This window comes from Silene latifolia, chromosome 8, assembly GCF_048544455.1.
Source record: "Silene latifolia isolate original U9 population chromosome 8, ASM4854445v1, whole genome shotgun sequence".
Classification (NCBI taxonomy): Eukaryota; Viridiplantae; Streptophyta; class Magnoliopsida; order Caryophyllales; family Caryophyllaceae; genus Silene; species Silene latifolia.
This window is the reverse complement of record NC_133533.1, coordinates 108249353-108321441: the sequence shown is the minus strand read 5'-3', so window position 1 is coordinate 108321441 and position 72089 is coordinate 108249353. Positions and strand designations below refer to the sequence as shown.

The window sequence follows — 72089 nt, the reverse complement described above, 5'->3', positions numbered from 1 at the left end:
ATTTGACTTAGGCTAGGGCTCTTCTTACTCTTGATCGTTCTTGCACCATCTTTGAGGAGTAATTGTAAGCTTCAAATGCTATTAAACATAACTAAGAAGCAAATATTAAATAACAAAGAAACTTGGCATCATCAACCAAGTGTGGTCTAACAAATACACCCTTTGATGATGACAAGTTTTAAAATGTGTGATGTTCTCCCTTAGCCCATGATTAGTCAGTCTTTAAGCATTCAACATAAAACATATAAAACATGATCAAGGAATGAAAGGGTCAAATTACTTAGCCTAAGTAAAACATATAATCATGGTGGTAAACCATATTACGGTGAATGCATGCCTAAGACTTAAAGGATCATACATAAAACATAATTAAATTACTTCCCCCTCTTGACATCATCAAGGAAGGATAAACATAGTGAGTAACACAGTTTGACATTACTTTAACAACAAACAAGGCAAGGTTCAACAAATAAAATAAGTACGGTTTATAAAAGTGTTTGAAGAACATTAAGCCAAGAAGGGTTAAGATTATGGATAATGGGTTAGGGTAATGGATAAGTGAGCTAGAAATGGGGTTAATCAAGCATCATCAATATCCTCGTGTCTTTCTCCCTCAAATGTTTGCATATGCTCCAAAAATTTCGAAATTTCCCAAGTTCATTTTTAGACTTCATAGTATCACTAGCCAATTGATAAAGTACCAAATGGAAGAGATCGTTTTTTTTAAACGACCTCGAACCTGATTGTTTTGTTTGGAACGAGCTTGACGAGAATGAGCTTGTCATCTTTGTTTTCCTCCAAGTTATCACCAATTATTTTGACGATTTTCTCATTTGTAGCATGTGATAAGAACAATGGGGCAAGGCTATTGTCGAACATATCATCTTCATTAAAATTACCAACATCTTCATGGTGTTCATCTTCATTTTCAACCCCAATATTCTGGTTATTTTCCTCAATTAGAGCAGTGATTTCTTTCATGTCACAGTGGCAAGTGGCATGGGTTGTGGCATCAAATTTGAGAGGAGATATAACCTTTGGTTTCGTAGGGAAATAGGTGCTTCAACAAATGTGTTTCCCAACTTTTCATGTATGGCAGCGGATTTGGTGGACGAAGTCATTTGTTTCTTTGATCTTTTCGTTAGATGGTTTTAGTGACATGAGGAAAATGGAGAGGTTTGATTTTCGAATGTGGGTTAGGTGGCTTAATGCAAAAATAACTCAAATGCAAGCATAATTGTTCATATTTTTCGAACCATACTTTTGCATGTAGTAAATTAATAATCAACTAGGGTAACCACATATATGTCCTCGCCTTTACTCAATCATTTAGGAAAGTAAAATAATATGAGTTACATCCCACTCAATAAACCAATTTCCAACCGAAGTTTTACGAATTGTTCTCTTTCAAGCGGTTTTGTACAAATGTCGGCTATTTGATTTTCTGTTCTGCAAAAGCTAAGACAAATACTCCTTTTTTCAACTTGATCACGTAAAAAATGATGTCTTATGTCAATATATTTAGTTCGTGAATGTTGTATTGGATTCTTTGAGATATTAATTACACTAGTATTATCGCAAAAAATAGGAGTGGAATCGAAGATAATACCATAGTCATGCAATTGTTGTCATACCCAAAGAATTTGTGGAGCCGCACGCACTCACATACTCACTGTAATACTACGGTTTTATGAATCTCTGAGTACTCTATCGAGTGAGGTTTACTCTGTCGAGTAAATATGTTTTGATTTACGAAACAGTGTTCTGCCTGTAGGGTACTCGATCGAATAGCCTTGGCACTCGATCGAGTAAGCGGCACTCGATCGAGTATGTTACTTACTCGATTGAGTAAGTTGGTTATCGGGTAATATTTTGACGGGTTTTGTTAATAATGCGAATTAGTATATATAGTACACCGTTATCTTTCCTAAACACTTTTATAAACCTAATACACTCAAAAAGAGATTGCAAACTACGTTGTTCTCCATATTTGCATTATTGGCAAATCCCGGAGCTAGAGAGGTCGTATTTTGTTGTTCATTGTATCTTTGTGATCCTTGCGTCAAGGGTAAGTTGTACATACCAATTTTATAGCATTTGGTTGAGGTTATTTAAACTCTAATTTTGGGATTGGGGGTTTTTATGGTTTGTTGTATTGGTAGTGATTGTATGATTATGTGAATAGGAGGAGGATTCGTAGAAGAAAGTTTGAGACAGCTGCTAGATCGTCTGTTGTTTGTGTTGCATTCCAGGTAGGGTTTTCCCTACTCAGTATTAGTTATATGATATGTGTGGTGATTGTGCTGTAGTTAGTGATTGTTGATTGATTCAGACGGTTGTGACTCTATATTGTTGATTGATTCAGACGGCTGTTGATTTTGGTGTTATGGCTATTGTTTATCTGTTTGCGTTCTTCGGGGTGCGTCCCTGGCTGAGTGGAGTCACTTGCGGGAGTGGCTTCACGCCCTTGTTTCGCCTTCTGTGGAACCCGCCACAGAAGGGATGTGCACATTAATGGACTTGGGTTTATCGCTCGATGGAGATGAGCGGGGCTTAGGTGGGAACGGTGTCCAAAAACACGAATAAGAATTCCGTAAAATTGCGGTCCCCCACTGGCGGTGTGGAGTACCTGTTGCGATGGGTACTCTGGCAGGACTACACACTTTAGTGTGTAGTCAGTTATGAGGAGATTGGTTATAGAGTTGGGATTGGATGTGACGACTGAGCTGTTTGGTACGTGTTTTATTGTGATTTATATTGTGTAATTAGTACTGACCCCGTCTTTGTTTTGTAAAACTGTGGTGATCCATTCGGGGATGGTGAGCAGTTGTTGAACAGGTTTGATTAGAAGCTTTTGGGCTAGCTGGGATGTGTCACCACGAGCTGATTAGAGTCTTCCGCTGTCATACTTTAGTAGTTTGAGACATTTGGTTTTGAGAACATGTATTGTACTTTTTTCAGTTTTGGATTTGGAATTGTAATCACTCTAAACTTTATTACTATTTAAATTATGTTTCTTTATTGTCATTTGATCATCATTGTCTCGGGAAATCGAGATGGTGACGTTCCTATACCTGAGTGGTCCTGGTAAGGCACTTGGAGTATGGGGGTGTCACACTCACTTTCTATCGTGGATAGAGCAAAGGTATTTTGCTTCTTTGAAGCCCGTGAAACGAGACACGGTCCCATGAATGTAGCAATACCCGAAGTATTTTTCCTATCCAACGAGGTACCCGCATAATCCGCATTGGAAAATCCTACAAGATCAAGTTCATAGTTGGATACCAAAGATATAGACCTTGTGTTTCAATAAAATACCTAAAAATCCGTTTGACGGCTTTGAAATGTGATTCCTTATGATTTGATTGGAAACGGCACATACACACACACACACACTAAATTGTATGTCGGTCCGACTAGCGGTTAAATAAAGCAATGAACCGATCATACCTCGATATACCTTTTGACTAACACTATTACCATTTTCATCTTTGTCAAGACTAGTTTAGAGACCATTGGTGTACGCATAAGATTAGCATTAGTTAACCCGAACTTACTTAGCATTTCCTTCAAATACTTTTGTTGATGGATCACTGTTCCTTTTTCACTTTGTTTAATTTGAAGACCAAGGAAAACTCCAAGCTCTCCCATCATACTCATTTCAAAACCAGATTTTATTAAATCTGAAAAGAATTTATAAAGGATGTCATTTGTTGCACCAAAGATAATGTCATCAACATATACTTGCACAAGCAACAGTTCCTCGCACTGTGACTTGATAAACAATGTTCTATCGACTGAACCACGTAAAAAACCGTTTTCCAATAGAAACTTTGAAAGCCTATCTTACCAAGCTCTGGGAGCCTGTTTTAAACCGTAAAATGCTTTATCAAGTTTGAAAACGTGGTTGGAGAACTCATTATTTATAAAGCCTGGGGTTGTTCGACAAAAACTTCTTCTTCAATGTATCCATTTAAGAAAGTGGTTTTGACATGCATTTGAAAAAGTTTTATGCCAATATGAGATGCAAAAGCTATAAGCATACATATGGCTTCAAGCCTAGCTACCGGTGCAAAGGTTTCATCATAATAAATTCCCTCTTGTTGGTTAAAACCTTGCACCACTACTCTAGCTTTGTTTCTTACGATTTCTCCAACATCATCAAACTTATTGCGAAAGACCCATCTCGTACCAATTACAGTACGTTGAGAGGGCCTAGGGACAAGATGTCATACCTTGTTTCTTTTAAATTGCTCCAATTCTTCTTCCATTGCCGTAACCCAACATGTATCTTTGAGAGCCATGGTGAAATTAGTGGGTTCTATTTGTGAGAGGAATGCATCAAATGCACAGAAGTTTTGGAGCGATGATCTGGTTTTAATTCCATAATTTAGATCACTGGTTAAATTTGATAGAGGGTGAGAACTTTAGTGTTTTCATTTTTTAGGGACAAAAGTGTTTGAGGCTTCGTTTGGTTCTTGTGTCACAATGGATGTCACTGTTGCATCAGGGTTATTTTGTGAGGGTGAGTGAGGGGCAATTTTTGTTTGAGGAGGTTGCTCACTTGCTTCTTCATTAGTTTCTATTTGAGCAGGTTGCTCACTTGCATCTTTATTCCCTCTGGATAAATTAGTGCCATCGACATTAGTCGCCTTTATTTGAGGGGACCCTTTTGAATGATCAACCAATATTCATAGTCCGCACTTTTGACATAGTTTGTAACACCCCAGTCCAAACCAGATCGGGAGCGGTTACTATGATAGCTCACCAGGCTGTGTACATGGCCCACAGATTAACACGAGTCCTTTATAGCGCATTTGGTCCTCACTCATGTGCATCCCGGGAACCTTCCCGGTAGATCACCTATCCTAAGACTACTCTCAGTCAAGCATGCTTAACCATGAAGTTCTTTTGCATAGATGACCATAAAAGAAAGTGCACTTTGATGATATGAGTAATACTTTCAATCCCTTTAAGCACTAGTCATTTAAGCCTATCACTGGACCTCTTCAATTAACGTGGGATGTTACTTAGTGCTCCATGCGGTGTTTCCACAAAGTATAATTTTCACCCTTGAAAATGAAATACTTAGTGTGTTTTGAATCGTCCATAACTATAGGATCAACTCTTTGGATTTAACCAATATCAAGAGCACGAGGCTCTGATACCAATTGAAGAGTTAAGAATGATTAACACTAAGAGGGGAAAGGGTGAACTAGGTGTACTTTTAAAAATTTCTCCTTTACTTGGTTATTTGATAACACAAGTCAGAACTATTAAGCCCAAGATTTCAGAAACTTAATCAAATTTAAGTTCACAAGAAAATAACAGCAGATCTGAGCAACAGTATGAAGGACTGTTGCACAGACGCAAGTACACAATTTATACGGATTAAGTATGGCAAAGGAAGATAAAAGTAAATAAACAAACAAGACGATGGTTTAAACAATTGGTTCAGCTTCTACTCCGAAGCCTATGTCCAACCGTTATTTTATTGCTTGTTTATAAATTTACTCAAACTACTAAACCTCTTACAATGAAAATAATTCGCCAACCTATTCCGGTTGCACTCAAACTTAAACATACTCCGCTTCAAGAGTTTATGTGTTCTATCTCACAGGTTTACAAAGTCTTGAATCTCAGTGGTTCACTTAATGAATATGGAGATCACGATTAAAACTTAAACACGAGATCATAGAACAAACTCAGATGTCATAGTGAAGCCAACTAATACATGGAGATTTTACTGCCCTTTTTTGAAAAAGGATTGAAGACTTTTAAAACTGAAAACTTATTTTGCAAACACTTAGAAAACAACACTTTAAATGCAGAATGATTTGCAAAGTTTATCTCATTAGATGCTCTTAAAAGTCTTAAGAATAAATAAGAAGTGTCCATAAGAAGAATCCTACGGTGCTTCATTTCACTATTTTAATAGTTTTGCAAGATATTTTCTCATTTACAATTATATAAAGAGTACATTCAGTTTGTAAGGCTCAAGAAGAAAATCATTTTCCAATGTAAGAAGAGTTTTTCAAAGCTTTTATTGGGACTCACAATTTTGCTATAAATAGAAAAAGTGAACTATCTATTTTTGGCAATAAAATCAATTTGCACAATTAGGATTGTTATTTCAAAAATCAACATGTAAGTAATCTCCTTCTGTTCTTCAGATTTGTAAGATGGTATCTTTTGAAAACAATGAAGCTTTTGAAAGATTATACACTTGCTTACATTTTTAAAATTCTCCTTTCATTATATCAGAAACCACATTGTCTTGCACTGTCGCATGGTTTTGCTGTCACTTAACAATCTAGGAATGTTACACAACTTCGTTTACAACGTTTGACTTAGGCTAGGGCTCTTATTCATCTTGATCATTCTTGCACCATCTTTGAGGAGTAATTGTGAGCTTTAAATGCTACTCCCTCCATACCAATCCAAAGGTAACATAGGGGAAATGGGGGAAACCAAGAAAGGAGAGAAAAGGTGAGGGCAAAAGGGGAAAGCAAGCTTAAAATGCAAAAATATACACAAGGACAATTAACATAAGTAGAAAGTTAATCATTTTCATAAACAAAGTAACCACTTGCATAAAAATGAACAAAGCAGGTCAGCAGCCTAGTGCGTGGGAAATTTTTGGCCAAAAATTTGATATTGGCGCCTTTTCTTTCTAAACATACTACACCACACTATTACATCATCTATTACATCACATATTACACCACATATTACAACTTTAATCCAATATTACACCTATACATTAGTGCAAAACTACACAATAACCACCATAACCAGTTCCTATCTTCATCCTCCTTTTCACCACCAAAACCATCATCCTTTTTTACTTAACCTGAAAAAAATCAACAAAACAGTTAGTAGAACAAAACACATTAGTAATGGGAAAAACCAACTTAACATTTGATGGAAAGGATGAAATAACTCAGTTTTTGTTGGCTAATTCAGCCAAAGGTATCCCTTTTAGGGGAAAAATTTCTGAAGTGGCAACAAAATACGGAGTCACTCGGAAGACGATTTGGTTATGGTGGAGTAGAGTGAAAGAGAATATCTTAGCGGAAAAAGCATTCCACTTACCATCACATCGGTTGGGCAACTCTAATAAACCAAAAGCGCCTATCAATATTGAGATGATAAAGAGTTTGCCATTCAAGAACCGTTCATCAATTCATAAAATAGCAAAAAAACTGAAAGTTGGACATGCTACGGTCCAACGTTGGGTCGAAAAAGGTGAATTAAAAAGACATAGCAACTCAATACACCCAGCCTTGACAGATTCAAACAAAATGCAAAGGATTTTGTTTTCACTTGCCTCAATTTATGTAGACATTGGTCAAAATCTCATCAAGTTCAAAGATATGTCATGTCAAATTCACATTGACGAGAAGTGGTTTTACCTGACAACAACGACGGATACTTACTACATTGTTCCAGGTGAAGAGGAACCATATCGTTCATGCCAATCGAAGAGGTACATAACCAAAGTCATGTTCATGTGTGTTGTGGCCAGGACAAATTATGGAGAAAATGGTGACCTTCTTTTTTATGGGAAGATAGGAGTATGGCCTTTTATTGAACATGTACCAGCAGCAAGGAAATCAAAACATAAGGATGCAGGGACAATAGTGACAAAGGCAGTTGAATCCATTACAAGACAAGTTACAAAAGATTGTATCATTCAGAAAATAATTCCAGCAATCAAGGCAAAGTGGCCTGCTAATGCAAGTAAGACAATATTCATTCAACAAGATAATGCAAGACCACATATATCTGACCTTGACCCAGATTTTAGGGCTGTTGCCACCTCAGATGGTTTTGATATTCACTTAGTTTTTCAACCACCTAATAGCCCTGATTTGAACATAAATGATTTAGGATTTTTTAGGTCTTTACAAACACTTCAGAATGATGAAGTTGCCTCCACAGTTGATGAATTAGTAAATAATGTTATGACAGCTTTTATAGATCATGAATCAATGAAGTTGAACTTCAATTATCTTACTCTACAATCAGTCATGGTGGAAATCATGAAATGTAGGGGACACAATGACTTCAAGATTCCTTATATGAGCAAGGAGTCACTATTGAGACAAGGAATACTCCCAACAAATCTCACAGTTGATGCAAACTTAGTAATTCAATGTTTAGAATATTTGGATACTCATGAGTGAAAGAAATGTAGATCTTTATACATAAACATACTCATATATGTTATAAATTTATTTGTCATAAAATTAAATATGGATTTTATGCATGCAAACAAATGATAAAATAGAGGAGAAATCATGTTCTTACATTGGTGATTTCGGTTTTATTGGGCACAAAAGAAATCTCCTTTTCTTTTGTTCTTGTGCTTTCCTATGATGGAAGAACCAAGATCCAAGTGTAGGATCTCTCCTTAGGATTAATACCCAAAGCTTACCCTTAATCAAATTAATATTACATGAACTAGTATAATATTAATCTAGTAGAAAAATGACCCAAAAATATTACAACACTCTTAATATTTTCGGTTTTATGGAGAGAAGAAGAGGAGAATTATTTTCTCTCTAGAATTATTATTTTGGATGAGTGAAGAAGTGAATGAATAATACCATTACGTTATTGTATATAAGGTAAAAATTAAGAGAAAAACCAATTGTTTTTCCCTTCTTAAAAACTGGACAAAGGGGAGTGGGAGGGGAGTCAATGCATGGAAAAATTGTTCTTCACAATGAACAATAGGGTTGCATGGTGTCACGGTCCGCTACTTTTGCCGGACCGTGGCGCGCACCCTTGCCCGTCTCAAGGCAAGATGCAAGCAACAAGCAACTTCGAACTAGTGAAGAATCGCTCACTAGCACGATACTCGGGTCTCGGGGTGTGAGTCGGGATCCTAGTGTCGATCCCACAAACACGGCTTGTTAGTAAAGTGAAGGCTAAGAGTCGTTCACAACAAAGCAACAACAAGCAATACGAAGGCACAAGGTAGGAAGTAGATTTTCATTCACTAGTACTCCCTAAAGAGAAAAATTTGATATTTACATCCTGGTAGCAGGAAACATTGATTTTACAAGTTTAGTTCAGAATAGCGATATACCTATTTATGGAAACCTATTCTAAAACTACTAAGAAAATACTTACTACAAATGTACAAGGAAAATGAAATTACATAAGCATAAATAAATCTAAGGGTTCAAGTGTGCGGATCGTCACACTCTCCCCCACCTAATTTGTTGCCGCCCTCGGCAACACAAAAAATCTTGAATGGTGCTTCAGTGAGACATCCTCGGTGAGCTCTGACTGTCCATGCAGTGTTGGGGATTGGCTTGTACAACTCGGCTTGAATGTGCGCTTCGTCCCAAACAATGACTGGCCTCTTCGTCCCCTCAAGGATAGGCTGGAGTTCCTTGACATAGAAGCTGCCGAACGTCATGTTCTCCAAGTTCACCACGTGCTCCTTGTCTCTCGGGAACGCCCACTTAGCCGCAGCTTGAAAGGTGCTCTCTCGGGCTTTCTCCAAGTACTGGCCCCAACGGACCTTCGTCTTGTCTCTCGTCACTTCAGCACCTGCATTCAAGGGAATGTGAGATCTCCAGGACGCCGAATCAGCATTTCGGCGCGGCCCCCTGATGGTACGAGGCCTTCTTTCTTGGGTCGACTGACCCGCAAACCAAGACGTCGATGCGGCACATCGACGCGGCCCCCAGATGGTACGAGGCCTTATCTCCTGGGTCGACTGACCCGCAAACCAGGACGTCGATTCAGCACATCGACGCGGCCCCCTGATGGTACGAGGCCTACTTCTTTGGGCATCTCGGCCCTCATTGTCTACTCCTCCGTGAGGGGGTAGACTCTTCTTTCATCCCCCAGGCCACTTAGCATCGTAGTTAGCCTGGGTCTTGTTCGCCCTCGGCTCCACCGAACCTTTAGGCATTCTCCAAGGTCGCATCCCTTGTTTCGGCGTCGGTATCACCCTCATAGCCGAAATTCGATGCTGCCCCTTGTCTTCGTCGCTGTCTACCGTCTTCACTACGACAGACCCCATTAGTAGCATCGATCCGTCACTCGGTTTCAATACCACCAATGCTTTCTGAAAGAATTGCATCCCGAGTACTAACTTGAAGTCATCCAGCGGAACGGTGGTGAAGTCGAGCTCCCCCGCCCACTCACCCACTTGGACCGCGACCTTCTTAGCCACTCCTTGGACGCGTCTCATTTTCCCATTGACCGGCTTCAGCAATTTGTTAGCATCCCTGCAAAACTAGCCCCAACCGATCAGCTTCTTCTTTCGTAACAAAGTTGTGGGAGGCACCCGAGTCGATCAAAGCTCGGGCGTGCTTCCCATTCACCATCATGTCCACGTACATGAGCCCGTCGGATTTCTTGGCGGAGGAAGCTTCGTACTTCCCCATCGCGCTGATCCTCTGAAGTGAGCCCATCCGTGGTTGGTCTTCACCATCACTCGAGTCTTCGTTACACTCTTGGTGATATTCGGCCAACGCCCCATCAAGACGTTCTTGAGCCCCTTTCGGCATCTTCTTGAACATGGCATTGAACTCCGCGTTGTTCGGACAATCGGCCATCTTGTGAGGACCCTTGCACACAAAACACGCGAACGGTCTCTTCGTTGTGGAAGCAGTAGAGCTTCCCGCCTTCGAAGACGAGCTTGAGGGCGAATTTGTAGTGCTCGCCGATTGGGCTTGACTTCCTTGTGAGCGGAACCGACTGTTCCCAACTGAAATGGCGCTGTTTTGTGGCCTTTGTCCGTTGTACCCACTTTGTGACACACCAGTATTCCCCGTTGGTGCCACAACTTTTGGTGCCTCTCGCTCCCCGTGAAAGTCGAGCAGGCGTTCCGCAGCCGATATGGCCGAAGACAGAGTTTTGGGGTTTTGCCTCATGACCTCCTGTTGTGCCCACCTTTTCAACCCATCAATGAATTCGAATGTCCTGTCCGTCTCGGACATTTCGGTAATCTCGAGCATGCACGCTGAGAATTCCCTCACATATTCCCTGATTGATTTGGTGTGCTTGATTTTCTTCAACTTCTTCCGAGCAACAAACTCCGTGTTCTCGGGGTAGAAGTGATCCTTCAAGATCCTCTTGAAGTCGGCCCACGATGTCACCGTAATCGTGCCCGCATCAATTTCCTTGTACCTAGCCCTCCACCACATCTTGGCATCATCGACTAGATACATGCTTGTTGTGACAACTTCCGCGTCTTCGTCGAGCCCACTTACTCGGAAGTATTGCTCCATATCGAAGATAAAGTTATCCACCGCTTTAGAATCCCTCGCCCCATCGTAGGCACGAGGTGGAGGGGCCTTCACCTTATGGCTCCCCACAGATTTCCCGTCATTGGCCACCGCTTTCACGAGCGTGGCGCAAGTGTTCTCTAACATCTCGACCTTTCGATGCAGATGATTGATCTCTTCCTCCCGATCGTCGGGGATCGCACCACTGATCGCTTGGATGCGGGTGTCCATCCCGTCCACCTTCATCTCAAGGTCACAAACCGTCTTTTGCAACTCCTTGAGGCTCGCAACCATCCGCATAACGATGTCCTCGAGTTTGGGAAGCTTGACGTCGATTGCGTCCTCTAAGGCATCCACTCGGTCCTCGATCTTTTCGCCCATTTTCTCGATCTCGATGAACGAATGCGGCTTGCAGACGCCCGTCCGAAGACCGGGCTCTGATACCAAATGTCACGGTCCGCTACTTTTGCCGGACCGTGGCGCGCACCCTTGCCCGTCTCAAGGCAAGATGCAAGCGACAAGCAACTTCGAACTAGTGAAGAATCGCTCACTAGCACGATACTCGGGTCTCGGGGTGTGAGTCGGGATCCTAGTGTCGATCCCACAAACACGGCTTGTTAGTAAAGTGAAGGCTAAGAGTCGTTCACAACAAAGCAACAACAAGCAATACGAAGGCACAAGGTAGGAAGTAGATTTTCATTCACTAGTACTCCCTAAAGAGGGAAATTTGATATTTACATCCTGGTAGCAGGAAACATTGATTTTACAAGTTTAGTTCAGAATAGCGATATACCTATTTATGGAAACCTATTCTAAAACTACTAAGAAAATACTTACTACAAATGTACAAGGAAAATGAAATTACATAAGCATAAATAAATCTAAGGGTTCAAGTGTGCGGATCGTCACACATGGCTAGTGACTAGTGTAATCATCATGCCCTCCACTAATTATAATCAACATATAATTAGCTTAAAACTCCTCTAATTTTCGGCACACTTGATAATATGGATTCCATATTATTTTTGTCAATTGTCAATATGTCACATGTCATATGTGACATAAATTTGTTATGTATTTTTAACATATTAAAAATCAACGTATTAATAAAAATCACTACAAGAATTTCAGTCTCGGGCGACGGAAATATAGCATGGTCGCCAATTTGGCGACCGAAAAAAATTTCGGGCGACGAAATTTAGTCGCCAAATTGGCGACAGCTGGTCCCGTACAACAATTAGAATTGGCGACCGAAATTTCAAGACGGGCGACTGATTTTCCGTCGCCAATTGTGTGGACCCAATTAAAATAGAGTTCCCACCTCCCCCAGTCATTACCTTCTTATTCTACAAAAAAAAAAAAAAAAAAAAACCTTTACTCTCCTTCTATACGCTTTTCAAACTTCATCATCCTCCTACCTTTGTTACTTCATTTTTTTTATTAAAACAAAATCAAAAATTAAGATTCACCAAAAATTCAAAATTAAGCTTCCCCAATAACAAAACCCAAAATATTCAAAGAGCTCTCAACATATATGTAGTTAAAACAAGATTAGACTTCCCCAAATTTTTAGTTTTACTACATATTTCGGATGTCATCTTATTTATATCCATGTTTGAATAATTATAAAGGTATTGTTTCTAATTTTTCCTCTCAAATTCAATTTTACAGATTCTTGTATTTAAATTTTGGTGTTAAAGATACATGCATTTCAATTTCTATTTAGATCCGGACTTGATTTAGCCGAAAAGGAGAGGAGAAGTAGAGGAAGACGAATTTTAGGTGTTTTTATGGCTTTTGAAGCATGTTAATGTAATTGTAAATTGATTTTAATGTTATTTTTTTTATGTAAATTGATTTTTTGATGTAAATTGATTGTAATGTAAAGTTGTATTGAGATTAGCAATCTGAATGTAAATGTAAATTGATTTAGCCGAGCCTTTTTTTTTATCAGTAGTTTTTTATTTTTTATTTTTGCAGATTTCTGGCTTTTTTTTTTATTTTTTTGATGCCAAAATTGGCGACGGAAAAGTAGTCAAATAGCGACTGACTCCGGTCGCCAAAATGGCGACGGATGACGTGGCAGTCGCCAAATGGCGACAAAATGGTGACAGAAATCGGTCGCCAATTTAGCGACGAAATTTATGTGTCAGTCGCCAAATTGGCGACGAAAATCGGTCGCCCGAGTCAATTTAGGCGACGAAGCCTTGCGACTACTGCATGGCGACCGTTTTCAGTCGCTAATCTACTTTTAGCGACTAAAATCGGTCGCCTATTTTGGTCGCCCGAGACTGGAATTCTTGTAGTGAATACGTCATATACAAAAATCGACTTAGTAATTTCATAATTACTTGTACCAAAATATTTTACCATTTATAAATCACAACAGATTGTATTTATAATAATTCATTCAATTTCATTTGTTTCTTTAAACAATAATTTCATCCGAGTAATGATACAATTCAATTACTCAGACCGTATCTCATTTAATCACATTTCAATTTGATACGTAAATTTTACTTCCAAAATCGTCTGTCAATTTTCAAGTAATTTAATTAACTCGTAACATTATACGATTAATTAAATAATCAATTAAGAGTGTTGCCCTATAGGTATGACCTAGAGGGTCAACTGATCACCACCGTCGCACGACAGTAATGTCAAACTCTAGTCACCAATCATTACCGATATATGTTGACCGAGTTGACAAGATAACAATATTACTTCCCAATTGTATTCTTTATAATGAGATTTAAACATGTGATCATCATGATCAACAGTCGTGATCGCATTATTGTCGGAGGACACATATTCCAACAATCTCCCACGTGTCCTCGACAAGTGTGCGTCACCAATTCTCTTGTCCTATTACTATCTCTCACTCAATGCAAGGTGTCTTTCAGGTCGTACTTGCAAGTGATCATATCGAGAGTGGTTTCCTCGATCTGGAGAATAACTGATTGACCGGACTTATCTATCATAAATACTTTCCAAGCGTGGCCACGCATTTCGATTCATTACTCCTCGAATGGCCCCGAGATATTGTTATTACCACGACTAGGGGTGGACAATTCCTATCGCACTCATTCCCTTCGACTAGCCACAGCCATCATAACCCAAAATATGCCCATTTGACCCCATTTACGAAGGTCGTAGTAACACAAATCAAAGTTAATCTGAAAGTGTGCCATCTTAGGTGAATAGTCTTTTGTCAAAAGAATCGACTCATTTGAATACTATAGTAGCTCTCGCCACGACCAGGCTATATAAATTTGCCAGAACTCTATAAGCGGTCATTAGGCCCGACAAAATGTTCCTAACAGTCTGCCTATGTGATCGACTAGTCATCTCACATGACTCTATGGCACTTGAACTTGCCATCAATCGCATCACACTCTAGTCACTTCGAGACGTCACCTCATATAAGTAACTATGGGCAAATACAATGTTAATCCATGTTCACTTTAACGGGGTTCAATTGTCTCTACAACCCGTTTGGATATAACAATGTACAAGGTGAGTTAATAATAACTCAAACGACAAATGTCGACATCACACTCGGGTAGTCAATATCATATTACAACCTTGTGATGTATATCGTAAGTGTAAACACTTATTGATTGCAATAGAAGTTTTAACATGCCATGTGTCCATGTGTTCAAACTTCTTACACTTGCAATTTCCTTTACATTCATGTTCTCTCTCATAGCATGAATCTTACCAAGTACACATCAAGGTTCCCGACCTTGGTTTCGGTTCTTTAACTTGAAAGAACTTTCTTATCGACTATCACATAACGAACGAATTTGTGATGAATGATATAACTTGTACTGATCAAGTATTCCATCCACACACAATGCACTAGGTATATGTTTTGTAGAATCTTGTAATAATTGTCAAGATTATTAGCTTAGCACTTCTCACAAGTCCTAGCCTAACTAGGAAGGATTATTTTTGAATAACCTCTTATTCAACCAAGCATCTTTCCAAAACTTCTTATTTCTCTTTCTAGGCTTGAAAGATTTGGGATTCTCATAAATCCTTACATGTGCTCGGACTTTCTATAATATGTGCAACCTCTTATCACATAATGGAGTATTCCGTCAACACCGAAATTGCTCATGGGATTCTACTTGAGAATTCATGACGTTTCTATTATGTCTTACCAATCAATCATCATGCTCTTATGCATATGATTCATAATTGGACATGTACATGATCATTCTAATGGCGGAAACATTAGTTACTAATAATCATGAGATCAACCGTTCATAGATTCAATGAACGACCATGACTGCTAATGGCAATTCCATTTTCATCTACATGAATAACCTATGTGAATGTTGATACGATGTGTATCTCTTAATACTAATCCAACATCCCTTGATGTAATTGGATTCATCATTGTCCATTTTCATCCAGAATTGAAAACTCAAATGTTTCTTTATGAAAGAAGGTATTAGCTCGTCATTCTTTAATGAGTGATGAGTCGTAAACATTCAAAGGATGATAGCTCCCACTAAATTCCATGTCTTCACATGAGAATTTCCTAACTCCCACTCAATCTCACACATTTCGAAATTGACTTCTCAATCGAAACTTTATTAAGAATTGAAATATAAATTGCATTGTCAAGTTATTAGGATAAAACCATATATGTTCCCATCATATCCTTTCAAAATACCTATTTTGAAGTGGTCTCATCTTAACCTTACGGAAAGAGATTTTAAATCTCCAACACACTCATGTCATAATGATGTGTAGTAATGTCATTATTCAAATATAAACAATATCTAGAATACGTCCTTCGCAAATACCCTTTTGGAAGGAGGTTTAACCATTTCATAGTGAGGTTAAGCAATGACATTTGCGTGGTTAAAACTTTGGCTATTGAAGATATCGGTATATCAATCTTTGCAACTTGATCATAACTAGTACGTTACTATGATTCATTTAGGCTCTTAAGTAAATTTCAAGGTTGAAACTATTGGTCAAATGTTTCACAAACTTAGTCAAAAACTTGTTAAGACTTTACATTAGTCATTTTACTTCCAAAACTTTCTTTTGGTCTCCTCGTGTAGTTATCTAGAGAATATACTCTTATGATTACTTTACTTGGTCTCTTTAGTCATATAGAACTAACTTGAGACCATAGATCTCATCTATTCGGCATACTATGTAAATAAATATACCGTCATTCAAAACATTCTTTCTTGCATAGATCTTCATTTACACAAGTACACAATTTTATCTTGCCTTGTGTGTTGTGTCCTCATTTTTCTCCCACTCTATCTTTAGAATAAATACACTATAGATTCAAAGATAGCATATGAGACACAAATTAATGATGTTGAAGTATAAGGAGAACTATCTCATAGATAGACTAATGGTTATTGATTTCATATGTGTTCTTGGTGATTGACATTCCTTTAAAAGAGTTCATAGACTCAAAATCGCTTTATAAATGATCATACACAAGCCTTAAGCATGTGGACATATAATGAAACCCGTCATTATATTTGTCTATTAGATCACTTTAAGTGAATAATCTTATGTTTCTAAGAGCAAGCATTTAAAGATGAATTTTAGAACAAAAAAAGGATAAATGATAAAACGGGTGACTTGGGTTGCAAACCAAGTCACCATCATCCAAAATACAAACCATTATCCAAAATACTTTTCCATGTCGAACACGGAAACTTAAAGTTCTAAAATCCAAAACATTACTTAAAATAAGACAATGAAAAACAAAGCTCCATAAAAGCTATCCATAGCTTCTCCATGGTTTCTCATGCTTGCTTTTCCTTTCCCTTGTCTTTGCTTGGTGGAGACCCTATTTACAATAAAAAGGGAGATACATTATCACAACTTTGCATCATAATACCATAGTTGAATTAGAAACATAAAAGAAGGATAGTCATTTACCTACTGGAGTGATCTTTCCAGCCTTAATATCACCAAGGTATTGGGAACAATTTCTTTTCCAATGTCCCATACCATTACAATAATGGCATTTATCAAGAGGACCCTTCTTGATCTTTGAGGTGCTAGCTTCACAAGTCTTAGCATTGGTGAAACTGGGAGCTAGCTTCTTGCCCTTTCTCCCATTCTTCTTGAACTTCCCCTTACTCTTAGTGCTTATGTTAAGCACATCCTTGGGAGGGTTCACATTTAACCCCATGTCCCTCTCGGCTTGCACAAGTAACTTGTGCAACTCCTCAAGAGACACATCCTTGTCTTGCATGTTGAAATTCACCCGGAATTGCACATATGCCTTGACTTTGGACAAGGAGTGTAGAATCCTATCTACGATGAGTTCTTTGGGGATTTCAACCTTTTGAATTTTCAAGGTCTCGACAAGCTCCAATAGTTTGAGCACATGAGGGCTAACCTTTTGGCCCTCTTTGAAGTCGAGATCAAAGAATGCCATGGCCGCCTCATATTGGACGATCCGCGGAGTTTGTGAAAACATGGTCACAAGTTTGGAGTAAATCTCATTAGCATTGCCCATTTTAAAGGCTCTCCTTTGGAGGTCCGCCTCCATCGCAAATATCAAGACATTTTTCATTGCGGCGGACTCCTTTTGGTAAGCCTCATATGCTTCCCTAGTGGCCGCGGTGGACCTAGTGGAGGGTTCGGGTAGAGAGGCCTCGGTAAGGTAACGAAGCTTGTCGTCACCTTCGGCGGCTAATTTGAGTTGGGCATCCCAATCGGAGAAATTTGACCCATTCTTTTCAAGTTTACATCGATCCATAAAGGATCGGAGCCATGACGAACTAGCGAGAGGTGTGGCGTTAGGAGTTGGTGTTGGTGTTGCCATTTGTTATGAAAAAGAAGTGGTCTACAAAACAAAATATAAGGAGTAAAACAAATGTCGTTTTAATAATACTCGTAAAAATGTATGATTTAAACAAGTTTTATGCATTTTTCTAGTGACCTCTACCCAACTAGATAAATGATTCCAAGACCCAAATTCATATCGACTTAGGCACGGTATGGCCGATGAAACCTTTATCAATATAACTCGGTGGATTAACGTTTTAATCGATTCTACTTTTAGAACTCTTAGTCGATAAAATTACTCTAATAATTATCTATAGCCCGGAACACATGCAACTACGGTCGCGAATACTTCCGTTGAGCTCAATCCAAATTTCGAATAAATGTGTCCATGATCCAAATCCACATCAACTTGGGCACGGTATGGCCGATGAAACCCTCATTAACATGAACTCGGTGGATTAACACTTATCACCCACTTCCCCTACGTAACAAGGTTTGTACCCCGGTAGGGCCGAGTGCACTCCCTCGTGAAATAAGTTTTCATGGTTTCTACTATTTGGTAAGGCTATGTCTCAATTGATTGTTTTAGCGAGAGGTCATGTCAATTTATTATCTATCACGTTTTAAGTGAACTAAAGCGGTGAACTACGATAATTCTAATTGACACGGTCGATAAACTCGATAAAATAAGGATGCATGTTTTAGTTATGGCGATTTAGCGATGCATGCGACATAAAATAAAACGCAAGCATAAAGATAAATAAATCCTAGTATGGCCTTTCCTAAAATAGAAAAACTATTTAACTATTACATATTCGGAAACCAACTCCATTGGTCCCTTGAACTTCGGTTGTGGCACGCATCTCGAGGTAACACCGTCTTTATGTATCGCCATTCTTGAAGAAATCCGTCTTTGGGAACTCCGGAATGAATAAAATTACATAATAAATTACATAATTTCCTATTATACATTTGTAACTAAAATAAAATAAATCTATTAAATTACAAAACGGTGATACGAGATCACAATAAAATTACAACCGAATCGATATTCCCATACATTTCGGGAAATACCAATTAAAATCTAAGGCCATACTAAGTAAAAATACATAATTCAAAATTACATAAATTAAAATTATGACAATCATAAAGAAAAATGCAGCATTATAATATGTATGAACATGCTCAATTTTATGCTAAATCGCCTTTAATTAGCCAATATCGTATATTACTCGGTTTTTACGGATTTGCGTGATTTCAACATTTTACAATCACAAAAATACATAAATTCATATTTATGCATAAGTTAATTACCCTAATCTCTTAGGACTCAAAATTTAGTCTTCACTAATAATTTGACCATAATTAACCCATATTTTATAAAATTGTTCATAAATGGACCAAAAATTACAAAAATAAGCTATAGACTTCAAATAAATCACAAAATTTCAAATAAATTCAATATTTGAAATTTAAACTCATGAACATTCTGAAAAAATACCATGACACTCATAATGTTCAAAATCTTAGGTTAAAAATTTCGAAATTTTTCCGGAAAAACAATGTTGCGGTTTATCGGTTTTTAATAAAATAATCATAAAACATGGGAAAAATTATATTCATTAACTTTTCAATTTTAGATCTGAAAAAGATAATAAAATGCAACATTAGACGTTTTTCCTAAGTCATAGATTATGTTTTATTAATTTTTTCACTAATAATGTCACTATTTATGCTATTTTTCTTCAAAAATTCATAAATCATGCAAAAAGACTTCTTTATAGCCAATTATTTTACACACATCTTGTAAAATTGCATGTGACAACATATTAATTTTCTATGACCAGATTCGAAATTTAACTCATATTAACCTATTTTTCACCTAAATCCGAATTTAATAATGAAAAATCCATTTTTCGAGCATAACAAGTCCAAAAAATATGAAAATTTACAGGTTATCTTAAAATAATATATGTGACAACATATCCAAAAATCAATGGAAAATTCGAAGTATAGCTAATTTTAGACCGAAAATGACATTTTTACTCATAAAATCATATTTAAATGCCATTATTGTATTATATGAACAATAAAAATCCGTAAAATTAACCAAAATATCCTAAAACATTTTAGCACCAGAAATATTAACATGCATGAATTAATTTCGTGATATGTCATAATAACACAAAATTTACAAGTTTTATATGTTAATCTTTATAACTCGAAAAAACTTTTAACCAATTTGCATGCAAACAACCGTGGCTCTGATACCAATTGAAAGAAATGTATATCTTTATACATAAACATACTCATATATGTTATAAATTTATTTGTCATAAAATTAAATATGGATTTTATGCATGCAAACAAATGATAAAATAGAGGAGAAATCATGTTCTTACATTGGTGATTTCGGTTTTATTGGGCACAAAAGAAATCTCCTTTTCTTTTGTTCTTGTGCTTTTCTATGATGGAAGAACCAAGATCCAAGTGTAGGATCTCTCCTTAGGATTAATACCCAAAGCTTACCCTTAGTCAAATTAATATTACATGAACTAGTATAATATTAATCTAGTAGAAAAATGACCCAAAAATATTACAACACTCTTAATATTTTCGGTTTTATGGAGAGAAGAAGAGGAGAATTATTTTTCTCTCTAGAATTATTATTTTGGATGAGTGAAGAAGTGAATGAATAATACAATTACATTATTGTATATAAGGTAAAAATTAAGAGAAAAACCAATTGTTTTTCCCTTCTTAAAAACCGGACAAAGGGGAGTGGGAGGGGAGCCAATGCATGGAAAAATTGTTCTTCACAATGAACAATAGGGTTGCATGGCTAGTGACTAGTGTAATCATCATGCCCTCCACTAATTATAATCAACATATAATTAGCTTAAAACTCCTCTAATTTTCGGCACACTTGATAATATGGATTCCATATTATTTTTGTCAATTGTCAATATGTCACATGTCATATGTGACATAAATTTGTTATGTATTTTTAACATATTAAAAATCAACGTATTAATAAAAATACGTCATATACAAAAATCGACTTAGTAATTTCATAATTACTTGTACCAAAATATTTTACCATTTATAAATCACAACAGATTGTATTTATAATAATTCATTCAATTTCATTTGTTTCTTTAAACAATAATTTCATCCGAGTAATGATACAATTCAATTACTCAGACCGTATCTCATTTAATCACATTTCAATTTGATACGTAAATTTTACTTCCAAAATCGTCCGTCAATTTTCAAGTAATTTAATTAACTCGTAACATTATACGATTAATTAAATAATCAATTAAGAGTGTTGCCCTATAGGTATGACCTAGGGGTCAATCGATCACCACCGTCGCACGACAAGTAATGTCAAACTCTAGTCACCAATCATTACCGATATATGTTGACCGGTTGTGATAACAATATTACTTCCCAATTGTATTCTTTATAATGAGATTTAAACATGTGATCATCATGATCAACAGTCGTGATCGCATTATTGTCGGAGGACACATATTCCAACAATGAGCATGGCAGTGATCTTCATGAACTAAGAGAGGGAGTAGCTCAATTATTTACAGTGCAAGAAAATATTCCAGGGGAAGAGGAATTGCTTCAGATGAGTGTAACATCAGAAATGGATGATATAGGAGATCTGTTTTGGTTTGATGTTTAGGTAGGAAACATTATCAGAACAATTGTTAGATTTTGTTCTGTATGTTAACTACCTAAACATCTTACTCAATGATTAGTGGGTTTAATTTTGGATTAGTGAAATCATATGTAATCATGTGTAATCATGTGTAATCATGTGTAATGAATTTAAGAAATGTTAAGACTTTCACTTAAGTTCAATTAATGTTCATTTTAGGGCAACTTGGTGGTTCAATGTAGCCATTCCTCTCATCATACAGACAATACCACATCATTGGTGACAACAACAACTTAAGCTCTCAGGGACTAAGACCCTCTTATCATTGAGCTTAAATTTGTTCACTTAATGCCTCCTTAACCAATCTAAGATTGGGGTGGCAGAAAGTTAACATGTATACATAGGGTTAAGACACTAGTTGAATGAACTTAGACCCTCACAAAATGTTTCATTGGGTCACAAAATAAGCTCTCACGGTCTAAGTGTAATACTACGGATTTTATTAAGTTGTATACTCGACCGAGTAGAGCCTACTCGACCGAGTAGAGCCTACTCGGCCGAGTAGTGTCTATTGTGGAGTCTGTTTTGGTTCTGTCGATGAATACTCGGCCGAGTATGAAGAATACTCGACCGAGTAGAGGATACTCGGCCGAGTATAGCTTTACTCGACCGAGTATCCGGCCTGGCGAGTGTTATTTTACCGGTTTGATTAGGGAATGTTTAGGGTTATTTTATATGCAACGTCAGTTTTTAAACATCATTTTCAACCCTAATCATCTTACGACCAATCTAATCACTCCCTAATCATCCCCTAATCTCGTTGTGTGTACAATCGTCGTGGTCCTTGCGTATAATCTTTTATTCCTCCGTCGGTGACGATGTGGTAATTGTTATGCATATTGCATGATTGATTGCAGCATAGTGGATTGCAAAAAGGTTGGGTTTCCCTACTCGGTTTCTGTTAATTGATTTAAGACTGTGCTTGTGTTGTAATTGTTGTTATCTGCTGATCATCGGAGTATGGCTGTTGTGTTGTGACGGTTGTGGAGTTGGGACAGCTGTGATGCTGTGTGTGTTGTGATTGTGGTGGAGTCATTTGCGGGAGTGGCTTCACACCCTAGTTCGCCCTCCGTGGAACCCGTCACGGGAGGGGATGTGCACATTAAGGGACAGGGATTTTCAGTCGCTCGTTGATGAGCTGGACTTGGTGGGATGGGCTGCGGTCACCCACTGGCGGCGTGGATTACCTGTTGCGATGGGTAATCTGGCAGGGCTACACACTTCGGTGTGTAGTCGGTTACTATGTGAGATCGGGAGTCCGGAGAGTGTGGATGATCAGCCGGTTACATCGTTTGTTTGTCTTACATTGATTGAACAGTCCTGACCCCGTTGTTGTTTTATAAAACCTGCGGTGATCCATTCGCGGATGGTGAGCATATTGTGACAGGTAATGCAGATGTTTAGCTATGGGATAGTTATGGGGGTCATCACTCGAGTCTAGCTTCCGCCGTCAAGAGACTTAGCTTGCATTATTTGTAATTAATAGATATTTCATCGTTATGCTTTGGTTTGGTTTTGGAGATATGTAATCGCTAATTCTTTATACTTTAATAAAGGTTGTTTAGAATTGGTAACTTTGATATACTAACCTCGGGAAACCGAGATGGTAACAGCTTTTCATGCTAGGGTAGTCCTTGGTAAGGAACCTTGGTATGAGGGGGTGTTACACTAAGACCCTCTCATCATTGAGCTTACAAAAGCTTCCAGTTCATGCCTCCTTAACCAATCTAAGATTGGGGTGGCATGAACTGGTCATTTTATGGGGTAAGACATCATTTAACGGCAGCAAATACCCTCAAAGTGGTCATCATTGGGTGACACCAGAGAGAGCAACAGAAATAGCAGCATAGAGAACAGCAGAAAGAACAGCAGATAGAACAGCAGAGAGAACAGCAGAAAGAACGGGAGAGAGAACAGCCGAGAGAACGGCAGAGACCAACTACTGAATTTGTAAGCAAAATAGAGTGAACACAGAACTGTTGGGCCGTAGTTTAATGCAACAAGCATGATTTCACAGATGAATGCAACATTAAAACAGGACAGGCATGATTTAAGTGGTTGAATTCAACAAGCATGATTGAGAAATCAGATTGAGGGATTCAACAGTTCACAATTGATCAACTACATAACACAAAACACAAATAATCAATTAAATCAGATTGAGAAATTAACTAAATCAGATTGAGAAATTAACCTCCTTTTTTACCAGATTCCATCTTTTCTAAGCATCTAGCATAAAAATTGTTGAACTTCACAGTTTTTGGTGACAAATCAACAGAATCAACAATTTCCTCAGTGACAGGAATACCTTCAAAACAAAAGAAGGATTGTATCAGTACTTAAGCAGGATAAAAATACTCTAATTTTTCTACTAAAAACGTAAAACATAAACAAACAATTAAATGGATTTTTACATTTACCTTTCATTTCCTCCTCTATTTTCCTCGCATGTTCGTCCTCTCTTTTCCTCTTCTTTTCACAGAAATTGTAACAAAATTTTTTGAACTTCTCATCACTTGTTAACGTATCAACAAATGTAACAGCTTTCGGAAAAATTCTCCCCTCATCAAAACATGCATCAACATCAACACTTGTACCAATTTTCTCACAATAATCAGAGACATCCTCAGTGATAGAATCAGGAACGATTGTATTTGATTCACTATATAAAGCCGATGTAGCCTCAGATACATCGTCAACATCAGAATTTAAAAGCGATCCATAACCGGAATAAGAATCAGGGGCAACATGCCCAACACCGGGTATGAATAACAAATGCTCCATAGAATCATGGTAAGATGGAGCTTTACTATTGTTCCTGATGGAATGGGGCTTTTTAGATGACATAATCGCAGATTAATTGCGATTCAGAATTGATGAAAGGAGATGCAGTATGACGAAAGAAGGGAAAGAAGGGAGTTAGATCTAGTTAGAAAAATATAGGGGTAGAGAAGGAGGGAGTTAGGGTTTGTGGAGAACGGCAGATGATTTACACAGAGAAGGAGGGAGATGGGAGAAGTTTCGAGATAATGGAAGTTGGTTGGGTGGATTAGGGTTTTTGGAGGGAAAGGTTAATGGGTGGGTGGGTTTGTTTATTGGGTTTAATTGTGTTAAATGTTGGGTTGGTGTAAGTAATTAATGAGGTAAGTGGGTTTAATGTTGGGTTGGTGTGTGGGCCATAACTTGGTTTTTATGTAAATGTAAGGATGAAATGAGGGTATTTTTGTCATTTTTCAGTTTATTTATGGTATGTTACATTTGGATTGGTACGGACATTTAAGGGAAGTGTTACCTTTGGATTGATACGTAGGGAGTATTAAACATAACTAAGAAGCAAACCATTAAATGACAAAGAAACTTGGCATCATCAATCAAGTATACTGCAAATTCTCACGCAAATTCTTGTCTAGAGAATTCAGAATCCAACGCAGAACAAGAAGATCCACACGAACCCACTTATTGTACTTCTTATTAGTCTTGGGAGGAGAAGGAACATCACCAGTAATAAACCCCGTCTTGTTCTTGGAGAAAGGAGATTGAATCACATCACGTTGTCATTGGAGAAAGTTTGAACCATCAAACAACTGAGCAGTCAACTGTAATTTTGGCTGATCAGTAGGAGAAAGTAAAAGAGGATCAGCATGCATAGAATAATAGCTTGATTCAGTTGATTCAAGCATTTTGCAGAAAAAAAAAGTAAAGAATTGAATGTTTCAGAGAAGAAAACCAACGACTTTGATGAAATAACACCAACGAGATCTTTGATTTTACAAAGATCAGAGCTTATGGAAGAAAGCGGAAGCGAAAAAAGAAAAAAAATAGATTTTTGGATCGAATTTTGAAGCTGATACCATATGAAATCCTAATCTATCATGATTGATTGATTGATGATCAATGAAAGTTGATGATGAAGAAGACGAAAATTTAGAGAGAAAATAGAAGTATATTGTATTGAGAGTGTAATAATATTCTGTAGAATGAATTTGATACAAGTAATGAAATACATCAAGAGTTTATATAGGCTAGGTTATAACAACTCTAACTAACTTTCTTAACAACTTAGTAACAACTTCCTAACAATCTTGATAGTTATTGTAAATAACTAACTACAACTAACTATATTCCCATATCAATTAGTCTTGCTGAAGACGGGTCGGAGCAAGTGACGGGTAATGCCACTCACAAAACGAATAGGGGGGACAAGGTGGGGGCACCTCCATGTGCTTCCCTCTCTCCTCTATTTGGATCTTTTGTGAGAGAAAATGATATCCGTCACTACAAAGTGACGGATACGTGCCGTCACAAATGAGATTTTGTGTTCCCATATATACTTCTACCTTAGTTTATCACATTTCCGTCTTCTGAAGGACTCAACCCAATTCTCTTCTCAAGATCTACATGACAAATATTGACAATGCACCACTTTTAACTTATTTCCCAAACCAACACACCATCATTATCATTATCATTATCATTATTAAAATTCAAACACCCAGCACGCAAAACTGGTTGCAAATGTCGTACAAATATTGATGGCATGCATGACTATGGTCAGTTCTAGCCTTCTAGGATACCCTTAAAATTTAAGGTCGGTCGTCTGAAATGTGAAGGACTGAGAAAAATTCTTTGGACACAAATTGAAGTAATTAGTCAAAGGGTCCCAGCAAATTAAGTTAGATCTAGAATACCATTAATTTTTCAGTGTCCCAATTTCCGGCAGAATCCAATTGGTGGCTACCTTTGAATGCTTTGTATTCAAGATTGTCAAGTTGTAGGGGGGTGTATCATGTATGTGTATTCTCTTTAGGGAGAAAAATGCCATTACCACAATTGAACCATAATATGGGCCATACAACTCATGCCACATTTTATTGTCTCGATTTTTATATACAATAAGTCTTGCTAAAGACGGGTCATATTTTGTCACAAGTTGAACACAGAGTAAGATATGACATGTGACCCATTTAAAGCGAAAAATGTAAACATTTCAGGATAAAAAATAACCGGATTAATCTTCTAAGCTACGATAGTTTGTCATTAAAATGATTTGACCCGTCTTCAGTTTGTGACGAAAAGTAGTATCCGTATTCAACGAGAATTTGTGTGTTATATATTGTAACATAAAATCACATTTAAGACGGTCTCAACCTTGAGACACAGTTAGGGATAACAGTTATGACCTAAATCGAATCGAATTCGAAGGAAAAAATGAAATCCAAACCCACATTCTAAAAACCCATACTCGATCCACTATTCAAAAATTCATATTCAAATCCATTATTGGAGAACTCAAACTTGATCCGTTCATACTTAAACCCGCTCCAATCACATATTTTTGAAAATTTAGGCTTTAATAATAAACTTGAAATTTGATCATGTAAGATTATTTTTTTATATAGTCAAATCAAGTTTTGGATTTGCGTTTTGGATTATATGGTGGATCAGATATAGATTTAGAGTGTGTATGGATTTGAAAAAAGTGCAATGAATCGGGTATGGATTTTGAAATTTTGGATATAGACGGGTTCGGATATATATAATTGATGATCTAATAAGTAACTGGATCAGATTTGGATCTTGTTAAACCCGATCCGAGCAAACTCACTATCCCTACTCACGGGTTATTTAAACAAGTGCATAATTAGCATTTATTTGTGCGGACTTATTGTAAGACGATCGATTAGGAAATTTAGTGGCATGACTCTTTTTATGTTCAAATGAGTGCACTTACGTCGTGGGTGAAAATTGAACCCCTTATTTTATGGTTGGAGTAAAAGAGCTCATACCATGTAACTCTGGTTCTCAAGTGGTTTAACATTGATAATGTGTAAAATAGATTAATTGGTTATACTTTAGCCAATTGTGAGATTAAACCTCATAACTTACAAATGTAGTAATTAGGTCCCATAATTTTGATAAAAAGTGAAATTAAACCGAATTTTTTATTTTCAACTAAATTGCACAAAAAAAATCAATTTCATTCATCAATACAATTTATAAGTATACAATAAAACTTGTTAAAAATTCAAAATTATGTATGCAATTTATTACACATTGATGGAAACAAATATTTGAATGGATTAAGTAAAATTGAAAAAAAATATTAAAATATTCTAAAAAAATATGTTAATAAATTAAATAAATACTTTTAAAATGTTAATAATTATTTAGTGTACAATGAACTTATATATGAAATGATTTAATTATATGATTTAAGTTGAAAAGAGAAATTGAGTTAGATTTTACTTTTTATCAAAGTTATGGAATTTAATTACTACATTTATAAGTTATGGGATATAATTTTATAATTGGCTAAAGTTACGGGGATTAATTAACATATTTGCGGTTATACTTTTGTCTTTAGGATGTGACGAATACTGATCAGTATGTGCCACATGTTATGTCTCGATTGATATAAATTGCAAACTATGGAGTATAACTTTATAAGAGTACTACGTGAATTTTATGTCTAGGCGGAAACTTAGTTGATATTGGATAGATATAACTCTATTGTCAATTGATAATTTATTTTAGTATGTAGTACGAGTACTTTTTCTGTTCATCTTAATGTGTTCTCTCATTTTCAATAATTATATGAAGTCAATGGTGGAACACAAATTGCAAGGGTGGATTTCTCTCTAAGCAATGCGCATGAAAGCTTTGACCTTTTCCCTCAACAATTTTCGTTTTTGTTTTAGCTTGTTTTACGTGATAACAATAGTCTCGACTCTCAATAGTCGAGCTTGGGGGCGATAGAAACAATCGCCCCTAAATAATGAGAAAATCATTAGTTATGAATTTGAATTTTATTATATTTTATCTTGTTATAATATTAACCAGTTCTTTGAAACTTTTCAAAGTTTAAATCATAGCTTCAACATTGATTAACATTTACATATTATTCTCATTCCCTAAAGAAAAGGTAAGAAGGTTGTAAAGATAAGCACTTCGGTTCATATTCACCAGAAATGTTAAGTAAATGACTGAGAGAATTGATATATTCAATACACAAAAATTTTGGAGAGACGATCTCTTAATAGCGTTATTGAGAGACCTCTCTTATAATGGGTGATGGACCTACTGTATTCAATAATCATAAATTTTTGTTTAAGGACTAGTTTATATTGCCCATTTTACGATTGACTAACTTTGTAATACTAATAATAATAATAATAATAATTCTCGGTATCTCAGGATGCGGGGGCTCGGGTAGCCGCTTACATTTTTACTAGACTTAGCTTTGCTATTGCTAAGGGTGTGGGAGCCCAGATTGTCTCTCGGCTCCCCACCAATTTCATGTAAACATTTACTTTTATTTTAATGAAAAAAAAAAAAAAAAAAAAATAATAATAATAATAATAATAATAATAATAATAATAATAATAATAATGTAATTTAACACAAATTCTTGTTTAAAATAGATATACCAATCTTAAATAATAAAACGGGTAAAATAAATAAATAAGACAAAAAAACTGAATACGACAAACCCTTTTCCCGTCTACCTATAATTTAACATGTCTTACATTTAAAATGGATATAATCGTTTTAAAAGAGCGAATCACAACTTAATTAGCAGATCTAAAGACTAGGAATATGAAGCTTGACAGGGTCGTAAAAAAAAGATAAGCACATCCTGCACATGGGAGTTCATGCAAATCGTTCAACCAAAATCACCCACGCGTCCACTTATTCACATGAACATCTTAACTAGTTTTAGGTCAATTATTGTGTGTTACCAATCATTACACCGGATTTCCCAAAACTGCCCGGATTTGTCTAAAACTGTTTAGGATAATGTCTTTAAATATTACGTACAAAATATCAATAGTAGTAGTATACTACGTACAAAGCTGACACATATATTCGACCTCCCTATCTATACATAGGAAGTAACAATCCTAAATTTGATATTCTGATTCATGCATGTTATTTTGTACAGGTGGTTGTTTGATTGCTAAAATAATATACTAAAATCAGATATTTGTTATGATAATATTTTAATTTTAATAAAAAAAAATGGCATTTTGTTCTCTTAGTTATTCGATTCTGTGAAATAAGTACTCTATATTAATCTAAAAAATTAGATAAAAGAAATCTATTTACTCGTAACTGAGTTTTCGGTGCTTATATACATATACTCCCTCCATCCCGGCGAATAATTATCTATTTTCATTTTGAGGTGTATTATTGATTTGATAAAAAAGAGTATTGTTGCATTCAGAACTCGTTAGTAAGAGATATGACCAATCAAAGTTTTAACCAATAAAAAATACTTTTACAATAACTTCGAGAGTATCGTACTTCTTACACCTAAACTTTTATAATATTTCATTTGCTAGATTGCCTTTAGGTGTAAGTAGAACGGTCATTCTAATTGACACAAGACTTTTTCCTCCGAGTTATGCATTTCGAATGCAACATTTTTTTTTTCAAATCATAATTTTCAAAAAGTTAAACAGATTGAAAAAAGGAATTGTCGTTGTTTAATTTCAAAATTTAAATTATGGTCATTTAAAGGATTTTGGTTTGTAAAAACTAAAAATAGACATTCTGTATAGAGTTGCAAACCTCCAAAAACAATTTTAAATAAGAATTGATTTGTAGGATTAAATGAAAAATGAATCCCATATTTTGGAAAGCAAGAGACCGAGAGACAAAGAAAGGTCGTTCGTACATAACGTACTTAACGCTCCACCGCCTTTGTTATTCATTCAATAAGGTGACTCACCAAGTACTATTTGCTACACATAACAGATCACTCGTCACTTAATGTATCTACCTCTATTTCGGTTAAACTTTCTCCTACTTTTTTACCCATGAAATAAAAAATTTAATAAATAAAAGATTAAAAGTAAAATAATTTAAGTGATCAGGTAAAATTAATGAGTTGATTTTATCGTAAAATTTACCTAAAAATTGGTTTAGAGGATAAGGTAATATTTTGCACACAAACAGAATGTCATGAAACGGGTAGGAAATTTAATTCGAGTTTTACAAAATAGAATGAATGATTAATACATCACAGGTAGTATCATTGGTGTAATTTTAGCTAGCATACATTTAATTTGTATAAGTTTGCAATTTTACAAAATGATTATTTCAATTAATCGCATAATCATAAAGTAATATACAAAATCAAACAATGATCATATATGGGTAATTGTAGTGTATTAGCGTTTTGAACTTCTATAAAATGATAATATGATTTCATATCTCCGGTTTTACATATTCAATCTTAATACTGCAATAATCTAACACTAACACTCATCAAATTAATTACCAAATTGTATTTCAACACTTACATAAATTTATAAAATTTCGATTTTACTTAACGATTATTTTTACACCAATTCGTAGAAGAGACCATCTCACTATAAGTTTTACTTTACATAGAAACATAGTTATATTTTTATTTTATGGCACTTCGTTAATATGAGACGATCTGATATAAGACCTAACTAGTTTTGGAGCCCGTGAAAATCACGGGATCGTTAATAATTGATTGTGTTTAAGTGTTTAATTTGTGAATAACTTATATGGAGTAGTCCCCCTCTCAATCATTTGTTTAATTCTAATTAAAAAACCACTCACAAATAATTAAAAAAAAAGTAAATAAATAAACACGACTGGGGGAACGGTATTTTAAAACAAAAGTTTAATACACCAAATTTTTTGATTCTTGATGGTACGCAAACCAAAATGTGAATAGCTTGGTTGTTTTGAAGTGAGGACACAATCCGTCAAATTGAATTTTCGGATACTTCTGGTCTTATGGACAATCTTGACGCCATAGAAGTATTGGAACATGAAATTGCGCTCCATTGTCGTCCCTTGTTTTCAAAGGACGGGTAATGTTGGTTTCGACAACCTGATATCAAATAAGACAATATGAATTGGTATTTTGATGAGATTTTATAGAAAGAAAATCAATGACTCTCAATTTTCTCGTTTGAGTTGCTAATGATTCTTCAATTGCCTGTTCAATTAATGGTTCTTCAATTGTCTCTTTAATTAGCGATTCTTCAATTGTCTCTTTATTATTTAACCATTGCTTTCACCGGCTTAAAGATTATAGAATATGAATGGTTTTTTTCACCAACAAACATTGCATTTTGCCTCTTTATTGCTTGAATGAAGATACTGTTTTTATTGTCGTTTTGGTGCATTTTAAAGTACTTGGCCCTATGTTTATCTTGCAAAGAAACGGTCGTGAACTTTTATGTGAGCAACTTTAACAATTATTCCAAATAATTCCAAGGAAAGATTACATATATTTAAAATATCACATTTTGTGTTATAATAATATACTCCGTAGTATATATAAGATTAGATATGGGACAAAAAGTAAGAGAGTAAAGTAAGGATCAAAACTTTATAGGTGAACTCTAATAATTATTATTATTATTATAAGATGAGCAAAACTAATTACACATTGGAATTGAAACAATGAATTGGAGAATAAGAATCATTTTCTAACTAATTACTATTTATGCATATTATAACACTATGATAAGATCAAATTGACATGTGTATCGTAATTCGGCTAAACAATTTGATTTGTAACCTGTTTGACAAAGTAAAAATAAAACATAAGTGTTACAAAGAAGACTAAAGTGTATGAAAGAGTGAAGGACAATAATGCAACAACATGTCAACAACTTATTAAAGATTTTTGCTACCATTCGATATTTCTAATACACCATTGTAGAAAAATGAAAAACTGACAAAAATGAAAGAGTCATCCAAACCAAGAAAAAAATCTGTAAAGAAGATCCATAACCATTATTTCGAATCTCGTGCATTGTTATTGATATGTGAGTATGTCATCCTCTTATAATATTAATACAAACACACACAAAAAATAACTAATAAAATTCTAATTAATTCAAAACATAATAAAAATAAAAAGTGCAACGATTAATTTAGTTCTCATTGTATAGTTTACCTACCAATTTTTTGAATAAAGTTGAAAATTCATTCTCCTGCAATATTAATATAAACACAAAAAAGTAACTAATAAGATTCTAATTAATTCAAAACATAATAAAAATAAAAAGTGAAATAATTAATTTAGTTCTTTAGCTATACCTCACCTACCAATTTTTTGAATAAAGTTGGAAATTCATTCTCCTGCAATATTAATACAAACACAAAAAATAATAACAAATTAATACAAAACATAAGAAAAATGAAAAATGAAATAATTAGTTTACTTTTCTATGTATACTTTAGGTGCTATTTTTTGAATAAAATTGAAAATTAGGGTGAATATAATAGTTATATATATGAAAAATTCTATTACAAATTCTCTCAAAATTTTATGAATGAAAGAAAAATAAAAAAATATGGTACATAAATAGGAGTATATATAGTAATGATGAAGGGAAAGTTAAAAGGTCATTTCATTAAATAAAAGAAATAATGGTTATTAAATAAATAAGGTAAATAAATAAATAATAATTATGAGAGGAGATCAATGGTTTACAATTTTTTTTTTTTTTTTTTTGTGTTTATCCCTTATATTTTTTTAACTTTTTTTACCTTATATTTTTTAATTTTCTTAAATTGGTAATCCATATCACTTTTTTTTACCATGTCACATTAAAAGTTGTCACATCACAACTAAACCAATTAATGGACTATACAACCAGTTGTATATGTTGTACACTTGTACCGTGTAGAATCTGAGCTTTGTGTCAAAGTATCCGAGCTTTATATTAAAGAATATGAGCTTTATTAGAAAGTATTGAGTTCATCCATCTAGACATTAAAAACATGAACTTTAAATTAGCTCAGAAAGAATACACATAAGCTCGGATTCTTATACTTGGTTGTACCATGCTTATGGTACAACTGGATGTATAATCCTATTTGTGCAATTAAACTTGCAATGTCACATTTTTTTGTTAGCCTTTTAATAACACTACAAAAAGAATTAAAACAGGCGACTGATTTTGGCGACTGAAATCAGTCGCCAAAATCAATTTGGCGACTGAAATCAGTCGCCAAACGTCAGTCGCGGACCTTAGTCGCCTTTTCTAGCTTTGGCGACTAAAGTCGGTCGCCAAATTTGGCGACTGCCAAATCAGTCGCCAAATACCAAAAATGGCGACTGATTGGGTAGTCGCCAAATTGGCGACTGATTAAAGGTAGTCGCCAATTTGGCGACTGAATAGCAGTCGCCAAATGCCAACTCAGTCGCCTTTTTTGGGTGACGTAGCCAGTTTGGCTGACCACTTAGCTTAATACTTATGATAATGAGACGGTTTCACTTAGCTACCCAACAACATACACCACCCACGACCCACCCACGGCCACCCCACGACCCACCCACCCACGGCCCACCACGGCCCACCCCCGACCAACCCCACCCACGGCCGAAACCCCCTCCCCCCATAACCATAAACCTAAAGACAAACCTCTTAATCATTCCCTTCTAATTCAAACACAAATTAAACTAAATCTAACTAAAAATTAATCTAACATACTATATACAAATAAATCTAACAAACTAACCACAAATTAATCAAACTAACTACAAATTAATCTAACAAATTAAACTAATTAAACTGAAATTAAACAAAAAAAAACTAACCTAATTAAAGAGGGTGGAAGTGGCGGTGGAAATGGCGGTAGAAATGGCGGTGGAAGTGGTGGTGGTAGTGTAGTCTCGTCGCCGTCGCTGCAATCGCCTTTTTTTTTTTGGTTTCGAAAGAGTAAAGTAGGAGAGAGGGGGGTCTGGTTTGTATAAAAAAATTTGGCGACTGAATTTTTATTTGGCGACTGATGTTCAGTCGCCAAATTGGCGACTACATTAAAATCCGTCGCCAAATCTGATATATCAGTCGCCAAATTAGATTCCCTTTTTAAAAAAGACAGTCGCCAAATTGGCGACTGATTTCAGTCGCCAAATTGTAAATCAGTCGCCAATTTGGCGACTACCAGTATCAGTCGCCAAATTTCGGTCGCCTGTTTTAGTTATTCTTGTAGTGTAAGATTTTATAGATAGAAACTATTATAGGTTTTATAGCCATTATACAACCATAAAATCCAATATTTTAATTTTATTTTTAATTTATTTTGTGGTATTATTTAATTAGATAATTGATTGCCGAGAAACTCAAGAGGTGAATTAAATAGGAAAAAATATTAATGAAAATTATTGGTGTTAACTGTTAAGTGATATAAAGAGTTTTAATCAATTTATTAACATATTATATTATAAAAATTGATTAAATAGAAAAAAAAATTAATTAATTTGGTGGGTGTTAAGTATTATGAAGAGTTTTAATCAATTTATTTCCGTGTTTAATTAAAAAAAATGAATTAAATAGGAAAAAATGTTAATAAAAATGGTGGGTGGTAAGTAATATGAAGAGTTTTAATTAATAAGTTTTAATTAATTTATTAACATATTTTATTATAAAAATTTCAATTTTAATTATAACTTATAAATTTTATTAACATGTTTTATCACAAAAATTTCAATTAAAATGTCAATATTAACTATAAATTATGAAATTTTGATGTAATTTCTAAGGTTACATAAATTTGGGAAAACAATATATTTAATATACAAAAATCATTTAAGAATATAGATAATATCTTTTAATATTATAGATAAGTGAACTAAATTAATTTATAGATAAATGAATTAAATTAATGTCATGTAATAATAAATTAATGCCGGTTAACAAAATGAGCGGAAAAAGGGGATTGTCGTTGTCGGTAGGAACAGTGATGATAAGAGACGGGGTAATTGGGTATGAATGTGTATGTGGCATTTGGGTTATGGGGCTGAGGTGGGCTTCAAATGTCTGCGTGACTTTTTTTATCCTACGTGGCATTGTCTACGTGGACTTAATTGAACATTTTAGGGTAGCCTTTTAATAGTATTTATAGATATAATTTTTACCGACTTAACTTCAGAAATAATTAGTGATGATAATTACAATTTAGAACAAATTAAATCATCACCTTATGAATTATTATGATCCCCCTATAGTCTAATTTAGCCTAACCTAAAGTGGTCACCAAATTCCCATCCACGCCCAATAAAAACCAACCCACATTAACATCAACCAATACAATACCACCTTCATGAATCACAACATCACAGCAAGTAACTCTAGTTACTTCTTTAACTCAACCATTTAATCCAACAATTAATTAATCTAAACTCAAATACTTAATCATGGTTAACTTTAACCCTTTATATACCACACCTCATCCAACCGCCATTTGTACTCATTTTCCCCAACAAAAAATACTCAAACAAAAAATTAATTAAAACTAATCGACTTTCTCTCTCTTTTAAAACCCAGAAATTTAGTATTTTCTCTCTCTAGGAAAAAAATGATGATAGGCGAGAATCCATGGCAAGAATCTCTCAATCCGACGGTTGAGATTCAATCACCAACGTGGTCCCCACCGCAATCAAACGGCGGGTGTCACTCTCCTACTTACTACGACGCCGTTTTGTCGTCTCTACGGAGGTATTTGATGTCTCCTGGTGGTGAACAAGGGTGTTTATCTCCGTCTTCGCCGGATTTTTCCGACGACGCGGGATTTCCATTGGCTGGGGAGTACGATGACGAGTTTTTTATATATGATTTTAAGGTAAAGAAGTGTACGAGGGCCCGGGCCCATGATTGGACCGAGTGTCCGTTCGCGCACCCGGGTGAGAAGGCTAGGAGGCGCGACCCGCGGAAGTATAGTTACGCTGGGACTGCGTGTGCTGACTTCCGACGTGGTCACTGCCGGAAAGGAGACGGGTGTGAGTTCGCACACGGTGTGTTCGAGTGTTGGCTACACCCGTCTCGTTTCCGGACTCAAGTGTGCAAAGACGGACTCGGCTGTAAACGCCGAGTCTGCTTCTTTGCACACTCCCCTGATCAGCTTCGGGCTGGTGGGTCGGGTCTCACCAGCCCAATAAGCCCATATTCAGGATCGTCTTATTCCGAGGATGGGCCTGAATATGGGCTGGCTGAATATGGGCCGGGTATTAGGTCAGGGTCCGTTGCTGAGCTGGCGGCTTCGCTAAGAAGCCTCCAGTTCAACAAGGTTAAGTCCATGCCAAACTCCTGGGTAGGCGGGTCACCTATCCTCGGGTCGCCCAGGGGTGGAGGAGTTGGGCTTGGAAGCCCGGTTAGTCGAACCGGGTTCTTTAGCCTGCCGACGACTCCAACCCGACCCAGAGTCGGGTTTTGGGATAGTAAGGAATGCGTTGAGGAGGAGCCTGTGATGGAGAGGGTGGAATCTGGAAGGGAATTGAGGACTAGAATGTTTGAGAAACTGAGTAAAGAAAACCCGCTTTCCGGGCCGGGTTCTAATTTGGGTCATGAGGGAACTGGGCCGGGTCCAGATCTTGATCTTGGGTGGGTGTCCGACCTTATTGAGTAAAGATTATTGCGGTATGATCCGATTTTGACAAATAAGTTCGATTTGCTGCTAAATTAATCGATTTTTTTGAAGGTCGGATCGGGGATGATTAGGCAAATTCTTATTTTTTTTTTTCCTTTATATTTTCACCTAAAATATACGTTTTTTTACATAAATTATTACTAAGTACTAACCGTGATACTCTGTATTAAATATGAATGGGACTTTGGGTTCGTATCGGGTTCAAGTCATCAAGAATTCAAGATTATTGACAAATTTGTTGGGGTGATGCTGTATTTATGACTATTATTATGACTATGATTCATTTCTAAGTCAAGTTTCAAACCGAGATTTACTCGAGACTCGGGAATTAGTCAAGGATCAATCCTAGTAACATCTAACTAAGAATAATAATATTGAAGAATTGAAGCAAATAGATAAAAACTTTGGTAAGATTTGAAAATATTTGGTACCAAAGGAAAAGCAAGGCAGATTCCAAAGAGTGGGGAAGTTGAAGAATCATGAGAATCCCACTTAATTGGGAATAACTAGAAGGTGCTAGTTTTGCTTAAACTGAAAAGACAAGGTCCTTCTTTTGTATATTTGAAGCTTTCTTTGGACTACTACTACTTTTGAGCATGCATGTTGTTGACTACTACTACATCTCTCATGAGTTTCCAATTTTAATTCATCAAGTATAGTGACTACTACTCTACTCCTATATGGCATTATTATTTGGGTTTTTTTTTTTTCATTTTTATTCCGTATGTAAATGTAATCACGATTATAATGCAATATATTGTTATATTTCTTCAAACTTTTAAATTGTATTTATGTTACGACTATTATCTGCGAGGTTGAGGGTGGAATTCTGATATCGACTGGTTCCAGTTGATCTGCTGGTTCAAGAAAAAATTCGAAAGTTTTGGGTAAAATTTTCGTTTTCTTTAAAGTTCACGGTTATGTCATTATGGAGTATTAATTTGCCCTCCTAAGATATTTATAAATCCTGATTTCGTCACTGAATCATTCGGAGTAATGGTTTGCACATATCTAGAGATTTTGTTGTTTGACCACAAAATATAGAAGTACATAGTTTAATAGTTAGTGTTAGATTGAGGTGTGTGCTTTGACGGGTGAAGTTTAATTTGCATGGAAGATTGTGGATTTTAGTAGTATTATTAAGGTAATGGTCCTAGGTTAAGGGACCATGGTCTCTCGACATAACACGTGCAATTTTGGCTTTGGTAGGTAAGCTATCTTTATTTTATGAAGCATCTTTTCTCTTGAAAATGGATAAAAGGAGTAAGATACTAAAAGATCAAAACAATTGATTAGCCTATTTTTATCCTTTGGATTTGTTGTTCCCCTATATTTAAACAAATCTCATTATTTTATCAGTTTATCTAAGTATTAGATTTATTCAGACTTTTTTTTATCACATGACTAGTGTTGATCTAAATCCGAAACCTATATACACATTAGAAGACGGAAGACCATCCGGTTTGACTGTTTAAGTCTATATTAGCCATTAATTTGCTTGCAACTGTTAGAGTATAAAACCGATCTTTGAACTTTAACCATCAGCTTAACCTTTTTCTTGAGATAATTTCATGACATACTATCAAAGCTAAACTTTTGATTGGGGTAATTTTATGACATACTATCAGAGTCATTGCAATCAAAAGGTCACGTGTTCAACCATAACAGTCCTGAGGTTTGGAGTTTAATAAATCTGAATTATTCCATTTTTCTATCTCGGGGACATTTCAAAGGAGAAATCTACTTTTACCCAATAATCTCAGAATGAGAAATGTTTTTTTTTCCTCACGTCTATTTGAAATCGTTGAAATATTTGTGACTTCTGAGAACGATGTAAAAGCGTGATGAATGCGCAATTGAATTTTTCTGGTCGAACATGATATCTTTAATTGAGCGTTCACTAACGAGATTTTTTGATATTTTGATTAGGTTATATTTTTAAAGATAATTGGTTTTAATGAAATGAACATAATTTGTCAATGATCAACAATAAAAATTAATATCATGTTTGTGTTTCCTCCGGCAAAAGGATATAATGGTCAAACGAGCAGGTATAATATGAGCCGTTAAGGTCGCTATCGTTGCATGAAAAAAATCCAAGCCAAAAGAAGCTCATTTTATGGCAATTGTATTATTATACAAATATTGGTTGTATTCAATCTACATAAGCATTAATTAAAATCGTTTTCATCACAAGTAAACAAGACATATGAAATGCAAAAAAGCAACCAAGAGTAGAGACAGGTGCGTCATATTGAAAGTGATTGAATCGTCAACTATAATAGTTTTGAACTTTATTAGACATCGTTGATGTATATCTCATATACTGTATAATATTAGTAAAGTTTTCTATATAACTAGGCATTCTACTTATGAGCTCTAACGTAAAGTTGTGCAACGTCGGTCACGGGTTGATATGTACATTTATTAATGTTTTAAGTTAACAAAGTTGGGCTTAATAAGGGTATGTAATACACTAATAATTACTTAATTTTGTTGAACTTTTAAAATTGGATTTTTTTCTGAAGTAAATTTATAGGATCTAAACTAAACTTGATTTATAGGATCTGAACTTTTCTAAATTGAATTTATAGGATCTAAATTCTAAACTAAAATTATAGAGATTGAACTTTTCCTAAACTTATAGGATTTTTCGTATATTCTTATTAAAGATTTTCTCGTATATTTATATTAAAGGAATTTTCAAAAGGAATGTAATGGTATTATTTTTATAATTTTTGAATAAATATATATATATATATTTATAAATATAAAAGTCAAATGCTTCAAGAACACAAGGCATTAGAAAACACCTTAATAGAATAATAGTGTCATGTAGGCATGAGTCATGGGTCTCATGACTCATGTGATACTTCTGATTTCAATTAGACCTCGTAAAATGGGTCAGATTCGAATGACCCGGCCTTTTAGCCTAAGATAAAAACATGATCCTAACTTGCTTGACCTGAAACCCGAATTGACCCCACCCAACCCGAGCATTGTTTGACCCAATGTTGCTCCAACCCGAGGTTACCCAACTCGAAAAAAACCCCATTCCAAGTGACTTAAAGTGACCCAAAATGACCTGAAACGACAAGTACCAAGTCATTAATATTATATATAATGAAATAAAGTTTCAGTTACAAAAGACCTTCATAAATAGTTAAATTTGAAAAATAATACTCCGTATTTCTTAATTAACATAGCTTAGCCATTAACTCATAAGCAACCCAATCCAAAATGATTCGACGGGTCACCAGAAATTGATCCAAAACGCGAAAGTGACCCGACTCAACCCGACCCGAAATGAGTGACAGACCCGAAATGACCCAACCCATATCCGACCAAATTGACCTATTTTGACAGGCCCGTTCCAAAGTTCTTACAAGTGTTATAACCAGATTTTTATTTAGAAAAACGATAAATACATGAAAATACCGTTGCTTCCCTTATTATCTGGCTTTCAGAATTCGATACTCATTCTCATCATTTCAAAATACAAGAATAACATGAAAAATCCGTGAGTATTTTTTTGGAAACTCATGTGGATTTGTATCCAGAGTATTAACTTGTATGGATTTGTATTGCAAGTGTCTGCTCTTACTAAACTATAGGCATCTTGTTGGGGAAATCCAAAACCCTTGAAATAAACTGTTCTTACTTTAGAAAGTGAGTATGTGATCATCGAGGCATAAATTGCAAGTGAAATAGTAAACCTATAAATGAAGTTGCCCTCTCTTGATGATAAAATCCCTCAAAGTAATGTAACAAGCAACATTTTCTCGAGAGAAAACAAGACAATGTCGTTAAACTCAACAAAAATTGATGTTCCTTACTTGGACACAACACAAAAGCACATAATTTCCTATCTTGCTGATGCATATTCTAATCATCATCTTCCTCATCATCATCGTCATCCGCTGCTCCAACAGCATCATTAAGCTTATTCAGTCGTTCAACCAACTTAGCCTTTCTCTCCTCGTACGTCAGCTTCTTGGCGTTGTACCTGCAACACCAAGTTTTTAGTTATACAAGTCTCCTCATACTCGGGGCTAAGGTATGTGTGAAGTGTGATAAGAGCGATATTGCAAGTTGTAATTTCAACAAAGGACATAAAGCGAAAAAAACCGAGATAAGCTCACCTCTTGTGAGTCTGAGGTTGCTTCTTTTCAGATTTCTTGACAGTAGGATCAGCCCGAATAGCAGCATGAACCTTCTTGTATACTTCTTCCAAGCCATCGGCCTCAATACCCTTCTTGATGTACTCACTGAAATGAGACTGAAACTTCTCGGGCTCATCTTCCGCCAATGTCTAATAAAGCAAAGAAAAAAAATGAGTTCCGTGGACAGAGAATAGGTGGGTCTGTAGTCTTTTCAATAGATCTTAAAATACCCATACTCACCCTCATGTATGAAGCAATGTGACCACCATAGATGTATTTGCGGTGGACCTCCGCATCCAGCTGCTTGCTGTCTTTTCCGTACCCAGCAAACCTCTTGTCACTGTGGGGAATGTCCAAGCCACCATCCAGCGCACCCTATAAAACACAGATTATAAATCATTAACTCATACGAGAGATCGAAAGCGTACAAACCAAACTATGAAATAAACTCCAATCAAATGTTTCAAATCACAAACTTGTAGCAGGCAAAGAGAAGTTCATGTCGAGGTTTTTAATTCACTACCAGAAAGAGTATCCAAGTACCTAACCTAAATCACACAACTATTCCTACAGATCGAATATTCGCTTTTGGAAAGCATCAACACTTTACCACATAAAAACCGAGAAAAAAGGTACACCATCAAATCAAGACATTGCCATCTTACAAATTAAGACGATTCCTAAAGTTAAGACGATCAACCATGACTATAGTATCTAAAGCCAGATCAAGGGTATAAAATAAACCTTTAGAGCACCAAAAACACGATTTCCAGTAGTTGTCCTAACAAGACCAACATCAAGCAATGCACGGAAGGGCCTCCTGGTATCAGCTGGTTCAACAGAAAAATCCTCACCACTTGCCTGACAAAAAAACACATTCTAAATGATATAGCCCAAAGAGATTAAATAAAACTTCACGAATAGAAGCAACAGTTATTACCTCAACATTGCCTTCATATTCTTGATCCATCTCAAGCATCTTCAACACCCTTCTGGCAAGTAGAAGTCCAGTGCAGTAAGCTGCAATGATGTTTAGATCAGTGTTCATGCTACGTAAGTACATGACATAAAACCTATAAAAGTAGATAATTCTAATAGAATCAAGAAGCAAAATTACCAGCAGCATAGTTTGAAAGTCCAACTTTAAGTCCATAGCGAGGAAGTTCATGAGCATATGCTGAAGCAAGAACAATATCACCAGCAATACTGGCAGATATTATTTGTGCAACGATATCCTTGTTGGTCTAGATATTGGTTAAGGCTAAATGCTTACATAAATAAATTTAAGAAAAAAGGCGTCTACCAACATTTAAAGAATAAATAGAAGTTTGCAGAAAAACTATCATGACTTGAGGCTTGAAATTAAACCAAGAAAACGAGTAAAAGGATACAAATCGAACGACAAAACGGTACTTGGGAGTGTTGTACTTGTTCTTGTCTTGGTTGATCAGACGGGTCCTGGCACGATAATCGGTCTTCCCGGCTGTGGTCGTTGCAAAACAATTAAATAAACGGCACAACAATAAAAAAACAAAAAAAAAACAAATAGGTACATGGTTTAAAGTTCTCACCTCTTCTTCTCTTGAACTTGACTTGGAAACGCTTGAAGTATGCATTGCTTTTTTGAGCCTTTACAAAGGCCTGCCGGAACCAAAAAGACTTATGTAAACATATAGTACCTCAAAACACAACAAATGAATATGCATGATCATCAAATGAACTGGGATCCGTCAAACTAGTGCGAGCAGAACCCCAAAGATTGAACAAAAAATCTCGTCTAAAACGGTTTTAGATATACTTCTTGTAAAACCAAATGCTATTTTAGAATTTTAGTCAAATAACTTCCACCAACGAACACATTTTTGCAAGAGAGGCCTCATTCTCTTTCATAATTGGTTTTAAAGTGTTTCATTACCGTTTTACAGGAGACCTACTCTCGAACAACAATCTAATCTATCGACTTCGTGTCGAATGCATTTTGTCTAATCGTAGACTAATCAGCACACAATCATCAGAGGCTAACAATCAATATCCAGTATCTTGCTTACTTAAATTTAATCCAACAAAAACACAATAAATTGAATTCAAACATTTACAAATTTAAATTCAAATCCAAATAAACCGAATTACTCTAGATTCCAATTTGACTCAAATTCTACAAACATTATATTACATTAATTATAACACATTCATGAATTAATCTATATAACCCAGAAACTAGATAAAAATGACAGCTTTGAGAAATTCCAACAAAAGGGGGAAAAATAACATCATGAACCCTAAAAAAAGTAGCAGCATAATACACCATTTGAATACCTAATTAAACTCTAATTAAATCAGATGATAACGCAATAAACGATATAAATCGAAGTAATAGAGGAAAGTAGAAGGATTGAAGCATAGAGACTAACCATGGCGGAAGAATTGATGAAGATGAAGAGAGAAAGCAAGGCGGCAGTGAAGAAAGTGAGAATATTATAGTGGGAGAAAAGAGGGGAAAATGGTATAAAGAGGGATAATTGAAAACCCTAGCGTTACTATTCTATGGGCTTTTAGTTTAAGATGTGGTTTATTCAAGGGTCCAATGGTCCATTATATTTCTAGACTCGGATCCTAACTTGGTTCACTTTATGTTCACGCCACCCGATTGTATCGAGTTTTTATCTAATCGTATCACGGATAACATGGTACATGGAGGAGTCATTACAATGATGGACTCTATTGTAAGAGTATTTAAGAGGAGTGTAATAGATTTTTTGGTGTTATAATCCCCTTGTTATGCGTGCTCTCACGAAGAGGTAAACGGCTGGCTAAAGAGTTTGCTTCATTCCCATTGGCAGAGATCGAATCCCTGACCTCATGGTTAAGGGACGAGGTGAGCAACCACCACACCAAACGCATTTGGTTAGAGGAGTGTAGAAGATTACTAGGTGGAATTTAGTTCACAAACGGGCAAGATCCAAACATGATAATTTTCAACAATTCGTACATGAGATTGTTATCCATCTTTAGTGTGAGCAAGGCCAAATTGAAAGCGTGAGCATAAGGTTAGGGGTGGAAATCGGATCGAGCTAAGATGAATCTATTTCAGTTTCTAGGTTTTGTGAAATTGGTAACATTATGTGGAATTGACTCATCATCAAGTTTTAGTTGAGTTGTATAGTTTCATCATGGATCATCTCATCATCATACCTCATTGGTTTCAAGTCCACTTCAATAATTTCTCTTTTATCTAATATTAAATACGTTCTATTTTATTTTAAGGTTAAGTAACAATTACTGATCTTATTCAGATTATTATTAAGCCAACTCGATTGCGAGCCAACCACTAGATAAACAACTAATCATTTCGAACAGTTTGAGTTGAGTTGGCACAAGTAGAATTGTTGTCGATTATTGGGTTGTCCTCGAAGTAGATATGCTCTGCACACTAAATTCCCACTTCATTTATCCCACTGCTTTTAATTTAGAAATTAATAATTGAATAAATAAATGAGAGAGTATGTTAGGTGGGTCTTATCAAGCTAGTGATAATTGGTTTCACCATTAGAGTAAATTGTAGCTTGAAGTTGTTTTAACTCAAAAAAATGATGTGGCAAAGGTAAGCTAGTATGTAGATGCTCTTAAGCTACTAGCTTAATGAAGCTAGTTGTTTGGTTTAAGCTATCCTACATGAAGTTGTCCAATGATCTAGCCACTGGCTTGCAATTTCTTAAAATTGCAAGCAAGTCCTTAAGGCAAACCATTGAACTTGCTCTTACAAGACATAAATTGAGTGTGAAGAATACGAGTGACTAAAAAAAAAGGTAAACTATCCCCTACAATGTTTGGTAGACAAACACAAACATGTAGTTCAAAGTAAAATGAAGAATAAGAGTGACTAACTGCTCTATAAAGGCATGACAGGTTCCGCGATCAACTATGACATTTGACATTCACAAGTCGGCTTATTACATAAGTACATTACTCTGCCGATAGCAAATGCAAGCTAGTTTAGCTAGTAAAATCATTGAATGGTTCCCGCAAATATCACAGACAGCCCTCTTGACTCAATTTACAACAAAATTAAACAAAGACTAGTCTTTATTTAATGTAAGGATGTGTGATACAAAAACGGATGCTATCTACAGTGGATGGTAGAGATACATTAGAGGCCTTAGGGTCACACCTCCTGTAAGAGATTGCTAATTTTACGGAGCTCATTGAGGGCAGTCATCACTGTCACTTGCCCTTTCTCGACAAGATTATGCTTAGAGATGTGCTCTCGTGACCCAGCTTGACTTCTTTCTGATCCGAATGCTGATTCAACTACCTGCAATGAAAAAGACAATTTGCTCATATATAAGTCCAGTTTTATTATACAGCAAATTGGCAAATGCTCAGCCTGAAAATAAGAGCTTTATAATAGTCCTCGATTACGACAAGTGAAGAGTGTAACTAATGTCTTATAGTGTTCTACAGTTCTAGTAACCAAAACATTAACCCGTCTCCTACAAGTAATCAACCTCACAGAACTTCTCATTTATCTGTTCTACAGAGCTTAAGAACTGTAACTAATGCAAAAGAGAAAGGGATGTGGCAATTGACCATAAACTACTTAAGTCAGTTCTATTTAACTAAATTATTGCATATATTTATTATTTATAAATCGCTTAAATTGAAAAACGAGGTGGTCGAAAGAAAATGTTTTGTGTGGTGGAGAGTGGGTCTTGCACTCGCTTTCCCCACTTACATTTGCCTATCAATAAGTCGAGAGGGAGACAACACTTGACTAACAACTGCTCTTATCGTAAATTGTATTGACCAACTCGAATGATATGAGGACAGAAGGTCAAAAACAGATCAAGTCTGAAAAGAGGTTAAACTGCAAGTCATGTGATTGGCAATACCTGAATATTTTCCAGCATAGACTGTCCCAAGTTCCTCAAAGCAAATACCAAACTCTGATCACAGCCATCTGTTTTCAAATTGCCATAGTCGAAGTTTTTCTCGCTCGTAAAATTTTCTGACTCATTTCTTTGAAGGCTTGCAAAATTATTAGATTTTCCATCCTCACTAATTGAAGTTTTTGACTTATTTCTATCTACGGTTGCAGAATCATCAGATTTTTCATCCTCAACCGTGAAAGAAGTTTCTGCCTTGTTTTCTTGAAGAGTTGCAAAATCATCAGATTTTTCATCACCGTTATCACTAGTAGAAGTTTCTGCCTTATTTTGAACCCTCGCAAAATCATCAGAATTCCCGTTCTCACTAACAGAAGTTTCTGCCTTATTTCTTTGAACCGTTGCAAAATCATCACATTTTCCATCCTCAACCTCTATTTTTCTACCTGAAGTTCCCTCACCTGAGTTATTCCGCACAAACTTCCATAACCACTGAAACTTACCAGATAGTGACTTGCGGTCCTTTTGACCAACTACTGACAGGTCACTTGGACTATCATCAGAACAAGACACTCCACAAGCATTTGAATCAATGGCATCTGAAATTGGAAGTGGTGACTCCTCTGTGGTAGACTGAAATGAAGAGTTCTGGGTCCCACCGTCATTCATATCATTGGATATATTTGACACAATGCTGCTCTCGGAATTGATTTCCAGAGGGCTTGTTGGCTCAGAAAACATGGGAGAGTGCTCTGGTGATTTCAGATCAGGACTACCACGAAGAGGATCTTCAAGAAAAGATAACTTTCTATTTCGATCTTCTTCAATATCTTTCTCTTCTTGAAGATGTCGGGACAAATCATCAAGCAAGCTTCTTCTGACGGAGGAAGACTTTTTCCCTCGATCCTGACTCTCTCTTTTAGCTGGGGAAGGTTCAGATTCTGTTCGAGATAATTTCGATTTAATTTTCTCGGTCCAACCCCTTTTCTGAGTTGATGCACTTTGGATAAACTTTCCTTTTTTTGTTTCTTCTTCCTTTTGGGTAAGTCTCCATTTCTCTTCCCAATACGTCTCAGGTACGACATTCACGGGTGTCTTCAGACAAGTTGAATCAAATGAAAGGCGATGAGTATGTCCTTTGACTCCCATTTCCTGGACATGATTGTGATGCCTGCTGAAGGGAGCAGAATGAGAAGAAACATTAGCATCTAATGCCAGAGGCATCAACGATTTTGCCTTGCCTAGAAGTTTGTCCAAATTTACATGTTCCGGAAAATTGAGTAGTCTCTGAAGGCATGAAGTAGCAAGTTCAGCGGCAAGTAGAGAAGATCTCACGTTCAACATCATGGAAACAGCCATGGCAGAAATGAATGCTCCCCTGGGGGAATTTGAGACCGCGGAATCATGTTCAAGAGCAATGGATTTACTATTATCAAATGAAAATATCTCATCCCAGATTACCAACAAATCTTCAAGAGAAAACTCTCGGCCAAAAAGGACTCGCAACCAACGCAGAGCAAAATACTGGGGTTCAACACCTAGTTCAATAAGATGGCTGTATAATGAAGGGTCGACAATGGAGAGAAGGTTGTAAAGTGACAAAGAAGCTTCAATAACAGGTGGTAAACCAGTTTGTGTAGCACTTGGTGGTGAGTGGGAGAAAAATTCAGCCATAGCCACAGCGCCACCTGATCCATTCATTAAAGCATCAAACATGGAGTACGCGTCATGTTCCATAAACTTCTCCGATAGAACAATACCAAGCTCGCCATCTGCCCCATAAGGATCACTAAGTGAAACAATATTCTGTAGATTGGCGTCGAGAACTGTACTAATCGAATGTTCTTTCGACTTCTCTTGAAAACCATTATTATCTTCGAGAAATTTTGAAGATATATTGAAATTATAACCGAGACTTTCATTCAGTAAATCATCATCAAATTTATCAACAAAGTGATCTTCATGAAGTTTACGAATTTCACTAAGACGCTGAATGTCCGCATGAAGTACATATATCAGAGGAGCCAAGAGTTCATGCATCCCTGTAATGAAAAAGAATTAAGAATGGTTTTACTTACACGGATAAAGGAAGCTTTCAATATTCATCACACCAAACTGAATCCAACCAAATTAGTTTAGTTATTTCAACATTGCTTGATACTACTCGCTTATCCATTTATTTTGTGTCCATTTGACTTTGATGGCAAAAAAATGTCAGTTTTGACAAATATTTTCTCCGCTATACACTAGCTACCACATTTTTAAAATGATACTATGAAAGTATTCTTTTTTGATAAATCGGCATAAGAAGATTTTATATTGCTTATCTACACATATTTTGAGATATTAGTCTAGTCAAAGTTGATTTACTTTGACCACTAGAGTTAAATGGGGACGATAAAAATGAGATAGAGGTAATGATAAAAATGAGATAGAGGTAATCATTCATTCTATGAGGAACATAGTTTACTAAGTTTTATCAACTAAACAATCTTCAACCAGATGAATAATAACCCAAAGGAAAGAGCCTTTTTTCAGTAGAAGCAGTAACCTACCTTGTCTGTAACCACATTCTTGATGCTGAAGGCACCACAACAACAAAATACGACGCAGGAAGCCTTGGCATCCTGGTGTGTGGAAGTAACTACCATGTTCGGGGTATAAACGAGATAAATCTGTGTCAACCATTTTCTCCAGTTCTGCATTTCGGAAAAAACGGCCCCAGGTGCTATCTGCGCAAAAATATATGGTTAAAGACTTGCAGAGTTACAGGCAAATATTGCAGTTACTGGCTAGCACACTTTGAAATCAAGAAATAAACTATCACATCTAAAAGGACACGAGAACGGGAAGTAAATAGCGGTGGTGAATGTATGGAGTGGTGAAGGGAGGGTGCAGGGATAGCGCGGAAATTTTAACTCCAAATTGAGAGTCATAAATTACCCTAAGGGGAGGTGGATAAATATTGCCTCATCAAGTATGCTAGTGGTTAGCATATCTCCATCTCCTTCATTTATACACCGCCACCACTATCTCCTACTTTCCTTGTCAATTTTCCTCTTTAACCCCATGACAATTACGCCAAAAAAAAAAGCCCTCGGATGTAACTTCTAAACATATAGAGCTTCTTAAAGAAAAATCTCCTCACCACTCTCTCTTTGTGTCCTTCAAGTCCCTTTACCCTAATTATGTCAACTTTTCATAGTTTAAGTTTAACAATCCTCCTTGGCACCATAGAACTTTTCAATTCCTTCAGCTCCAGAAACACTCATCAAAAGAAATGGGCCAGTCATTTTCACAATCAAAGGGCTTGATTTATAACTCTCTGAAATCCTTAATTGATTCACTTGTAACGGACCAGTGAACAAGGTAGTATACATCATTAGAGACGCAGGTGTTGGGGTTCAAGGCTTCAAGCAAACAGGACATTTGTCCCTAGTGGTACCTCTAATTCATTCCTATCATGATTTAGCAAGAAACTGAAAAAGCGGCTACGCCAGATTCTTCAGACAAGGCTAGTCTAACTAATCAAACAGGAGTGGGTTTTGTACGAGATGGTTTAACATGGAAGACTAACACAAATCTTTTTCTATTCGTCATTTAATTACTCCGTATAAGGTTAATAAGTTTTATAATCAAACAAAGCAACACTGAGTTCCACCGAGGCACCGAGTCTCAATTAAGCAAAAAGGACCAATGATTAGATTGATCAATTATCCATTTTGTAAAAAACAAAAATTCATCATTTCCTCAAGCTCCTAAAATTGAGTGTATTATCATCCAAATGATTTCAATCCCAACTTCGGTAGGAGTACAAAAATCACACCATAGCCTAGCTGATATTTTCTGTCTCAAGGATTTTACATTATTTAGAACATGGTAACCAGTTATTGCAAAAGTGTGACACATCTACGGTGAGAAAATGTGGATATGGCTCAAGCAGACTCTTACAGGGTCGAGTGCCTATTTGTCCTTAGCTTTGGTTCTAATGGAAAGCTACAAAGTAATAACTACATAAAGTAAACACGCTAATTGGAAGAGGAGAAGGGCTGATATAGTATTTTGTATTTTAATTTTAACAATCATATTTTGAAATCGAACATAGCACTTAAATACTTAGTTTGCACTTAACGAGTAATGATCTATTCATTCGGAAGGTTCTACTAAGGGACAGGAGTACATGAGTAAGATTAATGCCTCTTTAAAAGGAAGCCTTTTAGGCTGTATAGATGCATTCATCAAAGATTTAATCAAATCTAGAGACTCGCAACTATTTATGTGGTGTTACTACAATCAAGCTAACTACTCAAGCTTACCTGGATTTTGGGATAAGGGGTTATCTGTAACTAGATCTGGAGAATCCTTGCCAAATTTGGTGATGTGTGGATCAGTCAGGAGGCGCCTCCGTAAAGTAGCATATCTGTGTAACACCAGTGTTCAGTTTAGTAAACCGGATTTTTTTAACGTGTATCAATCAAAGAAATTATCGTCAGTAAGAAGTCACACTCTAAAACATTACTACAATCTGTTTTTATGGAATTTAGGTGAGCTAGTCAAAAACATAAGAAACATAGTTTACTCCATGAAGTCACCAACGACTTCATGGAGTAAACTATCTTCATCATTAATGCTCATGTTCTACTAATAACTACTCTTTCAGCATTTCTAACATTATCACTTGACATAGAACAAGACGAACATAAATTAACAAATGGCTAAGATAAGAACTTTCCATCTGCTATCGATTTATAACCTCCTCATAAGTTAAATGTCATTCCGAATAAGAACTTTCCATCTGCTATCGATTTATAACCTCCTCATGAGTTAAATGTCATTCCAAACATAAATTAACAAATGGCTAAGATAAGAACTTTCCATCTGCTGTCAATGTCATTCCGATACCATCATACCACATATCAGACCACAAGCTAATGATTTTCGATAATTCACCATCGAACTAGAAGCTACTCCATACTACCTATCATACCTTCAAATTAATTGCAATTTAGCAAGGACATAACTAAACTAACTACTCATTAATCACTACATAAAATCAAACAGTTAGGCAAACAAAAATTGTACTTCAAATAAACCCACCAACTCGCCGAGTTAATCATCCAAATATCACACCGAAACAAACACCTTCAATCAAACCGACCCATCTCACCGAAATCTCCAGCAAAATCAAAGCTTTACCATCAATAGCAGCTAAACAAGATGTCATCAACTAACTACCATTCTACCAAGCTAATCACAAACAGCATTAATGTAAACTTTACCAACTAAATTAGTACAATTACCAAGCTCAATTAATTTCAAACGCCATTTTTCAAACAAATATAAATCCCACCAAATTAACAACCAAGACCAAACCTTTACAATCAAAAATCAGCTAATTCGCAAGTAATTACCTCCTGCGAGAATTCGCCGTAACGCGACGAAGGTCATCAATGGTGGAATTAACCGAAGAAGGAAGAACACCAAGATTAATACGCCATTTAACGCTCCTAAGTTCATCAAAACACGACATCGTACAAGTACCCACCATTGAATCCGGCATTTCCGCCGTAATTTCCGCCGGAGACATGATTTTCCGGTGAAATAATTAGTACCCAATTGATCAAAACCCTCAATTCAGCACAAAAAAGCTGAAAGTTTTAATCTTTTATCAAAAAAATTGGTAAAAAATTGAGTATAAAGTAATGTAAAATATGTAATTAATTAATTAATTGATAATGTAGTAAAGTAATTTATAGTTCAAGGAAAGGTGAGTAAAGAAGGAAAATAATCAAGAAATTAAATTGGGTTAACGTATAGAAAATAATAATAGTAATAAAAATGGAAATGAAGAGGGTTTTTTTATGAGGAATGAGCTGAAGATCAGGTAGGGAAATAGATCTTGTGTTCGTCAATTCCAGATTATGAGAGATTTTGTGCGACACAAAGCAAGACGAGTTTCACGCCACTTGATTTGTTGTTGTACAAATTGTGTCAATCATTGCCCGGTAATTTTCCAGAATTGATTTTGTATACACTTGTCAAATTCATGATTTGGATCGGGTTATTTTCGACTTAATAATTGTTAGATTATCTTCTAGTTAATACGGAGTAATTATTTTTTTTTTTTTTTTTTTTTTGATGACGAGGAGGTTGGATCCTCCTGGATCTGACCCCACCGCTTGCTTGGCGCGCATCACGTGTGAGTTTTTCATGGGATTATTCCCTCTCGGGCGTCAGCCCCAAGTGTTCATCAGGGAATCGAACAGGGACGACTCGCAATTCCTCCTAGGGATTTGGGAGTAATTATTTGTCTGGGCACTCAATCATTTTTTTTTTTCTTTTTGATAAGTTAAGAAAAATAGATTGATTTTATAGGGTAGGACCAACCTATCTCATCATCTCTGTCATGTTGTTGGTCACTTTAAATCTATCATTCGCACTTTTGTTTTTGGGCTCATTTTCAGCTCTCGGGCCAAGCTTATTAGGTTGAGTCATTTTTGCGGCTGTAATTTTGACATGGGTTAATGCACAAGGATAACTAGTCTCTCGATCTATGGTTCAATTTGATCTTAAATTGATGCTCACCCTGGTTTTAAATAATAACTAGTTTTGTTACCCGTGAAAATCACGGGTTATCTCTAGGAAAATTAAAAATTTAGATAGTTGATTTTTTTTGTGAATATCAAATGAAATCGGAATTTATTTCATCATTGATACATATTCCTATTCTTTAATTTTGATCATCATCTAATAAAAATTCATCAATTTTAGAATTTGATTATGTACGAATTAGAAAACTTTAAAACCAAATTGAAATATTGAAGTTGTTAGTTCTATAAAAAGTGAATTATCTGTGGGGTGTGCATGGCATCAAGAGTTAGCCGCTAACCATACGACTTCACCACAAGGTTTTCCTTTCGTACCGTCTACAAAACAAAAGTACAACAAAAAAACAATACACAAATTAGTAATTCGTCATTCCAAATTCAAGTTAAAGAAAATACTGCAAATTTTTACCACCTCAAATGATTGTTTTGGAGGAAAACAAATGAGACGATCTTAAATAGGAGAGACTAAATAATGCTAATTGAAGTTAAATGATCTACACTAAAATTAGTGTTCACAAACTTTAAATGAAACAAAAATATTAATTAAGAAAAAAATAAAAGCATTCAAAGGGTTGTATATAATGGGTTGCTTTATATAATCTTTATGGTGGTAGGAATTATTGCAAAATTAGTATGAGAGTTAAATGGAGTAACGGTTGGGCTAGGGTAGAGAATTAGAAGAGACTTGTAAGAAAATTCGACGATGCCTTTAAGAAAATCATTGAACTTATGTGAAAATTATCGTGGGTTGAACTTAAATAATGGTTGAATATAAAATGCATAATTTTACGTTAAAGTTTAAGAATACTATTAAGCTACTCATTCGTTTTTCTTTTCAAGTTTGTGTAATTTTAAATAAATAAATAAATGTATAACTTTTATGAGCTATATTACTATGAAAAATGTTAATCGATTCACTAACATTTTTTTTAATTGTAAAATGGGAATTTTAATTGTAAATTAAGAAATTTTGATGTGAATTTTGGTAAGTTATATCTTTTTTTTTGGGAATTTTTTAATTCTACCATGAAATATAGTTTGTAATTTGGAAGTTCATGAGTAATAGTTATTAAATGGAGGATTAATGAATGGAAACTGTTGTAGGTTTAATAGCCATTATAAACTATTGATTCTCATATTTTAATTTGTCTTTTCATTTATTTTTGAGTTATGAGTATTATTAAATAAGATAATTCATTAGTGATGAGCTCAAGAGATAAAACAAATAGGAAAAAATGTTAATGAAAATTACTATTATTATTATTGATCTTAAATAGTGGTTGAAATAAAATGTCATACCTTTAATTTTAAGAATATTATAAACTTCACAATTATTTTATTTTTAATTAAAATGGTTTGTATAACGATCTTAAATAAATAGATGTAGATGTAAATTTTAAGTGGTACAATTTTAGGAAAGTTAAGTTTAATATTTTACCAAAAAAAATATCAACCAATATTTCATCATATGAAAATAAATTTTTAAAAAAAAACTATGAAAAACTTTAATCAATTCATTAACATGTTTTATAACATGTTTTATTACAAAACATTCAATTAAAATGTTAATTTTATAAGTTAATGTTATGTTGTCAATTGTCATTAATCAAGTAAGCAATATAAATTAAAATTAATTAATATTAACCAATCTAAGAATGACGTGTGGAATAAAATTAAATGTATAAGTAACCTTTTAACTATATAGTATAGATGTCTGCGTGGAGAATGGTTGGGTAAGCATGTGTCATTCTTAAATCTTAACCAAGGTGACAATGTGAATGTCTATGTGGCTTTTCCACATCCTACGTGGTTTTGTCTAGTTGACATTTTTTAGGATGCCTTTTAATAATATTTTATAGATGTATTAAATTCGAGAAAAGCGTTTTTTCACTAAAAAAATCACTTTTCCGTAGTTATTTGTGTTTTTCATAACTCTATTTATTGATTGTGGTCAGAGTGACTATTTAATATACTTATTCTCATAATAAGCATAAGTATATTATCCATTTTACCAAGGTTTGAATAAAGTCATGCATATTACATTATTACCGTGACTTTAACAACTATGTTATGTGATGTTGTATTTGATAAATACATAGTATCACCATCTTAAATTTGGTAAATGTATTGTAAAACTATAAGTTATTTAGTAGCTTGCTGACCAGTTATTTACCTATTTCTAAGAATAAGAATATCCATATTATCAACCGCATATACCCAAATTATAGATTGTGGCTTTTGTGGTCTCGTAGCCAAAACACGAATTAAATACACATGAGATGAGATAATGAATGACTGTGTGATGACGGTTTGGAGTCAGCCATAAGACTCGAGTAAACAGCCGCCAAGGAATTTCCATCCGCTTATTTGGACCATGGATAACCAATTATTTAGGTCACATAATAATTTTTTTTTTTGACAAAGGTAGGTCACATAATAATTAAAATACACGAAATGACAAAACCAAAATGCACCGTCCAACTATGAATAATGGGGCACTTTGTTAATCTAATCATCATCCTAAACTACCTACTAACCACTTCCAAGTATTTTTGCTTATCATCATTTTTGTTTTGGGTATGAAAATATAGTCCGTCTGATTGAAGACGGACATTATTCGTCACAAGCTGAAGACTGATAGTGGCCCTCTCACAAAATTCCTCACTTGCCCTTTCATGCCACTATCAGTCTTCAGCTTGTGACGGATAGTGGCCGTCTTCAATGAAAATTTGTGATGAAAATATGAATGCACAGCCACAGTTAACAAGTGTCTTTTAATACGACATTATCCGTTTTAAACTTAAAACAAATTAATTACATATTATTTGTGCCCTCCCATTTGCATTTTGTGAGATGATCACTATCCGTCTACAGCTTTAGACGGATAGTATCCGTCTATAATGAGACGAATTGTTATTTGTGTATATGGAGGATGCATAGGGAAAAGCGATATATTTGTCTTATATACACAAATGGTATGCTACTTGATCCGTCTTAAGCACGTCTTAAGCTAGATGAGTAACATTTATATACAATAATTAATATGCCTCTCCTACTTTTGGTACGATTTTCGTGCTAAATTGCATTATTTATATACCATTTACATTAGAATGTCGATACTTCCGTTATTTGGTGTTTAATGCAGGAATGATGAAAGCAAAAGAATGAAATGGAGCACCGAGGAGATGGCATGAAAGAATACACAGAGCATGGCACGGAAATCTAGAAGAATAAATGAAGAAAAGTGAGAAGACTACACGAAAAAAAAGAGTTGAAAAGAGAGGACACTCGATCGAATGGGTGCGTACTCGATCGAGTGCCCTATACTCGATCGAGTATACCTCGTTCTGATGACTTTCCGCGCAATTTCCTAAAGTCGGTTTATGTTTTATATAAATACTCAATTCGTGCCCTTTTGGATTTCTACGTCTTATTTTACCTTGTTACGCCTTTCTACTCTAAAAACTCTTAGAAAACTTTAGATCTAATTTTATTTTACATATTGTTTCAGATCTACACTCTCTCCTTACGGTATTGTTAATCTTACTCTAGTTTATTAATTCAAGTACTCAATTCCATTATTGCTTTATTGTTCATCTTTCACATGTTTTCATTTATGATTGCCTTCAATTTTATTGTTGTTAGATTTGTTAGTATGAGTAGCTAAATCTCTGATCTAGGGTGTAAGGGGATCTAGGTTGTTAGAAGGGGGTTTAATTAATTAATTAATTAATTAATTAATACTCTCTCTTATCCAAACCAACGGTAACACTTCAATATAATACTCCTCACATATATTGGAGAAGTCACTACTACAGATACAGGCTATAACAACGGGTAAAAACCGTTGTAAAAACAAAAAACGGACATTGTTAAAACGGTCGTTGTAGAAGGTATTTACAACGGTTTGGTTATTTAATGAAACCGTTGTCGAAAGTATTCACCACGGTTAAAAGCCGTTGTTGTTGGGTGTACGCCGTTGTGGAAAGTGTTTCAAAAATTTGGAGGGAATAATAAAACAACGGTTGTCATATGTATAACCGTTGTTGTAACTTTCCCTCCAAAATTGTGAAGTCTTTTAACAACGGGTTTATGCTACATACCCGTTGTTGAAATTGTTAGTAACAACGGTTCTTGGTTTAAAACCCGTTGTTGTAACTTTCCCTCCAAAATTGTAAAGACTTTTAACAACGGTTCTTCGTTTAAAACCTGTTGTTGAATATTATGCGCGGTATAAGTGAAAGGTATTCACAACGGTGTTTTTTTTATTAACCGTTGTGAAAGGTCTTCACAACGGTTTTTTTTAGTAACCGTTTTTATTACGAACTCCTAATGTTTTGAAAAATTAAATTTGTTTCATGTCATTCAAAAACCTGCATATATCAGCAGCACCATATACCAGCACCAGCATAAATCACAACTGGGTTCATCAGAACTCAATAGATGCAATTCAACCACAACAATAGCAGCATCATATATATATATATATACTTACAAGGAGTTGAATTTACATAAACTAATCATTCCCTTTCAACAAAAAATTTACTAATAAGCTGATCTAAACTCTGAGTATCATGCATTTCTATTTTCTAAGACGTATTTGCCCAACATGTCCCTTACCTCGTCTATATCTACACTTGAGTCTTGAATCTCTGGTGACGGGTTGATTACATACTGCGGAAAAAACAAAGACAAAACATTATTGTAACAACATCAATTACTGCATAGCAACATCATGGTATATATAGCAGCAAGAAAGACAACATTAGTTCTAATTTAAAAAAAAGTAATAAACACATTATTAAATTACTAACCTTTTCTGGAATAAGGATAAATCTTCGCCTAATAATCTCCAACATGAACCGACAAACGTAGTATCCACATTGTATGCTATCTGGCTGGCGAGGGGCCTATTATTACATAAAAACAAACAGACGAGAGAAGGCTCACATCAGAATCTTGAACTTTAGGTATTGTATTAGTATTAAACACAGATTTTTGCACTTAATGTATTGTATTTGAGCACGTACCCCTGTTATCGTAATAAAATTAGGGCCATCATCAGAATCTTTCGTGGGTTGATCCTGCTCGTTAGCTCTTCTCCTCTCAAAGGCCCTTATTTTAAAAAAAAAAAATTAAAAGGAGGCAGACACTCATTTTTTTAGGGGCAAAAATGAGCTTTTTGCTATAAATAAAAATTGAAACTTAATGTTATTATAAATAAATCAGTATTATAAACTTACTTATTAATCAAGCGCTTAAAAGTCTCGCTTGGTTGATTATGTAAAGAGTCCAACCAGAAAACTTTCTTCTTTGTCGGCATGATGGCTGCTAGCACCCAATGAGTCCTACATCAAGAGACATCATCATTATTAACAAGTACATATATTAGTTATGAAAATGCAATTGTAGGGGGAAACGTAATATTAATTTGTTTATTACCCTTTTTCATTATAAGCGGCAAAAACCAGCTTCTTGGTTGTCGCCAATTCTTTGAGCAATATAATCTACCCGATCTTGAACGAGAATTCCGTAATAAATAAAGATAAAACATAGGGGCACAGGAATCCGTATTGATCAACTGGAATCTTCTTCTCGGGGATCACTCTCAATTTCAATATCCTACATTATTACGGTATTAATTCCTTTATTTAAAACACTATCTAGTAGTCAGAATATTAGAATATGAAATTATTTATTAAGAAACTTACTTCATTCAAACAAATAGGTGTTGGACATCAATCTGGTCTAGGCCAGCCCAAATGGCTAGCATATCCCATGACATAAGTGCTTCGCGCTCAACCCCTAGAATATCCTCCTCGAGCGGAATAATTATCAATTGCCCGGTTGCTATGCGACGGCAAGCCTCCTCATGCAGTTTCCTCATCGTCGCCGTTCTTACTTTTTGCATGTAATCCTTCCCAGTATATTGTGTGGAGTTTAAACTCCTAACTTCTTTCAGGTCGGGCAGTGGCGTATCTAGGATTTGCTTACAGGGGGTGCAAATTTATATGCTTCTAAAAAATTGAAATATTAATGGAATATTACAATGTTAGGCGTCTTTTTAATACGGTAAGCTGTCAAATTTTCGAAGTATTAGCCTCTTTCAAGAGAAAATGTTGTATTAATTCAAACAAACTATACTCCCTATATCATATAAAGTGGATGATAAAAAACATAACTATGGAAAGATACCAAAACAGACCAATTTAAAGAACACAAATTTTAGAATAAGACGGTCTCAATCTGTAATGAGACGGTCCATTTTTTTATAAAAAATTGTTCATTTAGAGTTAATAAATGAGTTGTCTTTGTATATAATGGGACCGTCTCACCGTCTTAACACAGTGAGACGTCACACAAGAGTTATTGTTTAAAAAAATACTCCATAAAATAATCTTGAACTGTCATTTGTTGCAAGTTTGCAACTCTTCGACTACTCGGTACTAGCCTAGGGTAGATCAATCTTTTTGATAAAAAAAAATTGCCTATCAAAAAAAATGCCTATGAAAAGTTTCGAACACGAGACCTGCTGTATAAACTCCCAAGTTTTTAACCATTGAACCATGATAGATTTCTGATCTATAGTTGTTTCTTTATCAATCGTAACACATTTTTTTTCTGAAACCAGGGGGATGCAAGCGCACCCACTGCACCCCCCGTAACGACGCCTCTGAGGTCGGGGAAATAATGATTCTTTGATTTTGTGCTACTACCACCAGCCTACACATGTAGATAATTAAAATAATAAAAAATCCAAAGGTAACATATCCTAGTTGGAGTAATAAAAATAAAAGCGTACTTAATTAAATACCTCGTCAACCTGCTCTTTCAATGATGAGGTAGTAGTAGCAGTATGATATTTGGGACTTAGGCTTATCGGTCTTTTTGTCCCTTACACAAAATTACCATGCTTTTTATAAATACAGACAAAATATAAATAAAGGGAGCGAGGTTTTTTAAAAAATGGAGAAGTTAATTAAATACCTCATCAGATTGTTGTCTGGACGAGGTAGTTGGAATGTCCGGGGACTTAGGCTTATCCGCCTTAGCCGGCTTTTCTGTTCCCTACATACAAAAAATTTCCATGCTTTTTAGAAATACAGAAAAAAAAAAAAAATTAAAGGGAGGTTTTCATAAAAATGGAGAAGTTAATTAAATACCTCATCAAGTTGTTGTCTCGACGAGGTAGTTGGCATGTCTGTGGACTTAGGCTTATCCGCCAAAGCCGGTTTTTTTGTTCCCTACAAAAAAAAATAACATATAAATTTAACATATAAAAACATTCAACAATTAAAAATGTAACATATATATAAAGGTATTTCTTCTATCCCCAATCGCTTTCATTTCTTTGCCGAGGCGGAGACGGCCGAGCCAAGTAGATGTGAGTTTCGAGCCATTGGATGAAACTTCCAACCGCATCTCCGAGAATGGTAATGTTGTCACGAATCGGGGACAGGCGGTTGAAAGTCTTCATGGCCTGGAAAGACTGTAGTTATCTCTACTTTTCTATGATTCGGCAAAAGTTTTTCGCCATGAACTACGATTTTTCTGCTGCAGATTTGATGTGCATTTCTACGAGACCCCGACCAACACGCACATGTGGCTTTTCGGTTTTAGGGTCAGCAAGAATAACTGGCCTCTTGTTTACGGCCTGAAGAATATACACATACATTATTATATCCCAAAATTTAATAGAATTCATATATATTTAACTAATTAAACACGTCATGCGTACCTTACTGAAAACAGGGAACTGACTTGAAGGAGATGTATGCTGTTTTCCATCAGCCGTCTTCTCAAGTTGCATCTCCTTTTGTAACACCCCCATTTATTTAAGGGCCTATATTAGGACTCCCCAAATAATTAAGGGTGTTACCATCTCGGTTTCCCGAGGTAGTAGATAACAAAGGGAAAGAAGCGCAGTACTTTATTAAACAAATGTAATGTCATTACAACATAAGTAAAGTTTGCCTCGGAAAATAAAGTGAATGTCTGAAAACATGAAATGAAACTACAAAAGTGATCTAGACTCTAGTCTGGTCCGGATCCAAGCCCTCTCTTCCCATCCAGCTTCCATGGTCTCAAGTACCTGTCAATCTGCTCCCCAATAATTTGGTTCATCACAGGCGTACACGAATACACGGGGTCAACTATGAAGTTGAGTAGGAAAATAGAATAAGTACGACAACAGAATTCATAACTCTATTTCCAATTCGTCACATCCTCCACTTCTCCATATCACAGACCCTGAATAATCTCTATACCGTATCACAGACCCTGAATAGTCTCCGTTCCATATCACAGACCCTGAATAATCTTTATACCGTATCACAGACCCTGAATAGTCTCCGTTCCATATCACAGACCCTGAATAATCTTTATACCGTATCACAGACCCTGAATAGTCTCCGTTCCATATCACAGACCCTGAACAATTTCCGCTTCATATCACAGACCCTGAATAATCTCTGTTTCATATCACAGACCCTGAATAATCTCCACACTGTCTTATATCACCACATGATAGGATATGCATAACATAATAAAAATTAATATAATAAACAATACCACCTGCAATTCTCAAGACAGTTCACGAATTCGATTCAGTATTTAAGTGGAATATAAACCCAGTCTATTCCCCTACCTCAAATTGCAGAATGACAATCCAACAGCTGCTAAAAATACTCCACGCGAAAACCGTCACCTAAACATATAATATTTATTAATTATTATTCCGTCAATTATCCCCCATTCTAAAATAGCAATGATACCAAATATAGTGACTTCCTAAAAGTGGAAAGTTTCCTAAAATAGAAACTTCCCGAAATAGTAGCCTTGCCCAAAGTAGAAACTTTTCTCTTTTAACGACCCCGACTCAAAACCCGTCTTTAATTAATTACTTATTATTAATTATTATTTTATTTTAAATAACTCGGAACTCAAACCAAAACGATAATAAAGGTTTAAATGAATTATATGGTGAAACGAATCAACACTTGAACAACTCGAACAATCCCGACTTTAATTATATTAATTAACTCGAGAATTAACTTAACTCAATTATTTAACGACACGGGAATTATATTAATTAATTAAGAATACGACGAATTAACGGATTATATTAATTAACTATGAAAACCCCGTCTTTAATTCGCTAGTAACTCGGAACTAGATTAATTAATTAAGCATATAATAACAATATTAATAATACTAATGGTAACACACTAACAATACTATCATAATAATAATAATACTAATAATAATAATAACAATAGTAATAATGATATTCAATCAAGAAACCGACACAACAATCTGTAGCCCGCGAAGAACTCGACTCGAATTCAATACACGACACACACACACCCCTCGACCCGCGTCATCAACCAAACCCGTGCCCTTCAGCCACCGCCAGCCACCACACGCCTGCACCCACATCCACCTGCTCCACCCCCGACACCCAGAAGTGGGTCGACTCCCGCCGGCAAGCCGAGCCACGGCCATAACTTGGCCTGGTTCACCACCCAATCCCCACAAACACGCAAACCAGGTTCGAAAAGACACGGTGCATCCACCACTCCTACCCACGACTCCCCCTACAACCACCACTGACAACAACTCCGACAACTACCCTACACATAGAACGTGGCGCCACCACATCGACCTCCCCCGAGTCAATGGTGGCACCACCCCAAGACTGACCCAATAAAACTCGTCTGAAACTAATTATAGACTTGTTTACACTACCCCTGTCGCTGCCGCCTTCCACGGCCACTACCACCGCTCATCACAACCCCAACAACCACCATGACAACCGTCCCTCACCATACTACCCTTATACTCTATCAAAAACTACCAAAAGCGACAATATAAGACACGACATAATCAAACAAAACCCGACATTAATACTAAAACAGAGGAGGGTGGTTGTTTCCTTACCTTGTTGCCGCCACTACGGCCACCACGGCTACCCTAGGTCGTCGACAATAGGCTCTTGCTCGTCCCTGCTGCACCGTCCACGACTACCCTCTCTCTCTCTTTCACTTGTACAGTAGAGGTGTGTAAAAATGCAGAGGGAAAGGGGTATGTTGTCGGTTTTAATAAGGAAGAAGAAGGACAAAGGGGTATGGTTTGTGTGGGGGTTGACGTAAACAAATGAGTATGGGTTGCATTGTTGTTGGTGTAGGCGTGGGGTTGGAGTATGGGTAGTCTAGGTTTAATAAAAATAATCAAAGCATGCTTTACACTCCCAAAGACACGGTCCCCTTAATTATTTTGGGTCCGATTGGTTTCTTATTTGCGTTTAACCAATACCCGCAATCCTATATTTAATTATCTTATGTGAACGTAAACTTACGAGAATACTTCCGTATTATCCCGACACTGAGTAACATAAATATGTACCTACTTTCATGATTAAATTTAACGTCTTGTGATTATAGTTTGTTATTTATTATATTATAATATTATATTATTTAGCGACGTAACACGGCCGGCTTATAATAATTTATAAAAAGTCAGGGTATTACAGTCTTCCCCCCTTAAAATGAACTTCGTCCCGAAGTTCACCCAACGTAACCGCTTAAAGGGTTTACTCAACTTCTTTTACTTGTTCCTTAATTGGTTGTACTTTATAAAGCTACACGCAAAAACTTCGAAATGTTACATTCTACCCCCCTAAAAAAAAATGTTACGTCCTCGTAACTCACCTTAGATGAACAAGTGCGGGTACTTCTCTTTCATAGACATTTCAGTTTCCCACGTAGCTTCCTCGACATTGTGATTAGTCCATAAAACTTTCACTAAAGCTGTTTCTCCCTTCCTAGTTTTTCTTACTTTCCTGTCTAGGATCTCTTTTGGCATCTCCACATAGGATAACTGTTCGTCTACTTCAATAACATCATGGTTCAGTATATGCGAAGGATCACTCACATACTTCCTCAATTGTGAGACATGGAATACATTGTGGACCTTAGCTAGAGATGGAGGTAAAGCTAGTCGATATGCCACTTCTCCCACTCTGTCCAATATCTCATATGGTCCAATGAATTTCTGACTCAGCTTTCCCCGTTTCCCAAATCTCATCACCCCTCTCATCGGTGATACTTTCAGCAAAACTTTCTCTCCAGCCTCGAAAGAAATATCACTTCTCTTGAGATCAGCATAGCTCTTCTGCCTATCTTGGGCAGCTCTCATCTTCTCAGGATAACCCGAACTGTTCCACCATCTCTTGGATCATCTCTGGTCCCAACACCACCGTATCAGCTCGATCATCCCAACACACAGGACTCCTACACTTCCTCCCATACAAGGCCTCAAAAGGGGCCATCCCAATGCTAGCATGATAGCTGTTGTTATACGAAAACTCTATCAACCCCAGTCGATCCTCCCAAGATCCCCCAAACTCCAGCACACAAGCTCTCAACATATCTTCCAAGGTCTGAATAGTTCTCTCAGTCTGACCGTCGGTAGCTGGATGAAAAGCTGTACTCATCTTCAGCTGAGTACCCAATGCAGATTGCAGTTCCTGCCAAAACCTAGATATGAATCTCGAATCTCGATCTGAAACAATGTCCTTAGGCACACCATGCAATTTGAGCACATTCTGAACATATAACTTAGCCAACTCAGCCTTACTCCAGGTATCTTTCATAGGAATAAAGTGAGCAGACTTAGTCAAACTGTCAACAATCACCGGATCATATTGTTGCCTCTCGAGTTCGTGGCAACCCCACAATGAAATCCATAGATATACTTTCCCACTTCCACTCTGGCACCTCTAGAGGTTGAACCTTGCCCTGTGGCCTCTTATGCTCCCCTTTCACTCTCTGGCATGTCAAACATCGAGACACAAACTCAGCAACTTCCTTCTTCATATTTGGCCACCAGAAAGTTTTCTTAAGATCTTTGTACAACTTGTCACCCCCTGGGTGAACGGAATATGGCGTGGCATGAGCCTCGGTTAGAATCTTCTTCTTTAATCCTTCATTGTCAGGGATGCACCACCTCCCATTGAACCTCAAATTACCATCAGAATGAATGCTGAATTTGGATTTGACCCCTCCATCAGCGCTCTCAATCATCTCACGCCACTTCTGGATTTTAACATCGTCTTTCTGCAACTCTCGAATCTCTCCATACAACTCTGGCTCCACAGTCAAATCCCCAAGGGTCTCTCCCTTCCGGATCATGAAAATCCCCATCTCTCTCAGCTCATTATACAATCTTACTCTCGATCTGGCACTACACAAAGCATGGATGGACTTCCTACTTAGTGCATCCGCTACCACATTCGCCTTGCCCTCGTGATAGATAATTTGCATGTCATAATCTCCAATCAACTCTATCCACCTCCTCTGCCTCATGTTCAACTCCCGCTGGGTGTAAATGTACTTCAAGCTCTTATGATCCGAAAACACTTTAAAAGTGGCACCGTAGAGATAATGACGCCACAATTTAAGTGCGAAGACCACTGCTCCCAACTCCAAGTCATGGGTAGGGTAATTCTCCTCGTAGGTCTTCAACTGTCGTGAAGCATAAGCGATCACTCTCCCATTTTGCATCAATACACACCCCAGGCCATGCTTGGAAGCATCAGTATAAACCTCGAAATTCTCACTCCCATCTGGTAAGGCCAGGATAGGAGCCGTTGTCAGGCGTTCCTTAAGGGTTAAGAATGCCTTCTCACAACTCTCATCCCAGACAAAACGATTCTCTTTCCTCATCAACGATGTCAAGGGCTTTGCTATCTTCGAGAAGTCCTTGACAAATCTTCTGTAGTAACCCGCCAAACCCAGGAAGCTTCGAATCTCGCTCACATTCTTAGGACTCTGCCACTTAGTCACTGCCTCAATCTTGCTTGGATCGACAGACACCCCTTCTTTAGAAATCACGTGCCCTAGAAAGGCAACTTTCTTCAGCCAAAACTCACACTTGCTCAATTTTGCATTTAATTCTTTTTCCTCTAGTACTTTCAATACTCTCCTCAGGTGATCTTCGTGCTCCTCCTCATTCTTGGAATATACCAAGATGTCGTCAATAAACACGACCACGAATTTATCCAGGTATGGACTGAATACCCGATTCATCAGGTCCATGAAAACTGCTGGTGCATTAGTCAGCCCGAATGGCATTACCACAAATTCATAGTGGCCATACCTTGTTCTGAAAGCGGTCTTGGGAATGTCTTCATCCTTTATCAACAGTTGGTGATACCCCGATCTTAAATCAATCTTGAGAAAACTCCGGCTCCGCTTAAGCGGTCGAACGGATCATCAATTCTAGGCAACGGATATCGGTTCTTGATGGTTACATTGTTCAACTCTCGATAGTCAACACAAAGCCTCAGACTCCCATCTTTCTTCTTTACAAATAACACCGGTGCTCCCCATGGTGACACACTAGGTCGGATGAATCCTTTTTCTGCCAACTCATCCAACTGTTTCTTCAACTCATCCATCTCTCTCGGTCCCATCCGATACGGTGATTTAGATATCGGTCCTGCTCCCGGCTTTAGATCAATGGCAAATTCCACTTCTCTCTTTGGTGGTAATCCAGGGATATCATCTCGAAATACTTCCTCGAATTCTCGTACAACAGGTATCTCACTAGCCCTAGGGGTTCTTGCCTCACAATCCCACATCTGACACAAGATTAATTGGTCCCCCTTCCTCAGACTAGACTTAAGGGTGTTAACAGAAATAAATTTGACTTTAGGTTTTACCAAGTATCCCTTGTAAGACACCCTCACTCCCTTAGGTCCCCTTAAGGAAATCTTCTTCTGGTGACAGTCGATAAAAGCTCTATACTTCCCCAACCAATCCATTCCCAGAATCACCTCAAATCCCCCCAAGGGAAACTCAATCAGGTCACAATGAAAGACAACCTCCCCGATCTTAATTGGCACACTCCTATAGACTCTACTACAGGGCACAGACTCTCCAGAAGGTATAGTCACAGAATCCATAATCAACTCAAAAATTTCAAGATTCAACGTCCTAGCATGTTCTCTAGACACAAAGGAGTGGGTAGCTCCGGAATCAAAAAGCACAAAGGTAGGGTTCGAGTTCACAAGAAATGTACCAGTCACCACATGAGCATCATCTTTAGCTGCCTGCTTCCCCATGGCATAAAGTTTGCCACTGGACTTAGCTCCACTCGGGTGGTAGTAGCCCCCCGACCCTCTTTGGTTCTCTTGATTCCGGCCTTTTGATTATTTCCACTCTCTTGTCATCGACTCTGCCGAGCACGGTTCGTACAGTAATTGTTGTAGCTCCGCTGGTAATTACTGCTAGCCCCAGACCTCATACCTCCTCCGTAGCCTGACATGGGAGCACGGTATCCACTACCTCCAGATGCATGCATGCGCGAACCACTATATCCAGAGGTAGATGTGTGGTACCCTCTGGACTGATTCCCACCAGACGATCGGCATACTGCCTGCTTGTGCCCTATCTTTCCACAACCATAGCAAACTAACCCAACGGTACCGGACCCCGTTCTACCACTCTTGTAGCCACCCTGATTGCGGTTACTTCCCGAAGCATTGTTGGTGAAGTACCCACTGTACCTGTTGGAGTTCTGCTTCTTCGACCCGGCGTTCTCACTTTCGGCTTTCCTCTTTTCGGCCTTTGTCTTCTTCTCATCCTTAATCATCTCAGCAAGCCTCTCCGCCGCGCCAGCCCTCAGGTAGATGTTACGGACTGTGGTAGGCGGAGCGGATATGAGTCTTTTCTTGATGCCAATTGTCAGTCCCCTCTCGAACTTCATAGCTAACATTGCTTCATCGAAGCCCATTTCTCCTGCATGTTTAGCTAACTGGGTAAATTGCTTATAATATTCTTCCACTGTCATATCCTCTGCCATTTTGAAGATGTCAAATTCCTCTCTCGGCTTGTCCTTTCGAAATGCGGAAGGAAGATATTATGTAAGATCCTCTGGAACACATCCCACTCTACATACTCACTCCCATGCTCTGCTGCAGACTCACGAATAGACATTTTGTTTGCAGACCACCAATCTCCAGCCATACCCCGGAGATAATGAGCAGCTTGATCGACTTGTAATTCCCCCGGACAAGCTATAAGCTCGAACAAATTACTGAACTCCCGGCACCATTCTCCCAGCAAGTGAGGCTCCCCATCCCCAGTGAATTGGGTAGGGTTGTGCCTTGCAATAAACGTGCTCATCTTAGCTGAATCCATACGCTTGGCCTTTAGGGCCGCATTCTCGGCTAGCAACAGATCTAGCTCCTCTTGCGTGATGTCAACTACTGGTCCCCTCCTTGGTTGAGGCATTCTATACTATTAAAGGGAATAAGTAAATCTTACTGATTAAGAGTACCTATCTAAATTAGGCTATATGCCCCAAATCATAATAATCATCCCCTTATAAACATGCACTACTATTCTCACTACAACCTACATATAAACATGGTTCAGGGATCACACAACCGCATATCACTAGACAGAATACTATACTTACACAATATAAGGAATTTCATAATTTCACTAGTCACAACCCCGTCATATATCGTAATTAATTGTTAGGCATATTAAGCATTCTTTCACAAACCCTCGGTTTCCATATTAATATCGTTGACATCCAAGAAATCTTAATAACTCCTTTATCACCTCCAAAATTCCCATCTCTTCCTATTCTACCCTTTCTCTCATATGCACTCGGGGTACCCGGGTAAAACTGAGAGGGCCAAAAAGGTTCGGTGTGAGGGGGCCCCTAACTCATCCCTTACCTTAAGTGTGCTCCTAACAGTCCTATCCCGGGGGTTCATTTTATTTAGACCCTTCCTATGTTCATTGGATTCATTTGGTTAGGCCTGAGGATCGTTCGCTCTGATACCACTTTGTAACACCCCCATTTATTTAAGGGCCTATATTAGGACTCCCCAAATAATTAAGGGTGTTACCATCTCGGTTTCCCGAGGTAGTAGATAACAAAGGGAAAGAAGCGCAGTACTTTATTAAACAAATGTAATGTCATTACAACATAAGTAAAGTTTGCCTCGGAAAATAAAGTGAATGTCTGAAAACATGAAATGAAACTACAAAAGTGATCTAGACTCTAGTCTGGTCCGGATCCAAGCCCTCTCTTCCCATCCAGCTTCCATGGTCTCAAGTACCTGTCAATCTGCTCCCCAATAATTTGGTTCATCACAGGCGTACACGAATACACGGGGTCAACTATGAAGTTGAGTAGGAAAATAGAATAAGTACGACAACAGAATTCATAACTCTATTTCCAATTCGTCACATCCTCCACTTCTCCATATCACAGACCCTGAATAATCTCTATACCGTATCACGGACTCGAATAGTCTCCGTTCCATATCACGGACCCTGAATAATCTTTTTATACCGTATCACAGACCCTGAATAGTCTCCGTTCCATATCACAGACCCTGAATAATCTTTATACCGTATCACAGACCCTGAATAGTCTCCGTTCCATATCACAGACCCTGAACAATTTCCGCTTCATATCACAGACCCTGAATAATCTCTGTTTCATATCACAGACCCTGAATAATCTCCACACTGTCTTATATCACCACATGATAGGATATGCATAACATAATAAAAATTAATATAATAAACAATACCACCTGCAATTCTCAAGACAGTTCACGAATTCGATTCAGTATTTAAGTGGAATATAAACCCAGTCTATTCCCCTACCTCAAATTGCAGAATGACAATCCAACAGCTGCTAAAAATACTCCACGCGAAAACCGTCACCTAAACATATAATATTTATTAATTATTATTCCGTCAATTATCCCCCATTCTAAAATAGCAATGATACCAAATATAGTGACTTCCTAAAAGTGGAAAGTTTCCTAAAATAGAAACTTCCCGAAATAGTAGCCTTGCCCAAAGTAGAAACTTTTCTCTTTTAACGACCCCGACTCAAAACCCGTCTTTAATTAATTACTTATTATTAATTATTATTTTATTTTAAATAACTCGGAACTCAAACCAAAACGATAATAAAGGTTTAAATGAATTATATGGTGAAACGAATCAACACTTGAACAACTCGAACAATCCCGACTTTAATTATATTAATTAACTCGAGAATTAACTTAACTCAATTATTTAACGACACGGGAATTATATTAATTAATTAAGAATACGACGAATTAACGGATTATATTAATTAACTATGAAAACCCCGTCTTTAATTCGCTAGTAACTCGGAACTAGATTAATTAATTAAGCATATAATAACAATATTAATAATACTAATGGTAACACACTAACAATACTATCATAATAATAATAATACTAATAATAATAATAACAATAGTAATAATGATATTCAATCAAGAAACCGACACAACAATCAGAGTCGCGAAGAACTCGACTCAATTCAATACACGACACACACACACCCTCGACCGCGTCATCAACCAAACCCGTGCCCTTGACCCACCGCCACCACCACACGCCCGCACCCACATCCACCTGCTCCACCCCCGACACCCAGAAGTGGGTCGACTCCCGCCGGCAAGCCGAGCCACGGCCATAACTTGGCCTGGTTCACCACCCAATCCCCACAAACACGCAAACCAGGTTCGAAAAGACACGGTGCATCCACCACTCCTACCCACGACTCCCCCTACAACCACCACTGACAACAACTCCGACAACTACCCTACACATAGAACGTGGCGCCACCACATCGACCTCCCCCGAGTCAATGGTGGCACCACCCCAAGACTGACCCAATAAAACTCGTCTGAAACTAATTATAGACTTGTTTACACTACCCCTGTCGCTGCCGCCTTCCACGGCCACTACCACCGCTCATCACAACCCCAACAACCACCATGACAACCGTCCCTCACCATACTACCCTTATACTCTATCAAAAACTACCAAAAGCGACAATATAAGACACGACATAATCAAACAAAACCCGACATTAATACTAAAACAGAGGAGGGTGGTTGTTTCCTTACCTTGTTGCCGCCACTACGGCCACCACGGCTACCCTAGGTCGTCGACAATAGGCTCTTGCTCGTCCCTGTTGCACCGTCCACGACTACCCTCTCTCTCTCTTTCACTTGTACAGTAGAGGTGTGTAAAAATGCAGAGGGAAAGGGGTATGTTGTCGGTTTTAATAAGGAAGAAGAAGGACAAAGGGGTATGGTTTGTGTGGGGGTTGACGTAAACAAATGAGTATGGGTTGCATTGTTGTTGGTGTAGGCGTGGGGTTGGAGTATGGGTAGTCTAGGTTTAATAAAAATAATCAAAGCATGCTTTACACTCCCAAAGACACGGTCCCCTTAATTATTTTGGGTCCGATTGGTTTCTTATTTGCGTTTAACCAATACCCGCAATCCTATATTTAATTATCTTATGTGAACGTAAACTTACGAGAATACTTCCGTATTATCCCGACACTGAGTAACATAAATATGTACCTACTTTCATGATTAAATTTAACGTCTTGTGATTATAGTTTGTTATTTATTATATTATAATATTATATTATTTAGCGACGTAACACGGCCGGCTTATAATAATTTATAAAAAGTCAGGGTATTACACCTTTTCAGACCCATTATTTACCTAATAAAATTAACCAATGACACCATGTCAGAAGTTATAGCATTAGAACTGGCAGGGAACACACCCCCTGATCTTACCCAAAAAAAAGAAAAGAAAAATAAAGAAGTATTAGGTACCTGATCGGCTATAGTTGTTACAACTTCATAAGCATTATTAGGTACCTGATCTTTCTGAATCTCGTTGACCGATACTTCCTTCTCATGTATTGTCAAGGTAGTAGCGGCCTCTTGACCAATCTGTTGTACCTTATTATTACCCCCTTTAGAAATGACATCCTCCATCATCTTCACTTCTTCTTCGGAAAGCTTGCCTCCAGCATTCAGCTTTAGTAGTACGGATGCCATTAACTGAAGCTGCGTGCCAAGAATGTAATGTGTCAGCAATTTTTATCCCAACAATAACATGTGAATTGAACTTAAATGAAAATAATAGAATAAATGTTACCATGTCAGCCTTCTCAGACTTAGTCTTCCTTTTCTTCTTTATCGGGGCAGTTGTCCCATAATATTTCGTTACTCCAACCTGTAACGGGACGCCCCTCAAACGACCTGGATGTTCGGGTCGGCCGGTCGCTCTAGCAAGAACGTCATTACGACCACTGGGAGTGAATTTTCCTTCTTCTACCTCTTTCAATACGTTGTCCTA

The 72089-nt window shown here is 36.5% G+C and overlaps 5 protein-coding genes across 5 annotated transcripts; 2 read left to right on the top strand and 3 right to left on the bottom strand.

Annotated features, from left to right (window-relative positions):
• Positions 1-6899: 6899 nt before the first annotated feature.
• On the top strand, positions 6900-8189 carry LOC141595700 (uncharacterized). Its single transcript, XM_074415666.1, has one exon. The coding sequence runs from the start codon at positions 6900-6902 to the stop codon at positions 8187-8189; it is 1290 nt and encodes a 429-aa protein (XP_074271767.1).
• Positions 8190-36023: 27834 nt separating this feature from the next.
• On the top strand, positions 36024-37972 carry LOC141597245 (zinc finger CCCH domain-containing protein 23-like). The gene has a single exon (XM_074417623.1). The coding sequence runs from the start codon at positions 36130-36132 to the stop codon at positions 37174-37176; it is 1047 nt and encodes a 348-aa protein (XP_074273724.1). The 5' UTR covers positions 36024-36129; the 3' UTR covers positions 37177-37972.
• Positions 37973-40908: 2936 nt separating this feature from the next.
• LOC141597247 (large ribosomal subunit protein uL18-like) lies at positions 40909-43956 on the bottom strand. The gene is made up of 9 exons (XM_074417624.1): positions 43772-43956; positions 42932-43001; positions 42752-42843; positions 42478-42604; positions 42301-42380; positions 42105-42221; positions 41601-41735; positions 41340-41509; positions 40909-41203 (listed from the first exon to the last, which is right to left on the bottom strand). The coding sequence occupies exons 1-9, from the start codon at positions 43772-43774 to the stop codon at positions 41083-41085; spliced, it is 915 nt and encodes a 304-aa protein (XP_074273725.1). The 5' UTR covers positions 43775-43956; the 3' UTR covers positions 40909-41082.
• Positions 43957-45267: 1311 nt separating this feature from the next.
• Positions 45268-52317, bottom strand: LOC141597243 (uncharacterized). Its single transcript, XM_074417621.1, has 5 exons — positions 51655-52317; positions 50560-50663; positions 48799-48975; positions 46250-48285; positions 45268-45672 (listed from the first exon to the last, which is right to left on the bottom strand). The coding sequence occupies exons 1-5, from the start codon at positions 51828-51830 to the stop codon at positions 45523-45525; spliced, it is 2643 nt and encodes an 880-aa protein (XP_074273722.1). The 5' UTR covers positions 51831-52317; the 3' UTR covers positions 45268-45522.
• An 11244-nt stretch (positions 52318-63561) lies between these two features.
• LOC141595699 (uncharacterized) lies at positions 63562-64047 on the bottom strand. Its single transcript, XM_074415664.1, has one exon. The coding sequence runs from the start codon at positions 64045-64047 to the stop codon at positions 63562-63564; it is 486 nt and encodes a 161-aa protein (XP_074271765.1).
• Positions 64048-72089: the final 8042 nt, after the last annotated feature.

What these genes read in the sequence shown, in the direction of transcription:
- LOC141595700 (XM_074415666.1), top strand. Translation starts at nt 6,900, where the DNA reads ATGGGAAAAACCAACTTAACATTTGATGGAAAGGATGAAATAACTCAG.
- LOC141597245 (XM_074417623.1), top strand. Translation starts at nt 36,130, where the DNA reads ATGATGATAGGCGAGAATCCATGGCAAGAATCTCTCAATCCGACGGTT.
- LOC141597247 (XM_074417624.1), bottom strand. An exon ending in CAAGTTCAAGAGAAGAAGAG is followed by an intron (nt 42,844 to 42,931) that starts GTGAGAACTTTA and finishes CAACGACCACAG; the next exon opens with CCGGGAAGACCGATTATCGT. An exon ending in GTGTTTTTGGTGCTCTAAAG is followed by an intron (nt 41,736 to 42,104) that starts GTTTATTTTATA and finishes TGTGTTTTATAG; the next exon opens with GGTGCGCTGGATGGTGGCTT.
- LOC141597243 (XM_074417621.1), bottom strand. Translation starts at nt 51,830, where the DNA reads ATGTCTCCGGCGGAAATTACGGCGGAAATGCCGGATTCAATGGTGGGT. An exon ending in CCCCTTATCCCAAAATCCAG is followed by an intron (nt 48,976 to 50,559) that starts GTAAGCTTGAGT and finishes ATTTTTGCGCAG; the next exon opens with ATAGCACCTGGGGCCGTTTT. An exon ending in AGAATGTGGTTACAGACAAG is followed by an intron (nt 48,286 to 48,798) that starts GTAGGTTACTGC and finishes TTTTCATTACAG; the next exon opens with GGATGCATGAACTCTTGGCT.
- LOC141595699 (XM_074415664.1), bottom strand. Translation starts at nt 64,047, where the DNA reads ATGAGAGCTGCCCAAGATAGGCAGAAGAGCTATGCTGATCTCAAGAGA.